Source organism: Papaver somniferum, chromosome 10, assembly GCF_003573695.1.
Source record: "Papaver somniferum cultivar HN1 chromosome 10, ASM357369v1, whole genome shotgun sequence".
In the NCBI taxonomy this organism is placed as follows: domain Eukaryota; kingdom Viridiplantae; phylum Streptophyta; class Magnoliopsida; order Ranunculales; family Papaveraceae; genus Papaver; species Papaver somniferum.
This window is the reverse complement of record NC_039367.1, coordinates 126,665,913-126,738,001: the sequence shown is the minus strand read 5'-3', so window position 1 is coordinate 126,738,001 and position 72,089 is coordinate 126,665,913. Positions and strand designations below refer to the sequence as shown.

The 72,089-nt window shown below is 35.2% G+C and overlaps 3 protein-coding genes and 1 long non-coding RNA gene across 11 annotated transcripts; all 4 read left to right on the top strand.

Moving 5' to 3' along the window:
* Window positions 1-8,886: 8,886 nt before the first annotated feature.
* On the top strand, window positions 8,887-13,920 carry LOC113317121. 2 transcript variants are annotated; one of them, XR_003343258.1, is made up of 9 exons: window positions 8,887-9,104; window positions 9,304-9,345; window positions 9,471-9,519; window positions 9,916-10,103; window positions 10,720-10,824; window positions 11,057-11,114; window positions 12,179-12,446; window positions 13,303-13,443; window positions 13,594-13,920. It is a non-coding gene; the product is annotated as an uncharacterized LOC113317121 (long non-coding RNA). The 2 variants fall into 2 exon arrangements; XR_003343259.1 differs by lacking the exon at window positions 9,304-9,345.
* A 3,542-nt stretch (window positions 13,921-17,462) lies between these two features.
* On the top strand, window positions 17,463-20,266 carry LOC113315078 (DNA-directed RNA polymerase I subunit 1-like). 4 transcript variants are annotated; one of them, XM_026563393.1, is made up of 4 exons: window positions 17,463-17,598; window positions 18,622-19,046; window positions 19,310-19,450; window positions 19,587-20,266. In XM_026563393.1, the coding sequence occupies exons 2-4, from the start codon at window positions 18,952-18,954 to the stop codon at window positions 19,621-19,623; spliced, it is 273 nt and encodes a 90-aa protein (XP_026419178.1). In that variant the 5' UTR covers window positions 17,463-17,598; window positions 18,622-18,951; the 3' UTR covers window positions 19,624-20,266. The 4 variants fall into 4 exon arrangements, 1 of the variants encoding a protein (XP_026419178.1); XR_003342722.1 differs by having other exon boundaries at window positions 18,622-19,450; window positions 19,624-20,266; XR_003342723.1 differs by adding an exon at window positions 17,729-17,830 and having other exon boundaries at window positions 18,622-20,266.
* Window positions 20,267-38,810: 18,544 nt separating this feature from the next.
* LOC113316800 lies at window positions 38,811-41,132 on the top strand. 3 transcript variants are annotated; one of them, XM_026564952.1, is made up of 2 exons: window positions 38,811-40,180; window positions 40,333-41,132. In XM_026564952.1, the coding sequence occupies exons 1-2, from the start codon at window positions 38,965-38,967 to the stop codon at window positions 40,350-40,352; spliced, it is 1,236 nt and encodes a 411-aa protein (XP_026420737.1). In that variant the 5' UTR covers window positions 38,811-38,964; the 3' UTR covers window positions 40,353-41,132. The 3 variants fall into 3 exon arrangements, with proteins under 3 accessions (XP_026420737.1, XP_026420738.1, XP_026420736.1); XM_026564953.1 differs by having other exon boundaries at window positions 40,618-41,130; XM_026564951.1 differs by having other exon boundaries at window positions 40,811-41,126.
* Window positions 41,133-58,304: 17,172 nt separating this feature from the next.
* Window positions 58,305-62,826, top strand: LOC113317006 (iron-sulfur protein NUBPL-like). Of its 2 annotated transcripts, none has more exons than XM_026565166.1 (8): window positions 58,305-58,617; window positions 58,725-58,836; window positions 60,447-60,575; window positions 60,778-60,875; window positions 61,382-61,508; window positions 61,825-61,910; window positions 62,044-62,169; window positions 62,531-62,826. In XM_026565166.1, exons 1-8 carry the CDS (start codon window positions 58,384-58,386, stop codon window positions 62,699-62,701), a joined length of 1,083 nt encoding a protein of 360 aa, XP_026420951.1. In that variant the 5' UTR covers window positions 58,305-58,383; the 3' UTR covers window positions 62,702-62,826. The 2 variants fall into 2 exon arrangements, with proteins under 2 accessions (XP_026420951.1, XP_026420950.1); XM_026565165.1 differs by having other exon boundaries at window positions 58,326-58,629.
* The last annotated feature ends 9,263 nt before the right edge of the window (window positions 62,827-72,089 follow it).

Below are 72,089 nucleotides of genomic sequence, written 5' to 3'. Positions count from 1 at the left end.
AGTAAAGGAACAACAAATCTGTTCTGAAACAACTCTTTTCAAACAAGTGATATGACTTTGAAAAAAGGCTCTTCCGGTTATCCCAATAAACTTCTTTGTCAGGTTCTTAGATATATCTCTTAACAACTACCAAAGTAATTTTCTAGACTATGCAATCAATACTCTTAATCACAAAAAAAAAATGTATTGATGTCGATCTACTCAACTAATCAATCAAGGTTATCACAAAGATAAACCGATTATAGTTGGATCCCCAGCCGATCAAGTTTGTGCACACCAAAGATTATGAACTCAAATAAGAAATCTTCTTAGATCTTCAATAAACACCTGCTCACAAACAACTTGAATCTCTTGTGATCAATCACACACAGAACGGAGTCTGTTAACAATGGATTATCACAAGACGTCTTTAGATCTACAAACAGTTCTAAAGATCCTCGTCGATACTTCGATCTAGTTTGAGTGAATCTTATATCAGAAGAGAAGATTCTCAAGCATAAACAAACTAGGTGCAATCAAAGTTCAACAACTGTTAGTCAATCAAATCAATCGAAAACTAATAATAAACTGCAATTATCTAGTTTCCCACCAAGGTTACTCGTAGAGCTTCCCAATCCCAAAGAAGTTTTTAAAACGAGCGGTCGTAAGAGATTTCGCCTAATTAGGGTACTTTCCTCTCCGAATAGACTGCTCCACCAGTAACAATACAACTAGGTAGTTTTTCTGGCTCTGAGGATTAGTTTGCTCGAAATGCAAACTTTAATATTTATAGACCAAGAAAGTTTGGACACCAAGGAATTTCCAAAACTGAATATTCTCAAAGATATGCAATAAAGGCAGATACGATTTTCATAATTCCTGGAAAGGCTCTGTCCAAATATTGACCGAAATCTCAGTAGAAAATATTTAATTAGTAAATGCACATTACCAATTTTTATTTTCTAAAGATATGCATTTAATTTCTGGAAATTAAAAGCATATAAAAAATAAAAACCTTAATTAAAAGATTCTCAATTTATTTCGATCCGGGATTCTGCTTTAGTTATTAAGGAATATCTTTGGACAACAAAAGATAAGAGTTACTGCACATGTTCAAAGTATGTCGACATCTTTACATTGTAAATCCTTTTTCATATTTACAATCTTGGAACCGATTTGCCACACTTCCAAACGAGTTTAGAATTGGTTCATCTGACTTCCAAGAACTATGTGATTGATTATCCTATCAAATCACCATTAATGGGTTTCACGGTTCTACCAAAACACTAAGCTTCGGTTCTACCTCCATGTGGGTACTAGGATCGTTCACACTAGCTTTCCAAAAATTGGTTGACTAGGTACTAGGTTCGGTTACCACATATTTATGGTATTTTACTTGTGATCGGTTGCACAAGTCATAGGATCGGTTACCAATTACTAAGACTTGTTGCACCTCTTACAAGGATCGATTCCACATACTTATGATCGGTTGCACCTCTTACTAGGATCGGTTCCCCAATGTCTAGAGTTGGTCATACCAATTACAACATATCGATCATACCATCTCAGGCGATTACTTAAGATCGGTTTCACTAATAAAAGTCAAACAAATACAAAAGTCAGGCTTTGTGAATAGTTTTACTAAGATACATAAACAAGTTATGAGCGGTTATACTAAACACACATATTGGTAATCCAAATATTTGCAATGAATAACAATACCAATAAGCTTAGCGATTTCCCTTTCAATTCACAAAACAAGTTTATGAATTGTACTTCCTTTAAACAAATGTAAAACATTGTTTACTAGGACGAAATCTTCAACCATACCATACATAATCACAATAACATTCATACGATTATGTCGATGTCTTATATACGAAGTTCAAAAGATAGACGTTATACTTCGTATTGTAATTCCTTAATACTATGTCTAACTAGAGTATAATCATTCACAGCTTCGCAGTTATGTTTTCAATATTCACGACTTGAAAGATACATTAGGAATGAAACAGTTTAAGTCAAATATCTAACCTCAAGTGGAAGGATGGTGTCGTTGTTGTAGCTCTTTACTTCTTCACATTCTTCAAGTCTTCACGTAATACTTGTAAGTCTCATATCCTAGTAACTTTCTAGCTAACCTATACGAAGTTGACTCTAGTAAATAACCAAGCGACTCTTTAAATGAGTTTTGGTTCACTAAAATATAAAAACCAAACTTGACATACCAATGCTTGGTGGGTTCAACCGAGCTATGTTCTAACACAATCATTTGGTGTAGACTTGGAATGTTTCGTTATAATTATTTCAATAACTTGGAAATTGCTTTGATGTTAATAGTGTGTGAAAACGGATATTTTCATCCTCTAAGAAAGTTTCAATGATTGAAATAGAGTTTAGAATAGTTAACCATTACTGGATTATGAACATAGTATGCATTCTTGCATGTATGTGATCCATGACCGGAACTATAGTATGCATACCCGTATGCGTACTTGTAGTTGTGGACTTCCGGGTACCTAAGTACACATACCCATACGCGTAGGTTTTGGGTCCGGAATTTTCTGTTGTGTTTGGAAGTATGCATTCCCGTTTGCGCACTGGTGAAACCCAAACTCAGACCGGGTACTTAAGTATGCGTACCCGTTTGCTTACTTGAGTGGTTAAAGTTCTAAAATCGGTTTGTTCATGAACTAATACATTTATATATTAAGGAATGCATTCTTTGGAAATCGTGGCTATAATGTCCATGAATTGATTCGAGCGAATCAAACCGATTTTGCTTCAGTTGTGTTCTTACTTCTATGAGAATATAACAATTGAACAAATCTATAACTAGTTTCATTTGAGTCATTTGAACTAGTTGTGGTTAATATGAATAAGGTTGATATGAGAGTGTTCATATTGCTAACATCGGTTAACAACTGTTGAGCCAACATAGTGTACACGTTTAGGTACGGATACTCAAACCTAAATGAGGGTACATTTCATTTGTGTATAACAAGTTAAGTTCGATCTAACAGTTGAAAGATATTGGCTTGAGTGTATCAGGTTTTCATCTAACGGTGAATATTGAATGCTTTGTTACCAAGGTAACTTAGATTGCAAACCCTGATTTGAAAACTATATAAGGGAGAACTCTAGCAACTGGGAAACCTAATCCCCACACCTCCTGTGTGATACTAGTTGCGACTAGAGTCGATTCTCCTTCAACCTTAGGTTTTTCACGAAACCCTGTAGGTTAACGACTTAAAGACTTCATTGGGATTGTGAAGCCAGACCCAAGTATTTTCTCTATAGTTGCATGTTCTGATCTTACTTTTACTATCGTGATTGAGTACTATCTTTGCTAAGATTTGCTTGAGATTTATCTCCGATAGGTAAGATTAAAAGTAGTCACAAACATCTTCGTCTCATTGTTTGTGATTCCACAATATCTTGTTTCGCTACCATACGATTAAGATTATTGTGAGGTGATTGATAATACTAGGATGTTCTTCGGGAATATAAGTCTGGTTTATCAATTGGTTACTGTGCACCTTGATTTATCAAAAGACGAAACAAAACTCGTAGGTATTTCTGTGGGAGACATATTTATCTATTCCAATAGACTTTTCTGTGTGAGACAATTTTTTTTATCAAGTCTTCGACTTTGGGACGTAGCAACTCTTGGTTGTGGGTGAGATCAGCTAAGGGAATCAAGTGCGTAGAATCTTGTTGGGTTCAGAGACGTAAGGAGCACAACTGTACCTTGATCAGTGTGAGATTGATTAGGTCTCAACTACATTCCAGTCTGAAGTTCATTGGTAGTAGGCTAGTGTCTGTAGCGGCTTAATACAGTGTGGTGTTCAAAGCTGGACTAGGTCCCAGGGTTTTTCTGCATTTGCGGTTTTCCTCATTAACAAAATTCTGGTGTCTGTGTTATTTCTTTTCCGCATTATATTTTGTTATATAATAGAATATCACAGGTTGTGCGTTAAGATCAATCAATTAGATAATCCAACCTTTCGTTGTTGATATAAATTGATTGACACTTGAACATTGGTCTTTGGTACCGTTCAAGTTTTTTCTCTTATTCAATCGGGCTCGCAAATTTCTATTTGTTGATTGTAGATTGTTGAGAAATTGAGATATAACTCTTTGATATACTTTTCTATAGAATGAGTTTGACGGTCTAGTTGATTCTCTTGAAAGTATTGTTGGAGTTTGTCTATTCAGATTGTCGAACGAAATATTGAGTGTGGTTGTTAGACCCTCGCTTTTTCACTTTGGATTGTATTAAGTTCTTTTCTGATGTGTATGATGAGATAGGACAAAAATCACTGATGGTCACCTTATTGAAATGCTTCAATTGTAGAAGATGGTTAGTCAAAGTGATTGTGCTAAGTTGGTTAAACATGTGAATAAAGATGAAGTTGTGAAAGCCCTTTCTTCTATAAGTTCGCGTAAAGCTCTTGGACCTGATGGTTTTACCAGTCACTTCTTCAAAGTTTGTTGGTCTAATATTGGGGATGACTTTGTTGCTCTTGTGTAGAATGGATTTGTTAAATCCAAGCTTTTGAGGGATGTTAATAACAATTTTTTGACTCTAGTTGCAAAAAAGGATAACCCTAATAGTGTAATGGATTATTGTTGCAATGTGGTGTATAAATGTGTTGCTAAGATTATTGTTTTGAGAATGAAGTCAGCTCTGAGGGATTTGATTGATCCTAATCAATCTGCTTTTATTAGTGGTAGGTACATCCAAGATAACATTATGGTGGCTCATGAAATAGTTAGGAATTATCATAGAGAATCTGGTACTCCTAGATGCACTTTAAAATATATCTTAAGAAAGCTTATGCTACAGTGAGTTGGCAAGCCATTCTTATCATTAGTACAAAACAAAACTAGGATAAGTTAGCCTGTGTTAGTGGTGGTTAGGATTTGTCCAGACAAAGATAAATCAAGGGTCGTGGTTCTCCTGACCACCCCCTACAACTCGCACGCGTGGCATTAATTCCAATATTATGAATGAAAAATGAATACTCAAGTCAAGATATGGATTTTCAAAAATTATAACGGGGAGGTTCGAACTCATGACCTATTGTGTCATAAGAGTGGCCTCTAACCAGTGTTCCACCTTGGTTGGAATTAATAGAAAAGATAAATCAACGGTGGTGGTTTGTTCAACTTAAATATCATAATTACTTTATTAATTAGTGTTTCACTAATTGCACATAATAAATAATCTATTCATTATAAAGTGTTTTATTAATATGTGTTTCACTAATTGCTCATAATAAATGACTAATCATTTTTTAATTATAAATGTTTTCTTAATTAATTATAATATGTATTTCTATTAATAAGTAATTTTGATAAATAATATCAATAGACATTTTTGGCGAAAATGAGTAGTAGAAGATGTGGAGGCCGAAAGATTAGTGGTGGTTATGGGCGGCGCCAAGCACAATTATATTTATTTTTGTTCTTTTATCATAAAATGGGATACGAAGTTCATTTTTCACATGTATCCAACTTGCCAAGAGTTTTTTCTCCCTCTTTTCTCAAAATCAAAAAAGAATATATACACGGAAAAAAATAATGAAACCAATCAATTGACGATATTTTGTTCAATCTAAACCTCATACATAGCATTTGTGATTGAAAATTAGAATTGCGTCCAACAACTATATGGGGTGGCGGCAGTGATGAAGTTAAAAATTAACATTGAGGAGGCCTATTTTAAAAAAAAAAAATAAACATGTAAACTTTGGTGGACTAAACCATAAATATATATGGACAAAGTACTATTTATAAAATAAACTAAAAAATTCATGTAGTTATTAAAAATTTAAAGGGTTAGAGCCAGGTTAGTCAACCGTTGGCTCTGCCACTAGGTGGTGGCGGATAAAAAAATGGATTCATATGGTTTTATGGTGGTGGCGGGTATTGATGAACAAAAACATATTATGCTAATTTTGTAATGCCACAAAATATGTAACGTTATATTATAAAGTATAAAACGTGGTTGATCATTTTAATGTTAAAATAAACTCGATAAAACACATGTCCATTTTAAAAAATTGGTGCAATCAATTGCCATGTTATGTAATAACTAAACAAACGACACGAATCAAGATAAAAACATATGAAATTATTTATTATCGATTTGTCTATGTAAAGAGTGGTCATGATTTGTCCTTGGCAAAGATAAATTTATCGATGGGGTTTGTTTAACTTAACCATTTTTAAATACTTTATTAATTAGTGTCTCATTGATTGTTCATAATGATTAATTAAATTTCTATTATAAATGTCCCTTTAATAATCTAACATAAATACATAATTTTATTAATAAATAATTGTACTAAAAGCTATATTAATTCTAATGGTGGTAGTGGAAGTAGGGTTAGTATAAACGGTGGCGGGGGTTTGTGAATGGTGGAGGCGGTAACATTACTATTGGTGGAAGAAATAGTGGCAGTGGATGGTTTTTATGGTGGTAGGTGTTGGTAATAGTAGTGGATAATAATACTTTTTGCTTTTTAGTGAGTTTTATTGACCGAGTAAAACAAAATCTTCACAAAACATGCAACATTGTATTGTGAAAGATGTAATTGGTTGGTTTTAGCACCATTGATAAGGACAAAAATCAAATATTTCGAGGATGATATCGGAACGTATAAGACAATATGATCATGACTGTTGGATCACCGAAACGGTATCCGTATTATATAAAGGCAATTGATGTGCCCGCGTAAGAGAACATACATTTTTTTCCCTGAAAGACCATCAATGTCGAGTTGTTTCGCGACAACTACTTACAAAGACAACAACTGTTTGAAAATATTTGTTTGTTCATTAAAATCATCATAAAAAACTCTAAATCATAAATTTAAATTTCGCCTCCGATGTTTATAGAATATTTTTTATATTTTACATTCTCAAATCATGCGACCTCTTGATTACAAATCAACAATATCAAATTACGGATCAATATGTATAGGTTCCATTCACTGGTTTAGAAGGTAGAGTAGATACAAATGGGTAGATCACACAAAGCAGAACATGACTGAGAATACTTCAATAATTTGGTCAAGAAATAAGGTCAAAAATTTAAGATAGGAGCCGACTAAAATATGTATTAATAATAATTTTCGCGTAAGACAATTTCAAAACATAGTTTGGCTAACTCTGCCTATGTAAAGAGTGGTCAAGATTTGTCCTTCCTCAATTGCTATGTTATGTGAGAAGAAGGTGATATCTAATATTGAGGTACAATTCAAATCCATTAGATTCATACCATTTACAACTGGACGCCTTGAAAAAATTGATGTGTTGTTATTATTATTACAGGTAAGGGATACATTGACCACACTTGCGCAAATATCTAACTTCGCAAATGATTGGTGTTGCATGTACTGTCTAGAATGCAACGATGAATTTGAGGAAACAAGACACCAGAAGCAGTGTCCGGAGTATTTTGGATATAGTAACTTAAACCCGATGAAATACTTATGTTCTTTTTTTTTGTTTTTCCATGATCTATTTATTTAAGAAAAATGAACATTGCAAATACATAACATCAACAAAAATTAGACAGATTGCGTTTGATAATAATGGCTACTGATGGTCCGGAAACGACAAAAGAAAGGAATTGATGTAGAAGAATTGTTGGGATATACGATGGATTACTTGATACGAATGAAAGAGGTATAACTATTTCGATTCTGAAATCACATAAAGTTCACAGTAGAAGATGACATCAAATTTAAAGTTAGTAACAAACATAATATGGCTAATTAAAATGTTAAAAACAAACATGATATATAAACTTAGAAAGTCGTGGGACTTGAAGAGACCAATTTTGAAAACTACAATCTTAGAAAGCAACGATCCACAATACCATAATTTTTTTTATAAATATTCAATGTAGCAGATGTCAACTTTTGGTAAAGGATCTATTGACGACCTATAAATTTGAAATAGGATCAGGGAGTACATTATGTGTTCAAGGTTCTTTATGAGGTAATGTGTCGCCAGATTGTATTCCAAGTGAAGGTAGGAACATATGGAAGTGACAAAATATCCATGACTTTTGAAGTTACCAAAGCCTTCGTTAAGACGAACTGTTGGGCACAATACTTTATTGAAGATTTAATGGCAGAGGTTTGCATATATACAATCCCTTCGAAAAGGTAATTGGTACACATTTTAAACATTGTCATCTGATGGGTGTTGAAAAATTACATGAAAATCATGTCACATTGGAGAGTTTGTATCATCCGTTCGATGCAAAGAAAATATTATTCTCTGCCTATTTGGAGGATCGACAACATGACCATGATAAATGAGTCAGCTGGAGCAAAATAGGAGCATGGGGAGACTTTTATGGACGATATTGATTAGTTGATTTCACTGAGATGAGCGCTGCTGACGACATATTTCCAAAAAATATTAAAATTCCATGTTCATGTAGAGCATTATCTCATTATAAGCAATGAACCTAAATAAAAAATTGTCTGGAAGTTAAGATTATATTTCTTTCGTTTGAGCAAATCTCCGACGGTAAAATATTAAAGGAAAAAAACAAGAAAAAAAAAAGAGGAAAATTCCGACTATTTTTATGACAAATCCATATTAAATCATAAGGAGTTGATAAGTATTCAGGATACAAATTATACGATATATTAAAAATGAACCAACATCATGGCACGTGCCGTTACGGCACGGATTAAGGGCTAGTAATTAGTACAAAACAAAGCTAGGCTAAGTTTGCCTGTGTTAGTGGTGGTCGGGATTTGTCCAGACAAAGATAAATCAGTGGTTGTGGTTCCTCAGACCACCCCTTACATCTCTCACGTGTGGCTTAGATTCTACATTGAATACATAACGCCGCGAATGCTCACAGTCCAGATTCACTCTCGCTTTCTCATTTCTTAAACCCAGTCAGTGATCTGATTTGAAGATTGGTTTCTCTAACTGTTGTATAAACCATACCCATACATTCATTGCTAAAATTAGAAGGTGAAGATGGAGAGTGCTCTGCTGGGGTTTAATACAAGGAAGAAGTGGGACTAGGGTTGGACGAGAGTGGAAAATCTGAATTTGACTGGAATTAATGGATATATTTTCTTTGGGTAAGTTGTTGATTTGATATACAAACTCTTCTATTTAAAGTTATCTTCAATTTTTGATTTCTACTTAGGGTTTCTGGAACTGAAGGTTTTTCTTTGATGGGTTATTTCTTAGATTTTTACTTAGAGAAAAAACTTCGTTTTTCTTTTATTTGTTATTTTTCCAGAATCTTTTTTCTGATTGATTTTGTTGTTGGTTCAGCCGTTCAGGATAGGTTCCGAGAAAAACAAGCACCCATGTCTGGTGAATGTCTATTGGATTCTACTTGATTTAAATAGTTTTCTTTGATTTTGGTTCAAGTTTCTGATTGATTTAAGAATTGAGAATAAACTTTAAAAGAGAATTGATGCGAAAAAGCTTTGTTGCAGATTTTTGTGGTACAAGAAAATTTGGGAGACAAGCCACCAAAAATCTTAGGTATGTATCAGTATTAGTATGTCAATAGAACTTTAATTGATTTGCATTAGATAAGTTCTTGGTTTGTATATCAATTGTTTGGTTTAAGAAATAAACCATCAACAAAAAGGGTCCATGTCTAAATCTGCCAACAACCAATCCGTAAATGTTATCAGTTGTTTGATGTAAGATGTGGCATTTGTGTTGTTCATATCATTTTTAATCTACTGTTATCCATTTTTTGATTCATATCATTTTAGTTATTCTTTTAGCTTTTATCGATTTGCCTATTTTGCAATTTGTGTGGAATTCATATCATTTCCAGCCGCACATTTTGAATTTTTTGCTGTTATGCTTTTCCTCTTATCTGTCATCAATGTCACCTGTTATACTAATGTGCAGTCCTTTGTCTTGCAGGTTCTTCAAATGGGTTCCCAGATTCGCACTGGCTCTTCCAAACATCTCGCAACAACCACCTACAAAACTTTCTCCCACATATGCGAGGCAGGAGGCCCCACTTTTAGATCTCTCGAAAGAAGAACGAATTAGATTTCACGGGTACCGGTGGCATCACCAGATGGGACGTTTTCATGCTTGATGACAATGTAAGTAGAGCCAACATCTCTAACAAATTATCTAAATTGCAGGCTTAGTTGTGGTTTTTATAGAGATAGATTGAAACTATATGTTCCCATTTTCCTTTACTGTATGGTCTCATTTTCATGAATCTAGTAGAGATTGATAGATACTATAGTGACCGGCAGGTACCCCTTATTTTGTCTATATTTGCTCTCCCAACAGATAAATCTACGGCAATGGAACTCCCATGAAACGCTTCTCTCACACGGTTTTGGTTTTATTTCATTTCAAAATAAAACGCCTTTCTCAAATGCCTCTTCTTCTTCTAATTTATCTTCTTCCGTTTTCGTCTACTTGGGAGATCACCCCTATGGATAATTAAAACACCTTCTCTTTTGAGGTGTAGTTCACTCATTGTTCTCATGTCTTTCGGTTCTTATCTAGATTTTAAAACTCATTCCATCTTTGATGGCAATCCATCCATGAGGTTGTAATGTCTGAATAAGGTTGATGAAATTATAATTACTTCACTTGAATTCTTCTTTTTCTTTTGATAAAGTTTTTTCGACTGTGGTTGATCCCATGACACACACTGTTACCTAAACTTTGATTTTTCTTTTTCTCTTCATTTTCATACATTAGCCTCCAGGCTCCATCCCAAACGTAAGTATAGTAGGTGAAGATCTGAATAAAAGAAGCGGAAAAGTAATCTTCTTTGATCTCTTTCTATGGGTCTGAAATGGCTAGGTAAATCTCTCATCGTTTCATTCTTTGAATTTACATTTTTTTTGTCGGTCTTTTTGGACATTGTTAATAAAAGTGAACTATTTAGATTATGCCCCAAAAATACGTTCATATTCAATTTATTTTATCAAATTTATTTTATCAAGATTCGTTGTTTAGTTTTAGTTAATTTTGTTAATATTGATTTTTTTTATAACTTCAAATTATTTGAAATGGGTTTGATCTAATTTTTCAGCATGCGCAAATGGATTTTGAAGGTTCATTACCAGAGTATAAGGTAGTAACTGGTCCAGGTGAGCCACCTCTAAAGTTCCCTACTTCCTCAAAACCTTCTGTACTTTCTTCTCAAGATGGATTTGATTTGGTGGACATGTTTGCTAGCTCTGATGTAGTAAATTGCAATGATTATTTTACTGAGAATTCGTGGACAAAGGTGCATTATCGGAAAGATATTCGAAAAATGATTCATGAGATTCTCTTAGAAAGTTCCCAACTGAATTAAAGTGAAAAACTTATAGATAGAAGGAAGAATCTTACTGAATTTCTCTTCATCATCTTGATGGGCCTTGAAGGTTGGTTTAGTTTACTACATGACCTTTTATCTATTACTTAACTAAACTAAGTGTGGTTTATTTCATAGAAAACTAAGACGGCTGCTACCCTTCTCCGTGATGATGCGAAAGCATAGGAAATCTGTTAGGAAATCCCGGTGACTGGCACAGGGGCGGAGCTAGGATTTGAGAAATGGGTGGGCAACTTATAAATCAATGCATGTTTGAGGGGGTGCAAAAGGGTTAAAATGACTAAAAATTGGATCAAACATCTCAAATTAGGCTTGGGAACTCACATTTGAGGGGGTGCAATTGCACACCCACCTCTCCATGTGGCTCCGCCCCTGGACTGGCAGCACTTTGTGTGTTTTCATACCCAATATTATTTATTTATTTTTTTGTTTGGGTAAAGATCAAAAGAACCCTCTTTTGTGGTTTATCCCATTTTACTTTAGATCTGCAGTTCAGTGATTTGTGTCTCATTTCCTTCCATGAATCCTAATAACTGCTGATAAATCTTTGTTTATAAATGTTAATCTTTACCTATGAACCCTCTTTCCATTTATGCGTTTTTGGGTCCATATTGATTAGAAATGAGTGGATTGATCTATTTGAATCGGTAAGGTTAAATGCAAGTGATTTTCTAATAACGGGGTGAACAATTAATTATTCTGAATTGTTACTACGTTCAATTGATTATCTTGATGTCTTTCGGTTGTCAATATGTTATTCATGCCATATCGTTCTTACCATTCTCTTGGTATTGATAAGTTCTTGAAGAGATATGCATTGATATTCCGTCACAGGTTAGTCTTTGATATCCAAGAAATTGGATGTCGGAGTAGATATGGGAGAAAGATGCAGTGCTTCAACAGAAAGACGAGACCGCTTAAAAAGAAACAAATCATAGTGAGGCTAAGACAGTGATTCCATACAAATTCTGTTATGGTGTTCATAAAACTGCGCCGAAGAACAAGTGACATCATGAGACGGGAAATGTATGGGGAGTGGGTTGAGTTAGACTTTGCGGTCACTATCAGATCCTCTGAGGAGGGTACCTCTCCTCCCTCCACAGTAAGTATACATTACTTAAACGAAAAAGTTACTTTGATAATTACAGTTCTTAAATTTGTTTTCTTAAGTTTAAATCTGGTCTGACATTTTATATCCATGATCAACCAAATTTGTGAAAATAAACTATACGTTAGAGTATTCACATAACTTTACACAAAATTAGACGGATCAACAAATACACAGAAAAGTCTATTAGTTCCTTCAATAAAAAGTCTATTAGTTCCTTCAATAAAAAGTCTATTAGTTCCTTCATACCAAATTTAATTGTCCTCGCAAAAATCAAACAAAAAAGATTGTTCATTTGATTAGCAGACACCCTAAAAGTGGTGATTGGGAAATCTTTAATTGTTTGGGATAATTAATTTCTTATGCTACTGGTGGCGGTATGGGATGAATCATCTATGTTCATTTCATATTTCTCATATATGATTTTTTTTTCTATTTGCGTTTGTTTGTATTTTATCCTGTATCTGCTCTATTGATTGCGTTCCAATGCCCATGAAGACTAAATGTTATACGTATGACAGTACTACATATAGAGGATATGTTCATTTGCGTATCCCCAATACGAGTGTGGAGATTGGAGACCATGTTGATACATGGTGTCGGACTCGGCATGCTAAAAAATCCAAATATCGGGAAATGGTCTACGGGACTGATACCTTAAGTATATCTATATACATATTTTCGTCGAGAAACTTTATTGGGTTTACCATCTTCCTTTTCTCCATGTTTTGCAAGTTGGAAAATTTTGGTGCATTTCTAAATATAAGTCTTCTCGGATAATAATTTTAAAAATGAAGTTTTAGTGTTTTAGCTCCTAACTAAGGTGAAGATTTTTTTTTGTTTTTTGTAGGTATCCTGCCGTAAATAAGCCAGCAGGGATTATACACTGGCTTGATCACAGTAAAGATGCAAACCATGCACATAATAAGAGGTCCAATAGCTCCATGGGAACTTGGTGTAGATATGGGCATACCTGTTGCGCATTTAACAGGTATGAAAGAATATTTTCCTCTTAAGTAACTCTTTTTGTATTGATTGTATCGAATCGTAAACTGATTACCAAAACGGTGAACAATACCAATATTTTTAGGGTAATTTTTTTACTAATTAGTTGCTCATGAGTTTTAATCATTTTATGCAGCGACTAGCTTAGCCAATTGTATTACAAGATCATTAAAGTACACTTTGCTGTGAGGAACTTAAGTTGCCTCACACGGAGTAGAAATGATACTTATATACATCAAAGAGTTGAAGAGCAGATTAGGTTGCTCACCTATGAGTTGTGACAATGCCATTACATTCGTTTACAGGTGTGGTATATTGTGTTAAAACAGCGCAAATTTGTAGAAACCATTTCGAATTAGTCTTTATCACAAGAAATTTTATTTTATCTTCAGAGATCGTAAATACAATTGTTCCACAAATAGTAAATTCATAATTATTCATCATCGGTTTCAATAAAAAAAGATACACATTGTCAGTTCATTCGCTTGACGAGTATCATGGTGGGTAACTAAACCCAAATATTTCATACAAGATACACAATATGAACCTGAGACACTATTGATAGGGAGTTGGTTCCATATGAACATGAGACACGATTTTGCAATCTTTCTATTTGGTTGTAGTTGCTCAGTTTTGTTTGGTACACAACGAACTTTCAGGGTGAGGTCCAGTAGTGTGGTGGAAGTGATTAGTGGAAAACCTGCTAAAACTTAAAAGAGGGGAAACAAAAGAGTCTAATTGCACACCTTCATAAAAACATTTGTATGAGAATGAAGAGTGTAATGCACGCCCGTGCCGTAACGGCGTTACTTTACAAAAGATGGGATTTCCTGAGACTTTTATAACTTGGCTTAATATTTGTATCACTACTCCCAAAAATTATTTTCTTATTAATGGGTCACCTTATGGGTATTTTGGAGTAAATAGAGGATTGAGACAAGATGCCCCTGTCCCCTTATTTGTTTGTTACCAGGGCTTAACTCGTGTCGCTACGACACGAGCATGGATTTGCACCTTTAGTTTACTAATTGGATTTTCTTCGTCTAACAGTTGGATTATTATATCAATAGAAAACAGAAATTACGTTGTTATTTCATTTTGGAATATCAAAACAAACAACCCTTTTTTTATCTGAAGTCCTAATATGCACTTAGCAACTCATTAGAACTGTCCACACAGCGTAAAGGAAAAGACAACGTCCCATAGGTTGATGGAACTTTTATAGGAGGAGACGGTTCCCATATATTGGATGTCAATTTCGTTTGTGACTTCCATCCTAGAGATCCAACCGTGACTACCCACCTTCTCCCCCAACCACTTGTCTTCTCCCCAGACACATTAAATGCAAACACATTGCATATATATATATATATATACCATGATACCACGACATCTACCATCAACAAGTACTTCAACACATTGCAACACCACCAAGAAGTACATTTGGGCACCATCAGTGGACTGAATTTAATAAAATTAATATTAAATCAAAAGACAAACCAAATCAGAGATTAGTTAGAGGCTACAAATCCATAGTAATATCTATCCCCCACTAATGGTGTCCTAAGCACCAGAAGCAACACCAATGGAAGCAAAAAAAAAACGAAAAAAAAATTGAAGCATTGGTTTGAATAGATGGGGGAATAAATTTAAATTACACTATCAACTCAAAACAAACTCAATAAAAACTCTATCTGCAATTATAGCCGAACTTACAATATCCAAGACCACCCCACCCTATATTGATTCCTGCTTCTTTTGCCGGCTACTTTGAGAAGAGACGGGTTAATCCCTTGGCACTTGTGGATTATGAAGAGTAAGCAGACTTTGTGATGTCTACTATTTTCTCCAAGTTTCTCAAACCTACAGTAGTACTAACTGCATGACAGGACGTTTGCGTATGTGAAAAATGTAATGTAATGGTTCGAATTTTTGCAAGGGTTCCTCCAATGACATGAAAAAAATTGTGGTTAGGGTAATCTATGCTAATATGTCATATAACCTGATGTAGGGCATCTCTTAGTCTTAAAACTTCAACCTCTAGGAATTACCAGTATTTCTTTGTTTAGGTTAATTCTTTTTCTCACGTGTTTTCTTTCGATGAAATTATCGTCTTTTGGGTTGTTGTTACTTCGTAGCCTAGTTAGCAATTCGGGATTCGGCAAACGTATGGAACGGCAAACGTACGAGTATTATACGGTTTTGTAAAATTCAGATTCGGTCCAAAATTCGGTCAACGGGACGTGATTCGTCAGTAATTCGGAACGACATACGTACGTGTATAATTCGATTTATAAATGTGAGTTCGGCTCTGAAAATTCGGTATCTATATATAACAAATAATTTGTATTTATAAGGTCATAGACCAATTTTTATGCATATGTGTGAGTTATTTAAAGAAAAAATAAACTTAATATGATGATATTAATAATATATACAACATTAGTTATCCAAGAGGACGTCGTATGGTGGTTTAGATGCTTGGTTAGTGAGTTTGAGATCTCTCTCACCTTCACCTTCAAATCTCTTCAGTCGTTTTTGTTTCATAAAAATTACAACACGTTTAATATTCGGTCGTGTATGCTCGGGAGGCAGTAAAGCCCAAAAAGTGGAGTCTTTGAAAAGTAAAAGCTAAAGAATTTATGGCGAATTAAGCGGACGTATCATTCAGGATACGTAAAATTCGTGAACGGTTCGCGAATAATCCGGGAATGCCACATAATACGCGACTTGGGTTCGGAGTTGCAAACGTACGCGAATAAAACGGTAAAATTTGTGATACGGAAAAAATTCGCGAATGATTCGCTAATCATTCGCGAACTTACTAACTAGGCTTCGTAGAGCTCATAAGATTTTAATGTGTATTTTCATTTTGTAATAAAACTGAACTTGAGATAACGGGTAAATACCTGGAACCGTCACATACACGGATGTTTAATTGGGTCATGTTCTGAGTTTAATAATTTTAGAACCGATCCAGAACCGGGAAAAATAGTAGGGTCCGGTTATGGGTAGTATGATAACCGGGAGGAACCGGATCCCTTGACACCCCTAGTTTTTCCCACTGAATTTTCTTCTTTGGAGGTAGTCAGCTACATTATCACCCAGGAGCTTTGGGCCTTTGGCTAAAGATGAGTGTGCTGCATTTTAAGACTAATGACTCTGTCGCCAACAAGGATTTTATTGACAGATAAAGACTGGATTGTGATTTTGTTCTTAGAGTGCATATCCCTTGCCCTTGTATGGCACCTACATGATATGATGTTATGATAAACGTTGATGGGTCTACGGGAGATAATTCAATTGGTTTTGGTGCTCTTATTTGAGATTCTTTAGGAGATCTTTTAGATGCTGCCATCCTATCTCAGTTACTACCCATGAGATGCAAGGAGTGGAGCTGGTCCTGTTGGATATTGCTTACCGTTTGAATTGAAGCTCAGTTTATTCACATCTGCATTGACTCTATGATTGTTTGTCAGGTGCTCAATAGTGCATATCCTAAGCCTCCTTGGAATGTTATCCAAGTTTGGAGGAGGGTTATGACTCTACTGTTCAAGTTTATTTCGGTGAAGGTTACTCACTGCTTTCGTGAAACTAATCTAGTAGCTGATCATTAGGCTAAAATTCATCTTACTCAAAGAATTGTGGATTCAGTGATTGAGCAGTTCTCTCTTGATTTTAGTGAGATTCTTGCTACGTACAGACAAAGCTGGAACTTTGTATTATAGAGTATAGGTGATTTAGTACTAGCCTACTAGCAGTTGGGTTTTTGTTTTTTGTTTCTTATTGCTTTCTTGTTTGGTGGTTAATCCTCATAGAAATCCAAAGATTTCTGGTTTGCCTTAAAAGAAAGACAATGTTTGAGTTTTGCTACACTGATGGACAGTCAAATCAGTGGAGCTGGTAGGTAGAGAATCGGCATGAATTGACATTATAGACCCTTAAATTGTTAACTTAACCAAACTGGCTGTCAGTAAAGCCAATAAACCATACCCGTAACTGAACCCATACCCAACTTCCCTGCCCCCATTTTCTACCTTCCTTCTTAGTTCTTATTCGTTCATCCTCATTTTTTCTTCTTCTTCTTCTTCTAATTTGGGTTGAATCTGCTGTGATGCGATGGTAGGGAAATCGAATTCAGGTGACCTAAATATAATTAATGTTCTTCTGCTATGATGTGATTATGCTGATATGAAGTATGTTTGCTTTCTTGTTGTTACTTCTAAGTGTTTGTTATTAAACCCTAATTTAGGTTTTAATTTGAGATATAGGTAATGAAGTGAGATCCCTGCCAAAATGCTGGATGTTTCTTTTCATGAATCTAATTGGGTTGCTGGCTTGTTCATAAGAGGATTAGACATAGACCTCGAAAGGTGAATAGAACCAGAAAAAAAAAATCATAACGATCACTTTATGCTATGTTAAGTTGAAGGATTTAGTGTCTCCTAATTTTGCTGAGAAAAAAAAATGATTTTTTTGTAGTTCGATCTCTTTATTAGCTTGTTGTAGATTGAGGCTTGAGCATAAGAGTATCGAGTCCGTTGTTTACTTGTTTGTTGTATTTCAAAAGACAATTAGAATCCTTGTGAATTTGTTCTTGTTAGGCGTGTGTAAAGATTATAATCAATATAGTTCCCTTTGTGTAATAAACTTTGTCATCTCCAATTCAATAGTTTCCTTCAGATGTGGGTGTTAATGAGAAATAAATTTATTAGAGAAGCCCCATTTCGTGATTTACTGTACGTATTTAGGTTTGATCATGATGCAGACTCATGGTAGATCGACAGAGGAGGTGGTAATTGCTGTTTTACTTGCTGATGGAAAATTGTTGTATGTACTTGCATTGATTTCTCATTTTAAAGTTAGTTCATGATTGGTGGTGGACCGGTGGTTATTGCTGATAGCCGTATATACTTCAATAACATTGTAGTACCACTACATGTACTGAAGCTATCTTTCATCCGTTCCATATGTATTTCCTCTCATTGTTCATAGTTTGTCCCACAACCATAAGTCAAATCGCAGATCTGGATACACCATCTACCATACGCTTCAACTTACCTGTTTTATGTTTGCAAAGATGTTTAAGAATTTAGCTTATACAAATTAGCAAGTATATGAAACAAGTATAGCTAAGCACTGACATTTGCATATCCTTGTGCAGGCTACAGGGATCATAACTGAGCTAGTTTCGAGAATGGGCACTGCGTCAAATCAAGGTAACCATGTTGGAGCTTTTAGAAATCACAATCAATGATAAGAAGTACCGGCGCCTCATGTTTTCCAAGGCAAATAAATTAGGATTTAGCTGGAAAACAGACGATGACAAGAACTACTCATGTCGACTCTTGGTGGTGGCTGCGAAGATGCCCTCCTAATGAAATTCAATACTTATTAAGGACATGCCAGAGCCTCTTGAAGGGAAAATACATCAAGTTTGTTGAAGAAGCAGAGGGCATCTCTACAACTCAGGAAAAAGGACTTTTTAAAGTTAATGAAGCTCAAGTACTTTATAAGTCTTGCTCATCCAGGAGAACTTGTTGGTGTTCTTGCTGCTGAGTCCGTAGGAGAGCCATCTAGCGAGATGACGTCAGATACATTTCTTATTTTTTCCTTTTTCTTTATTTATCATCATGTACGTGCATTTCTAGTAGATCGCGAGATGGCAAAGTCGTCCGGAGTTGAATATATTACTTAGAGACAATGAGCTATTGACTGAAGTTGGTTTGTTTTGCAGATGATTTACATTATAGAGGATCACCCTTTTCCTTGATTTCCGTTGGCATGTTTTGAGCATGGTGATTATACTATGTTGAAACATTGAAGTGTCTTATTTTATTTTATTTTTGCAGTCTCAATACTTTCCATCTTGCCGGTCAAGGTGAAATGAACATTACTCTGGGTGTCCATCGGTTGCAAGAAATTATAATGAGGGCATCTGGGAAAATCCAGAATCCTGTTATGACCTGCCCCTTGCGGAAGGGGAAGAAGAGGTAAGTAGACACTTTATTCAACCCTTGCTTGTCTATCAATAGGTTTAGGTTTTGAACTTAGAATTTGTAGTCTGTTTCTTATATCACTTAATCACTATCTGGAGCGACTGTTTATTTCAATTTTGTGCACTCTTAGATGGCTAAACTCATTCCGTGTACGGACTTCGTTCTAGGATTTTAAACAGCAAGCCACAACTGTTTTTAAGCTGAAGATCAAGGTCCTTGGACCTGAACATTTCCCACCCTCCATGGATATTACACTTGAAGACTGTATGCAGACCTTAGATATTTTATTTGTAAGGGAGTTGGAAGACTCTATAGAAAATCATTTGATGATGGTATCCAAAGTCAGTGGAATTACAAATATGGGCTGGAATCTGAAGCTGTTATTGAGGAAAAGAAAGAGGAAGATAAGGATGATTGTGGTAAGCAATCACATAATACAGGGGAAGAAACTGATGACGATGAAGGGGATGCCAATGATATGAAACATTTTGGTGTTGATGCACATAAAAGAAAAGAACAAGCTACAACTGAGATGGATTATGGCGAAGATGGATGGAAATGGAGACTTCCGTCGTTGAGAATGTAGATGCTGAAGGCGAGGGTGAAGGCTCGGAAAGTGAAAGTGATCATGTTAGCAAAACTGTTTTAGTTGGACTGACAACAAATTAGCAAGAGTGTTTTAGTTAGTAAGACTATTTTAGTTCGAATGACGACTCATAACAAGTTAGTGTGTTTGCATAAAATTTTCTTCTGTAAATTGTACTACTTTTTTACTTTACTTTCGCAATGATAATGTTTCTTTTTTTTTCATGGGAATTATTGTTACTGAATTTCTTCTTTAGAAGCTCGCAACTGAATTTTATTGTACCACCATGTATCCCTCAAATGCGTTATTTGATTAATTCTAATGATGAGAGTCATGGAACTTTATATACTCAAACTTGTGGAAGGAATGAAAGCAAGGCTACTGCGATGGAATGGAAAATTTCTTACTCAGTCAGGCAGATCAGTGATGGTAAAGCATGTACTTAATGCTATGCCATCTCACCAGATGGGAGTTTTCAGAATCCCAAAGCAGACAATCAAGGAAATGGATAGTGTGCAACGGAAACTGGAGGATTAGGTTTCTACTTCATATCTTGGGACAAAGTTAATACCAACAAAGAAACTGGAGGATTAGGTTTTCGAGATTTGGAATGCTTCAATAAAGCACTACTGGCAAAATCTGTCTGGAGATTGTGCCACAGCTCAGATCAACTTTGGGCTAAGGCTTTAGAAAGGAAAAAATTTCCCAGACACATCAATCTCTTACATTCAAAAATGAAGAAGAATTCAACCTGGACGTGGCAGAGTATTCAAGGTGAAGCTGCTTTCGTGCAAAAGTTCAGTTTTTGGTTATTGGGAAATGGCAAGAAAATATTAACGTGGAAAGACAACTGGATACCTGGAAAACAAACACCACCAATCACCATAGCAGACTTCGACTTGGCAGTTTCTTACAGCACTGTAAGTGATCTCATTGACAACAATACATGCCAATGGAAACATACAATTCTGCACCAACTTTTCTCACCTGAAGACGTTCTTAAGATTCAACAAATGAGAATTCCGACCCACTCTGAAGATAAGTTAATATGTACATTAACCCGCAATGGACAATTCTCAGTCAAGTCTGCGTACAGAAAACTGGTGGAAATCAAAACTGTTGGGTGCAATAATCAAAAACAAGGAAAAAATCAAATAAGTAAAAGTTATTGATACTTAGCTCCTTTATAATGAAAGTGATCGATTTGACGAAACGGCCGAACTCCCCAAATCTCCGCAACAACAACAAGGCAAAACTTTGGAAAAAACAGAGTGAGTCACGTGTTCAACACGTTGCCCTTAAGACATTAGCGCCCGGCTACACTCAAGAGTGATGCTATAGCCCTCACAGGACGGATATCTTCAGGATAAAACACCCTACTACACCTACTACTAGCATATGTAGTAGATGCTCAACTTGAGCTTGGCAACTCCGAAAAACCCGTTAAGAAAAAACGCGAACTCTTAAAAAACGCTATAAAATATTTTCCCTTAGGGGTCCCTCTAAAATATAGAGCAACCCCTTTCCCATAGATTTTACAAAAGTAGTGAATTTCTTTATATAATTGACAAATACAACTTAAGAAGAAAAACTCCCCGATGTGGGACTAAAAGGTTTATATAGTTTCTTAAAACTACTAAAAATTGGAAACTCCACGATGTGGGACTAAAAAGTTTCATTCACAAAATAAAACAATAAATTATAATTTTTTATTAAAAATTTAAAAAATTATTTTTTTATTAATCGTTTTCCAACAATCCCCCACATGAATGAAAAACTCAATAAAACATGAAAACACAGATAGATCTTGGTAAATCAACATCCCAACCTCACGATCCAAACAGACTGATCGTGCAAGTGTTGAAATCATACTAGTCATTTCTACGTCCTCTCCCTCACACAAAAGTGTGTTGTCCCCAGGGTCATACTATGGATTGCATAAATCATAATAGTATTGAGAGCTTTCATCTTTAGTTCTCACATGGTGAGACTATAGGTATCTTTCACCAAAGTGAAAAAGCATGAACTAGTGAACCCTTAGTGACCTTTAGGTCCTAAGTTCCAGTAATACCAAAACCATCAAAATGAAAATCACATAAAAGCACAGGAAATACCATTTTAGGCAGAGGTGTCCATAAGGTCTTGAACCTTTGCTTAGTGAGATATTACCGGAATTACTTGCTAGAGACAGTGAACTATGTCTTGAACTGCTAGCATTTGATGTAATTCGCGATAACAACCACGGGTGATATCTCCAAGATTGCTGCCAAGCTCGTGTCGTTTTGTCCAATTTGGCCCTGGACATATCATGTTTCTCAGAGTGCTCTAGAGAATCAAAGCTCATATTCTCATAGGAAGCGGCCCACTTCCTCATTCAGATAGGTGAGTTTCCATAAAGAGTGTTACTGCTACACCCCACTTCAATCTTAAACTGAAACTATAGAACTCATTAAGACTTCTTAAAAGTCATCCTTCACATGCAGTCACACTATCACGTCTACACCATAGGGAAGGGACAGAGAATAAAATTCTCTGATAGTGTTTACCTTTACCCACCATAAATTAGTTGTCTCATTCGAAACCTTGATCTTGGGATCTCCAGTCAGCAAGGTTGAGTATCCTTCATGGAAAGTTTAATTTATGAGCTTAAGCCCCATCCCCTTCGATGTGTTTCTAACTATCTCTTTGGATGAACCTTTCGTCAAAGGTTTCGCGATATTCTCCTTGGACTTTATCCAATCAATGGAAATAACGCCAATTGAGATTAGTTATTTTTAGCTTTAGTTATTATAGCTTGGCTAACACAGTATATAGATATAGCTGGCACAGGCCTATGCCAGAGAGGAATGTCTTCTAAAAAGCATCTTAGGCACTCAGCCCCCTCTCGTGCTTTATCTATCGCAATACTCTCAGATTCCATAATGAATTGAGCAATATATGTATGTTTTTGGAAATCTTCCAAAACAAACCTTCCTGCTAGAGTGAAAACATATCCACTCGTAGACTTAAGACTCCTCTGAGTCAACTATCCAGTTTGCATCACAAAGTCTCTCAAGGACAGCAAGATACCTTTCATAAACCAAACAAAAGGTAATAGAGTATTTTAAGTACCATAATACTCTACTAAGTGCATCCCAATGCTCTTGCTCTGGACAACAAGTATATCTACTTAACTTACTCACACTATAGGCAATGTCTGGACACTTACAGTTCATTAAATTCATCATACATCCTATAACTCTTGAGTATTCAAGTTAAGATACTCCACTAACCTTAATTTTCTTGAGTCTACAAGAATAATCGTACGGAGTACAAGCAGGCTTACAATCACACTGATTGTATCTCTTAAGCACAAAATTCAACATAATGAGAATGACTAAGACTACATATGTTAGATTATTCTCTAATCCTCATCCCTAAGATTACATCAACAGGGCCTAAGTCTTTCAAGTCAACGTTCTCATTCAGCGCATGTTTTTAGTGGAATTAATCACATCTATGTTTGTATCAAGTATAAGCATATCATCAACATACAAGCATACAATCACACAGGCATCCTTAACAAGTTACTTGTAAATATACTTGTCAGATTCATTAACTTAAATCCACTACACATTATCACATGATCAAATTTTCCATGTCACTGTTTACGTGCTTATTTTATAAACCATACAAAATTTTGTTCAACTTACAAACTTTGTCATCATAACCTTTCACTACAAAGTCCTCAGGTTGGTCTATGTAAATTTTTTATCTAATTCACGATTTTAGAAAAGCTGTCTTAACATCCATCTGATGTATCTCTAATTTGTTTATGACAGCAATAACAATTAGCATCTCAACGTAAGTAAATCTCGTCACATGTGAATAAGAATCAAGGAAATATACACCTTCTTTTAGTTTATAGCCTTTAGCTACCAACTTAGCCTAATATTTTCTACAGTTCCATATACCTAATGTTTCCTCTTAAAGACTCATTTACATCTCATGGTCTTACTCTCTGGAGGTAAACTATAAACCTCCCAAGTCAGGTTCCGACGGACTGAGTCCATTTCACTAAATGAAGCTTTACCAGAATGGGGTTTCAGTAGATATCAAGGCTTCTTTACAAGTCCAGGGCTTAGACTAAGCTAGGCATGTTATGAAGTCGGCTTCATAAGAAGTCTCAAGTCTAATTTTTTACTTCTCTTAGGCTCAACCTTAACTTCATCTTCCTTTAAGATAAGTTCTGACTATTTGAAAATAAATCTAGGGGATCAACAACACATCTCTAATGAGGTACAGGTTTAAGAATAAACATGTTCAAAGAACTCAGCATCCCTAGATTATGTAATAGTATTCACAACAAAGTCAGAAAAATCACACCAAAGTCTGAAAAATCAGAACACACAACCAAAAATCTATATGTAGAAGTATACTCAGCATACCTTATATGAAGACACAATCAACATTTTTGGTTTCTATCTACTTCTTTTAGGAAGAGAAGGACAACTTAGTCAAACCCCCCACACTTGACGCATTCATAAGAAGGTCATCTACCTTCCATAAATCATATGGAGTTTATCTGATCCTTAAGGGTACTCTATTCAGGATATACTAGTTAAGGACTGCCTCCCCCCACAAGGCCGCAGGTAATCCTGAACTAATCAACATGGACAATTATCATCTTCTTAAGGATACAGTTGTTATGTTCAAGGCTTCTAATTGGTTTTGAACTTCAAGTTTATACATCTTAAGGCTTCTAAGGCATCATCCTTATCCCTAAGCAAGTATACAAGAGTACCTCGTACAATCATCTACGGAAGTTATAAACCATCTTTTACCACAGTGATTTTGGGTTGAACTCATGTCATCTAGGCCTAACTGAATTAATTCTAAAGGCTTAGAATTACTCTGAACATTTGTGCTAAAAGGTTTTAAAGCATTTGATTCTTCACAGATTTCACTTTTGTGTTCAAAGTCCAAACTAAATTTGGGTACGCACCTATGCTATCAAGTTAAGCATTGACTTATAAGTTTATGGTTACAAGCTTACCACATAAAACAATCAATCACATAGAAAGCACAAGAATCAACTATGTTCACATCATCAGATTTTCCGTTAACTTATATAGACCCAAAGTCCTATAACTCTTGCTTAAAAAATAACTGCCTTGTTACAACAAGTTTTCCAGATTAATTAAGATCTTAAATCTTTTTCCATCTACAATAGAACAAGATACAAGATTCTTGCATATGCTGGAACATGAAAACTTCATTCATGTGAGAGTATTACAGATATGAGCTTCTGCTCGACCTTTCCTTTTATGCAACCTCTTGCAGATGAGTTACTAAAAGAGTTTCTCGACATCCCCTATCCTCTGATAGAGGTGAACAGGTCTCTGTTTCAACAAACATCTTGGTGGCTCCAGAGTCCACCAGTCTCTCACATTGGTTGTTAAAATAACTTCCGACATCATGTCAATGAACTCGTTCTAATTTGTTTCAACTAAATTAGCATTAACTTTCTACTTATTAAGGTTTTATGTTGTCTACACTTTACTACCGTATGGCCGGAATTTTACAAACATAACAATCACCCTTAATTAAAGTAACGCCGGATTCAGTTTTACGAAACATACCTTTCTTATGAAGACTACGGTTAGAGTTGTGTTTGATATTCCGCCTTTGTCAGCTTTGGAAGACTTGTGTTCATCCACATGCGCCTGGTAGCCATGTTCCTTTTCAATTTCATGTCACAATCTTCGTTTATACTCTGACCACGGACACGGTAATTTCCCAATCACCTAATACACCACATCTCACAAACCTTAGTTCCGAAACGGAAGATAAAATATGAGTTTTGAAGATAATATCTAGATTTACAAACTTCGTTTGAACCACCATATCAAAAAACTCATGATTACCCCATAAAAATACTTTAGTTAACAACAAAAGTTTGCCCGTCAGAATTTTTCAGGAACATTTGTCTGTTTTGTAAAATATCAAAAAAATACTTTTACAACTCCAAAAATTCTGAAATTTTACGTGGGTAACTATCAGGATGTCTACTACGTTGTGTCAAAAGGGTTCATCGAAATTCCTTCTAGGTTAAGATATAATCTCGAAACTCTACAGCTGACCAAAAATTTTTTTGTTTTTCACTCCACAATTAACATCCATGATTCACAAACCAACCAACCATTTTCGATTATTACAAATTAAATGTCTTAAGATTGTTGGGTGCAATAATCAAAAACAAGGAAAAATCAAATAAGCAAAAGTTATTGATACTTAGCTCCTTTATAATGGAAGTGATCGATTTGAAACGAACGAGCTCCCATATCTCCGCAACAGCAACAAGGCAAAACTTTGGAAAAACAGAGTGAGTCACGTGTTCAACACGTTGCCCTTAAGACATTAGCCCGGCTACACTCAAGAGTGATGCTATAGCCCTCACAGGACGGATATCTCCAGGATAAAACACCCTACTACACCTACTACTAGCATATGTAGTAGATGCTCAACTTGAGCTTGGCAACTCCGAAAAAACCGTTAAGGAAAATCGCGAACTCTTAAAAACGCATATAAAATATTTTCCCTTAGGGGTCCCTCTAAAATATAGAGCAACCCCTTTCCCATAGATTTTACAAAAGTAGTGAATTTCTTTATATTGACAAATACAACTTAAGAAGAAAAACTCCCCGATGTGGGACTAAAAGGTTTATATAGTTTCTTAAAACTACTAAAAATTGGAAACTCCACGATGTGGGACTAAAAAGTTTCATTCACAAAATAAAACAATAAATTATAATTTTTTATTAAAACTTTAAAAAATTATTTTTTTATTAATCGTTTTCCAACAAAAACAAATGCTACTGTCACTCAGGATGCTACTTTGGCAGAGTTCTGGAAGCAGTTATGGGGTTTAAATACACTACCAAGGATAAAAACATTTCTTTGGAAATGTATTCAAGATATCATTCCCTCCAGTGAACGTATGGGAAGGGTAATGCAATACGGTGGAGAAAATTGCAGTATCTGTCATCATGGTGTTGAAAAAACTAAACACATCTTATGGGAATGTGCGTTTGCTCAGGCGCTCTGGACATCGATACCAGGTGCAAGAAGAAGCATGCCAGATACTACCCAAACAGTTGCTCAGTGGATTACAAGTTGGTTCTCTAATGAATTTAGCAAATTAGACAGTGATTGGATAGTGAAAATGGGCAATACTTGTTGGGAAATCTTGAAGGAGCGTTGTCGAGTTGTCTTTGATGAGAAGAAACCCAATCTAGTGGAAGTCATCCAGACAGTTCAACATCTAAACAATACAACAGGAAAAGGAATGTTGAAGAGCAAATGCATGCACAGTAACAACAGTTTACTTAATGCTCAACCAGCAAACTGGCCACCACCTCTAGTTCCTTTTATATCTATATGTTGTGATGCTTCTTTTAAAAAAACTGACTCTTCAACTATTAGTGGGATTGGACTAATACTTCGTAATTTTACAGGTGCATTCGAACGGGGACGCTGCATCCATGAGTGTGGACATTTAGACGCAGAGCAGGCGGAGATAGTAGGGCTGTTGCATGCTATGAAATGGGCGGAAGAACTCAACTTGCAGAGTGTCAGGTTTGAGCTTGACGCACATAATGTGGTGAAGGCAGCGAAGGGAGAACATCAACTTGTCAGATGGGAATCTCAATCTATTATCTTCGATATTATTAGTATTTTAATCAAACATCCAAACTGGAGTTGCATTTTTCTTAGTCGTAAGCTGAATAAACCAGCAGATAGGCTGGCAAAAGATTCTCGCATTTTTAAAATTAGTAAGGAGTGGATTCATTACCCACCAAACTTCATTGTTAATGCATTACATGTAGATACAATGCCTGTAACATGTTTCAGTTCTTAATAAATTTTCTTTTTGCATCAAAAAAAATATACTCAAACTTGTGCGCGCACAAATTATTGTAATATCTTTGCGGACGTGCCTATCTAACTGATCTTGCTGGTTCCAATCCAGAACCTTTCTGAGGTGCTATTTTGTGAAACTCTACACAACTGTCATATCAATACTTAACTCACTACAAAACGTATCTGCGTTTCAACTTTCAAGTGAAGTCTGGTTTAAATGGTTTTTCTTAGCTATCCCATATTACCAACTAATTCAGACCGACTAGATCTAATATACCTGATTAAGGTACCCATTTTAATATATATGACCACCTGTTAACGTGCCCATTTTAATTTATACAACCAACGGATCAAAAGACTCAACTTATTTTATATGACCATCATGGGTCGTACCCAGTTAATTATATATATGATCATCGTGCTAGATACCCAGTTTATTAGTATGCCCAAGGCTATGTGATGAAATGAATTAACAGCTGAGTTTCAGTTCGTAGAATCAAATGTTGAACTTCAGAGGATCTATCCCAATGTCAAAATCCAAAATATGATTCAAGTCTCGATTACAGACTTTTGACAATCGACTCAAACGGAGTACCCATTAGTTACCAATGCACGCAGCTGGATCAAAGTTAACTACGTGCCAAAACATTGTCCATCAGTTACTTGTTCAAATGAACTCCCGAAACATTGTCCAGGTTCTTCGTCCACTACCCAAAATCCACAGCAACAATTCCATTTACCTGGACAACTTCTCACTGATACCTCAGTTAAAATATACCTTTCAACCCTTGTTAAGCTTTTCATTCACTAGTTGTGAAGCTTCTGAAATCCTCACACTTTAACTCAATTCAGTTGACAAAAATCCCCAGCGTAAACAGGCTTCTGTTGGAGACTAATGTCTAATCTTCCCTATGTAACACCCATATTAGATTCGGGTTATTACAAACCGATTTAAAAAGTAACTACGGTTGACTCCAATTAACTATGATTGCAGGGTAAATATGGAAGAAAAAAACGAAACTTAAGAAATAGGAACGGACAAACGTTTTTGTCCGTCTCTTTAGCAAAATTCGAACTATGTCCTTCTTTAAGGAAAATTAGAAACCTTGGGATTTCTTTGAGGATTGCTCTTGTTTGGTTGGGTCCCTTTAATCCCGCCGGCGTGCCGTGTCAAAATTGAAAAAGAAAAACTTTGGGTATATAAGAGCATTTGCAACGGTGTGTGTAAAAAATATTATGTGGAAGTCTAATTAGGACTTTTATTTAGGAAATTTTACACATATATTAAATATAGGATTCCGTGATTAAAAAATTATCTTTAACAGTGAAGGGTTTATTCTTAGAATATTTTATATGATAAAATTTTAATCGTTTATTTTTACTTTAATTAATTTCTAAAAAACTAAATAATTGAAAATATGACGTGGAGTGCAAATTTAGGTGTAAATAAGACTTTTTTAATACCTTCATATTTATTTTCTCATTCCTCCTAGTTTGTAGGATCCAACAATTGGAGATGGATTTAGAGCATCTCCAATAGTGGGTGCTAAAAATCCTACGTGAAATATTTATTTAAGTCATTATTTATGGGGTTATACATATGTGGCAAAAATAATAATGTTTTGCTCATGAACCATCTTCAATGTTTTTTTTTTTTTTTTTGTATAAATAAAATGCATTAAAAGCTGCTAACCAACTTGGTCACCTGAAAGTCTTACAATATTTATGTCAAAGAAATGTAAAGCTGGTTGTGGTTGTAACATCTCAGCTTTGGATTTATCAACTAATAAAGATTGACGAATACAATAAGGAGCAACGGTACTCCAATTAACACCATATACAAATTTTCTTGCTTTTTTTTGGCTAGAATATCCGCAACTCTATTAGCCTTTCTTGGGACATACTTAAAACCCAAAAAATTATCGCATTGAGTAGCAATTTTCTTCGCTTCGTTTAAAATAGATTCACACTGTCATAGAATTCTATTGCTTGTGCCATTCAAGTATTCTACCACTCTCTTGCAATCTCCTTCAATGCTAAAAGCCGATATCCTTGCTTCTTTTGCCCAACTGGCTCCTTCTAGAAATGCGACTGCTTCTGCCTCTTCCGCATTGGATGTAATTTTGGGTCCTGCTCTTGCTACCTCCATAAATTTAGGGTCTTATTTTTTAGATTTATTTATACGGATAAAAATAAGGGTTATTTAGTTTTTGATACTCAGATTTTGTCCAATGTTAGTCTTTGGTCTAACCTTTGGCCAGTTTAGAGTTTGGTACTTGAAATTCACATTGACATGAGTTGACCGGGTTAGGTGATTATAAATTTCAGTATTTTTAAATATGTAATTACTAATACATATTTACATTTAGTAACAATGACTGATCATGTCCTTAACCTATAATACACGTGGACTATCTACATTAGATCTCCGCCCATGTAAAATATTAAAGGCTAAGATTGTGAGACTTGTCTCTTTTATTCGTTTCTCAATTCTCACGCTTAATATTTTTGTGAACGAACCATCTTCTACTTCTTCAAACGAATCAAAAACATTACTCCGACAGAAGCTTGCACCCAGTGGCAGAATGTTTGTGTATCAAAAAAAGAGAGAAATCCCAAATCTCAAAACCATCTTCATATCTTTTTTTTTTCTTCTTTAAATTCTATATCGGCACCATTCACCCTGTCTCTTTTTCTCTCTCCTCTAATCGAAAAAAAAAACCCTAGATTTTTTTTCCGATTAAATCAGAAATATGTATACTAGAATCAATTGAATCTGGATTCTACATTGAAACCTATTAAACATCTTCTTTTTTATACTTCTTTTCTGAGCTCTAATTTGGGGAATTTGATTTGATTAAGTCCTGAAGAAATTTAAGGTTTGATTTCAGCTTAATTTGGTCTCTTAATCATATTTGATTCGTGGGTTTGAAGAAATTCTAAGGTTATTTTATTTGGTTGAAGTATTACTGTACCCCTGGTTAAAATTTTGGTAGTTTTTAGGGTTTGTAATGTGTTTTTGGTGGTACCAGTTCAAAAGGTTTAAAAAAATTATTTCAGGTCTGAGATGAATTGAAAATCAGAGATGGGTTGTAATTTGAAGATGAGCTTTGGGTTTCTAATTATGTAGCTGAAATCCCGAGCATATGCTTTGTAACATAAGTGCCTAAAATTAGATGATGGGTTATGATATAAAATATTCGAGAAAAAAAGAAGATGTTCTTCTCTGCAAATTGAATTGAAACGGAGAATGAAATTGAATGGAAGAAAGAAGCCAAGAAGCCTATATTTTTCGTTCAAGGATATTTAGTTTGTTAACGCTCATCTTAACGGCGTTAACTAAATAGAGTTTATTTAAAATTTTAATAATTACTAAACAGAAGTCAATATATTAAACGGTCAGGAAGTGTCACCGTTAATTTCAAGTACCAAACTCAAAGTTGGACAAATATTAGACCAAACGATAATGTTGGACAAAACCCAAGTACCTAAAACCAAATAACCTTAAAGATAAAAGTGATACCCATTTCTCTATTGGTTTTGAAAAATTTATTTAAAAATAATAATTAAAAAATATAGTTAAAAAGCCTAGCGTTTTTAGGGGCCACCTCAAAGGATTTAGGGGCCATCAATTTATACCCAGCCAAAGACTCTAGTTAAGGGGTACCCTATATGATATTGAAGTTACATAAATGCCCTTATGGTAAAACTGTATGAAAACCAAATCAAAAACAATTCTACTCATTTCAACTCTTCTTCTTCCAGTTTCCTATTATCTTTCGATTGTGGAAGAAAAAAAAAATTCCGCTCCAAAGTCAAATGGCCCCAATTAGGTAAGAATCTATCATTTTTGGGGTTTATTTCGCTTTAATTCGGCGAATCGAGAAAAAATAATTCTAGGGTTTTCGGTTATTTATCCAGATTCGGGCGATATTCATGCTCCTTTACTTCCGAATGTAGTCGTGTTCTTCATTTCTCAAGAACATCGACAGTATTCGGGAGAAATATTTGATGGTTATCGGCCGAATATTGTTGGTCATATCTTCCTGGATACAAACTGGTAATAATCGGTAGTTTAATGAATTTTTTGTCTCCCGAATATATTTAAGTAGACACACAGTATTCGGAAGTACACTCACTACCGAATATATATATATATATTGAAAAATCTCAAAATTTCTGATATAGGAAAAATCCCATTTTGGGGCCAGTATTTATTCGGAAGACAATATAATGTTATATACTTCCGATTATTTCAATTTCAAAATTTGAAAAGTATAAGTTTTTCCCAAATTCTGATTTTTGAGCCATCGTACATTCGGGACTTTACAAAACAATTATCCTCCGAATATAGCAAGTTCAAAACAAACCACGCCTTGGCTCTAGGTGGTTCCAAGGGCCAATATAGAATGTTAGACAGCCCATATTCGGAAGTTTGGGTAACTAATTATACTTCCGATTATTTCAATTTCAAAATTTGAAAAGTATAAGTTTTTCCCAAATTCTGATTTTTGGGCCATCGTACATTCGGAACTTTACAAAACAATTATCCTCCGAATATAGCAAGTTCAAAACAAACCACGCCTTGGCTCTAGGTGGTTCCAAGGGCCAATATAGAATGTTAGACAGCCCATATTCGGAAGTTTGGGTAACTAATTATACTTCCGATTATTTCAATTTCAAAATTTGAAAAGTATAAGTTTTTCCCAAATTCTGATTTTTGGGCCATCGTACATTCGGAACTTTACAAAACAATTATCCTCCGAATAATAGTCGTGTTAGAAATACCAACTTAATCGGTAGATAAGAATTTAAGTTTTCCACCGAATGTCTTATTCGGAGGTAATACGTGTATCGTTAACAACCGATTGTAGTGCACCAATGATATGAAACCTCAACGGCCATATTTTCAGAAACCTCAACGGCCATATTTTCAAAAATTAGATCCGTTGGAACTCTAATCTATATAAGGAGGGTAACCCCTCTCAGTTATTATTGAGTAACAAATCTGAATGAAAAACCTTTTCAATGGCAAGTCCATCATCAATCGACAACATACTTCGAAGATGCAAGCGAACAACTACATCAATTGCAGCAAGGGAAGAAGAAATACAAAAAAGGAACAAACAACCCAAAAAATTAAACCATCGTTAGTGGCAACGGAGGAGGAGGAAGAGGAAATCAAGGCTAAGAAGCGAGGTCAAGAACAATTCCATCATAGAGAAAGATTAAAACAAGTTGAGGAAGAGACCGAATGGATAAAAAATTATTACATTGTGAAAGATCTACCCAAAGAACAGCAGGACGATCGTATATTTTTGGATTAACGTTTCATTGGATCCTTTTGTTGGTAAGTACAAGAAGCCACGCCACAATTATGAACCATCCCATGTTTCTTCAAGGGTGCACCATGTTATAAAATTGTGCACCGAGTACAACCGTATTCTTGCTAGGCACAGAGACGACAGGTTTGCAGCACAAGATGCTTATTCCAAGTGGAGAGGAGAGTCGTTTCTACATTTCGAAGCCGCGTTGATTGTTGCATCTCGGACTGGGAAAAAGAATAACATGTGATGTTTGAGTGCTGTAAAGTCAAATTTTAATATTAATCGGCGGTTGATAAAATATGGAATTCCCGAATATGATTAATCGTATTGAAGTGTTATAATACTGTTGTTCCGATACATAGTTCAAAAAAAATTATAATCGTGCCTCGAAAAAAATGATCAAACATCGTCATCATCCGAGGGGATCAATTCGAGTAACTCAGCGGGAAAGTTGTTGTCCATAACACGATCCCAATCAACCATGTTGGACTCATATGTTTCACCCAATCCTTGCAATGGTTCATCGGGAAGTAATCGTGCCACTTACTCAACGGAGGTAACGGACAATCTTTCTTTACTCTTAAACCGATAAAATGCATTTCATTCACAATGCCATTACGATTCTTCTATCTTTAACCGACTCGTCGCAAGCCGTTCTTGTGGGTGCAAACGTCATGCTAAGTCCATACATAGGAGGAACGAAGAAATGTACCACGCAATTCAAAACGTCCGCTAGGAGATATCCAAATTTAGGCATTGTCATCCAATACTTGGATCCGATTGTCTTCAATCCCTTTCGACACTTCACACGCGCAACTAAGTCTTTGAACTCTTGTTCTTTGTCGTATCTATCTCCTCGCCTCATCATCTCCATATAAAAACCCTTGTCCTTCACTAGTTGTACCGCCATCTTATTTCTTAAATATTGGCATTGGGTGACATCTTCGATATCCTCCTCTCTAAAGTAACTCATTTGTTCCGTAGCAACGTGAAACCCACAATTTCCATCCCCATCAACCTCGTCGGTCGACAAAACAAATGGAATGATAAGTGGAGGGAGTTTTTCCAAATACTCTTTGTATATTGTATATGTGGATCGATTTGGTCTTCCATTAAGATCTCTAGGGCAATGAAGAGTACCTTTGTCCTCTTTTATAGTAAGAATTTCTATTGGTTGGGTTTGTTGCGAGGCGTTCATTTGCTCAACAACTTCTTCGAAAACATTGGGTTGACTTACTTGAGAAGGCTCTGTAGAGATCTTTGGCCTTACTTGTCGGGTGGTTGGTCCACTTTGATCATTTCTTGGACAACCTCTTTTCTTAGGTTCCGGCTCATCTTCAAATTCGGCTTCCGAACACTCGTGCCTAGACAATATTCTTTTATTAGACAAATACTCCTTCAACTCTTTTCTTTGGATGGTCCTCGACACTTCGGTGTTCGGCCTACCGGTGTTCTTTTGCTTAATAGGTTCATCAACCTCCCTTAAACAAGGGTGAATGGCTTCCTCCAAATTATGCATCAATATTTGCTTTTTGGTGCCGTTTGATGTAGCGTAACGCTCGGCTATTCGTGCATACAATTCCGACTCGAAGAAAGACGGACCATCAACTACCGGGGTGTTCGGAGTGAAATTTAATTGCTTCCAAAATGGGTGAATATCATCGATGTCAATCACTTCAACATACCTACCCAACTTATGACGACATGGGAGTCCAATACCTATCATATCCTTGCAAACACAAACCGTATTCTCGTCATCATAAGTTTTATATAACTTCAATTGTTTCATCATGCGATTTATTGCCCATCTTGAAACTTTATGAACAACTCCCCTTAGAAGCAATTTTTCCTTAATATGTTCCATCGGGAATTGGTGTACACTAAATTGCATACATTTCCTAATCTTTACGAGATCACGATTGGTGAATTCATGGATTGCTTCTTGGATCGACACAACTCCATTTTGACTACCAATTAGTATTTTCTTTAGTCGACCATGATACCCCTCCGCAATGCTTGTCGCCTCGTTCTTGAAGTTACGATATTCATATGTCCATGCAAACACAAACCTCTCCTTAATCGTTAACCATTGTGTTTTACAATACTCAACCGGTTTTGGGTATTCCGTGCTGTATTCATCCTCAAATTTCTTCAAGTTACATTCGTAAATTTCCTCGGTCATCGACCAAACGATTTTGTCCCATGCTTTCATGAACATTTTCCAAATTATTCCATCCTCCTTCCACTTTTCTTCAAATAGCCTATCCTCTTCCTTACGTTCTTCCAAGGTTAATTTACTAATGCGCTCATCCTCTTCCTTTGACCTCTTGGTACCCTTCCTTGGTCTTTTAGCTTGGAAATGATGATGGAAATTGGTTTTGAGATTGCATTGAATGTGCCACGTACATTGCAAGTTTTGGGCTTCCGGAAACACTACCGCTATTGCATGCATTAAGGATTGATCGTTATCCGTTACAATAACCCTTGAAAAATTATCACCGTTATAAATGGACCTCAACGTCTCCAACATCCAAATGAAACTCACATTGTTCTCATGATCCATTAAACCCCATGCAATCGTAAACGTGTTTTTGTCCGAAGTATGGAAAGCAATGTTCAACAACGGCATGTTATACTTGTTTGTCTTATAAGTAGCATCTATCAACAAAATTTGATGAAAGCATTGAGCCTGGATCATTTCGGGATGTGCCAAGAAAATACGAACCACTATACCATCCTTTTCTTCCCTTCTCAAGGTGTAGACGTGTATCTCCGCTAACCACTCCGATTGTTGCATGACCGTTCTACCATCCCAATCAGTCCTTTTGATCGTATCTAGGGCCGACTTAATTGTAGACAAAGAAGACAAGTTGTCGGGATCGTCCGCCTTTATTTTACTTAAGATCGCACTCGCTTTTTGGATCCGCATAGACCTCACCGTCTGCATTTGATGTGGTTTTAACTTGGCAACCATTACATGTCCAATTAAATCCAACGGATCATCATGGTTGTGACAACCGTTATCAACTTTATACATTTTATACTCTTTACCTTTAATACCATCGGGCTTATAGAAAACAATCTTAAATGGGCATCCTATCTTCTTGGTATTGCTTCGGTATTTCCTATTCGTCTTCCGTATGTACTTACTATTCTTTCCCTCGTGACTCTTTCGCGTCCCACCTCGCTCACAAATCATTTCAAATCGAGTGTCACTAACATGATTATTTTGAACTACCACGCACATGTTATCTTTTGCCTTGTTCATAAGACATTCCTTTGCCTCCTTCTTACTTCCAAATGTCTAAACGTGCATAAAACAAAACAAACCTAATAAGCATAACCATTTAACATATAAATTTTGAAAAAAATAAAAAAGTAGTAATGAGTATACCAAATCGTTTGCATAGTATAGGGAAGTGTCGGGCCTCAAATAGAAGTCATCAACAAACTCTTCAACGGCCTGCATATGAAAGCAACAAATTATTATACAATAATCGGAGGTTATTAAATAAGTCAAACTTCCGAATATTCTATATTCGGAATCCTATCGGTTACCCAAAACACCCGATCTATGCAAATGAATGTACACAGTTTACTGAGTGAAAAAAATGATATATTCGGAGGTAATTAAATAAGTCAAACTTCCGAATACTTTATATTCGAAATCCTATCGGTTACCCAAAACACCCGATTTATGCAAATGAATGTACACAGTTTACTGAGTGCAAAAAATGATATAATCGGAAGCTAAAATATATAGTAAAACAGCCAAAAAATATAAATAACCGGGAGATAACTTTAATCGATAAACATCCGATTTTCAAGTTTTCGGAAATTTTATTTTGAGGCCACTGTTATATTCGGCAGTCAAATAATGTTAAACTATTACCGATTGTAAAGGATAAAAATACTGAGTTTTGAAATTTTCTGAGGAATTCGTTTTTGGGGCCATTGGGAGGTAAATAACTCTACATAACTACCGAATGTAGATATTTATGGAAAACCAGTTTGGGGTTTTTCTCATATTCGGCAGTAAACTAGTATCTTGTAACTACCGAATATACATATTTGGTACTCAGTGTGTTATATTCGTAAGTTTAATCTAGAAATTATCTACCGAATCTGGGTAGTTCATGGCATTCAATGCATGCAATAATCGGTTTTTCTTGTTTACAAAAGCACACAAACGCATGCAAATCGAGTATTTGAGTTTCTTAACACAATACATGTGTTTTACATGCATCGTTAGCTTCAATATCATGCGATTCTCCATTTTCTTCCATGAAAGGGTCGTCTATGTTTTCCTCTCCACAAAATTTTGGATCATTCAACATATACCCCAAATCGTCTTCTCTAAACGGTCGTGAACCCTCAACATTTTGTTCTTCGTCATGATTCTCACCTTCTTCTTCGTATCCATCCATTTTTGTAGTGATAAAATGGGTTTTCTCTTTTTTTCCTTCACCTTCTTCTCTATAACTCTAACAACTCAAAAATTAAAAAGAAATGGAAAAAATGAAACACAAATCATTCTAATACTGCACCGACTACAATCGGAAGTATGGGAACGATTTTGGCTTCCGATTGCATTCGGAGGGTAACAATGTTATCATATCCTCCGAATATATAAGGGTAATTTCTCCATTACGAATTACGCGAGATAAGGGCTGGCTACATTTTCCCTTTGGGTGACCTTTTTTGTTTTATTGTTGGCCCCTAAATCCTTTTGAGTGGCCCCTAAAAACGCCAGGTTAAAAAGATGACAAAAATGTCATTCTGAAAGTCTATATAAGACTTTCTCTAAGACCTTCGTCTTTATTTTGACACCCATCCTATTTTATAGGACCTGTTAGAGATGAATTTTCTTTAAATGAGAGTCTACAATCAAGTCCAATTTTGGGCACACTCCTTTTAACAGGGTGCACGTAACAAACCATTTCTATTGGCTGTTTCAAACACACTGTTATCTAATTAACAAATCTGTGTTTTCTTTTTGTTTTAATTTGATTTATATCTTAAAAAGGTAAGAGAATATATCTGTTACCTTAGTTATAGGATTTGCAAAACAGGAAATAGATAAACGTGCAAGGATCATCAATTTCTAAGGTTCTACCCCTGATTGTTTTGAATCAATTTCTGACCCTGATTGTTAAGCAGAATGATCAGTTTCTACCACATATCCATGGACCTTTACTTTTTTGGTTGCTTTTATACCTTTGTTGCTTTGATTGATTTTATAGTCTTGTTTGTGTGTTGTGTGGATAAAGCTAGCACTTTACGGTGAAATCAAATCAAATATACTGTTAGACAGTGTAAATGTGTGTGTCAAGTCAACATTAGTTGACTTGACTTGTGTCTGTGTGAAGCACTTGTGTGCTTGTATTATTTTTGTACACATATTATTGTTGCCTTAAATAGGCATCATTAACTCTGTAAGAACTATCCAATTATTGAATAACAACTTTATTGTTTTTCATGGTATCAGACGATCCTGAGAATAAATTTTTCTAAAACTTTTTTTCTGCTCAAAATTTTTCTTAATAACCTTTGCAGCAACATTCGAATCTCAACATCTTTTTCTCAATACCTTTTTTCATTCAAAATCGTCAGATTGTTTACAACAACCTTTTCTAGGTCAAACATTCATCAAGAAATTATTCAAGATTTTCCAAGAATTCTAGATCTGGTTCATGACATCCACGATTGTTTACAGAAGACGCAAAAACATGGCTTCTACTTCAAATTCCGCTGCTATGATTGGTACTAATTCAAGTAACTTTACATTCCCTTTCACAAATATTTCCAATTTTGTCTCTGCAAAATTAGGTCAAAATAATTTTCTTTTATGGCGAGATCAAATGGAATCAATTCTTGTTTCTACTGATTTATTCGGTTATGTTAATGGTGATATTGTTGAAGCTATTAAGAATGTGGAAGTTGATGGAGTTTTAACTCTTAACCCTCAATGGGTTATTTGGAGGAAAATTGATTGTTTTGTTACTAGTTGTATGAAAGCTACGTTTATATATTCTGTCTCTGGAGATGTATTAGGTTTATCTACTGCTATGGAAATTTGGGCATATCTTGAAATTACTTTTCGAAGTCAATTAATGGCTAGAAAAAGTATGCTTAAGAATCAGTTGCATAATATTAAGAAAGGCAATCTTACAATCTTGGTTTACTTGCAAAACATTAAAACAATAGCTGATTCTTTAGCTGCCATTGGAGAAAAGATGAGTGATTCAGATTTGGTAATGTATGTGTTACACGGCTTAGGCAGAGAATTTGATACATTTGTGGTAGCTGCACAAAACAGGGAAACACCATTCACCTTTGCAGAATTAAAACCAAGGCTATTGAATCATGAGCAATGGATTATTGAGCAACATCAAGATTCTAGTACTATTTTTGATCAGCATCCTACAACCCTTTATGGTAAAAATGGGAATGGTGGAAATAATTTTTCTGGTCATGGTAGAGGCAAGCCAAAGAATAATGGGTATGGAAATTTCAAGCCTAACAATGTTTTTCATTCAAAGAGTAATCCTGGTCAAGGTAGTACATCTGGACAGGGTAATGGTACTGGAAGTAGAAGAGATTTTTCATGTGTTGATTGTCAGATTTGTCGAAAGAAAGGACATTATGATAGCAGGTGTTATTTTCGCTATCACCCTCCGACTTTTACTAATCCTGCTAATGAGGCTCAGCACAATTCTACTCAACATGCCTTTACATCTTTTAATGAAGCCAGCACTTCAGCTCAACATGATTATGATGCTCCTTCTACTTCTTATGCAACTCATTGGATTTCTGATTCTGGTGCTACTGCACACATGACTGGGGATGCAAATTTACTTCATAATTCTTCTTCTTACAAGGGCAACGATCATGTTCAAGTTGGCAATGGTAAGTCTCTAATCATAACTTCAGTTGGTAATTCATATGTTAATACGTCTGCCACCAGTTTTAGATTGAATAAAGTTTTGCTAGTTCCTGATATGCGACATAATTTGTTGTCAGTTGCAAAATTTACTAAAGATAATTCTTGTTATTTCAAGTTTTATCCAGATGGGTATGAAAGTAGGGACATATACTCTGATGTTCTTCTTGCTTATGGAAAAGTAGTCAATAATTTGTATCCCATTCCTCATATTCTAACTAATCATTTTTCATTATCAGCAACTTTATCTGCTCCTTCTCATGTGTGGCATGCTAGATTAGGTCATCCATCTAATCTAATTCTGCAAAAACTTAACTCTGCAACAAATTTTTTGAATTCTGCACTGCCTTCTACTTTGTGTCATCCATGTCAACTTGCCAAGAGTAAAAATCTTCCTTTTCAGTTGTCCAACTCTCATGAGCAAAAACCTTTGGCTTTAGTGCATTGTGATGTATGGGGGCCTACAATTCCATCTCTTAAAGGTTATAGATATTATATTCTGTTTGTTGATGATTATAGTAGGTTTCATTAGATATATCCAATGGAACTGAAATCTGATGCTTCCAAATGTTTTCTGCATTTCAAAACTCATACAGAAAATCAGTTTTGTACGAATGTTGCTACAGTCATATTATAAACTTCTTCAGCAATCAGATTACAAACTTCTTCAACAGTTTTGCTTTTTAGTAGTAGTGTTTTTCATTTCTTGTTCTTTATGATTCAAACTGTTATCCTGTGTCTGGTAATAACAGTTTGAGGGGGTGTGTTAGACTGTGTAAATGTGTGTGTCAAGTCAACATTAGTTGACTTGACTTGTGTCTGTGTGAAGCACTTGTGTGCTTGTATTATTTCTGTACACATATTGTTGTTGCCTTAAATAGGCATCATTAACTCTATAAGAACTATCCAATTATTGAATAACAACTTTATTGTTTTTTCATATACGGTAGAACTCTTTATCAGATCGGTGTATATAGCGTGGCGATGGAACTGACACAATATATCGTTCCATGATAATTATCATGGACAAGCAATCTATTTTCTATTACACGACAAGTTTTAAGAAAACTTCGTAGTCTTTTATAGTATTGATTTCCTTGGTGTGTTTTGTTTTATGAAATCACTAAAATATCATTCTTGTTATAAACCAAGTTTATTTACGAAGATGCCCTTCGTGTCTGAGTTTAGGTTTACATATCTTGGACACCAAGTCTTCTATCTATATAAATAGAGGCTTAAACATTGTATTCTACAGACATAATAATGAGAATTTCTCCCTTCTTCTTCCCCTATTTTCTGTCTCCTTCTCCTTTTACAAGACGTTATCATGCACGTCGTTCTACATCGAGCTTTGGATTTTTTTTAAAACATAATCCGAAAATGGGTGCTATAAGAAGTTATGTTCATGTTTACTATTTTTTCTAACAAATTTATTTTAGTTGTATTTGTTTTACAAATCGCTTGATATGTTTGTATAATGATCTTTCAACTATATACGTACATATATACTAACTAGGTATCACCTGGCCTACGGCCGGGGCTCAATCTCTTCAACAAACAGAGTTTACAATTCAAATTATAAAAATATATCTTTAATCCAAATAAAACAATCCACTTAGGGCTTAATTACCTTATACCATTTATTTAAAAAAGAACCCCAATAGCAGCCGATCCAACCGGCAGAGAACACACCAAATCGACTCCAATCCAATTTATTGAAATGTTTAGGCTAAAGTTGCTGGGTGTAAACAGAATTTCTTGATTGTCTTCATTCGCTTGAAGCTTTACTGAGAGGTTTGTCCTAAAAACTTGGGACAATTTTTACACCCAAAGCGATGAGATCTCGATAACTAATGTTCCGCCATAGTTAAGTCAAGGCATATCTTTATAGCTTTACAAATATATTTCAATCTCTTCTCCTACATCATTTTTATCATCTCTCTCATTCTCTTCTCAAATTTTATCGAGTCTCAAATCTTTTCATTTTCTTAACCCTTGAAATTCAAATTTTGTTTTCTCAATACATGTCAGCAGCTATATCTAATTTGTCAAGTTCATTGAATTTAATCTGTTATTATTAATTTTTCTATGCCAGTAGGAATGAGGCTTTCTATTTCTCATAGTTGGAACTATTAGCAATGGCTCAGAGTCAATATACCCAAAATCTATCGATGTTAAACAGGTGCTCTTCGATTATTCTAATTCATCAACAATGTTATTTTATTTTAACTTACTTAGGCTTATATTTCATGATTTTAGGAGATATTTGTTTTGTTTTTTAAGATATATTAGTCAATTGACTACTATATTGGCTGAGCTCCAGGTTTTAGCTCTTTATATTATACGTAATCAAAATCAATTTAGTTGCATTTTGCTTCAAAAAAAAAGAAAAAGTTACATTTCTTGTGTCGTGTGCTTATGTTTTGTGTATGGTGTCAATGGTGAAGGAATCACCACTATGAATTGATCATGCAGCCGAAGTTTCCTCCGGGACTTTCACATCATTTCTTATTTTTGTGGAGTGTGGAGAGACGCTTTATAAAATTAGAGAGTTAGAGAGGCATATTTAATTTAGAAAAAGACTAAAAACCAAAGGAAAATGGTGGTAAAAGTATGCAATCTTAAAGGATGAAAATGGTGGCAACTTTAGTGTGATGTTTGATAATGTTTCAACTCTTGATACGTTGAGTTGTTTAAGAAGCCTTTTATTCTACAGTAATATATGGGTTTGGTCTTTCAGTCGATATCTTCTTATGGCTTCTAAAGTTCGCCATCTTCTTCGCCATAATCATGATATTTAGAATTTTTATAGGGTTTTATTTTCGATCTTGAAACACCTATTATATATATGAGCTGAACATCTCGTTTTGTTATGCTTTGGTAGAGCAATTATGCGGCATTATTCCCAGATATCGGTTAGTGCAATTGCTTCTCTGTTCTATGTCAGTGACCAATTTGAACCATACATTTCTTATTTTTCTTCCCTTCAACAATTATAAATATAAAATATCCCTGAAGAAGAAGATATGGATTACGCTGATGGCTTATATAATGACCGAGAGGACGCTGTGGCGGTCAACAGTTTAAAGGTCCCTGGCCGCTAAACCGTATTTACATTGAGTGGCTAGGTTTAGTGTTAGCTTTGGTTGGACCCGGCATAATCTCGACCGTTGAAAAGAATTGGATGCAAAAAGATCAATGGCCATGTTTGACTTTGAGTCAAACACCCAACAATTAATCGCTGTCGTAGGATGGTCGAAATCAATGGTCTCAGTTGACCCAGAGACAGACAGCTTTCTTCCTTATAATATAGATTTTTGGTTTATGTCTGTGTGTCCGTACTTGCCTCTGCGGGATCAACAAAACTTTGATGTGCAATTAACTTTGGAGGTGGACGTTTAGCACACGGGTCAAGACATATCCACACTCTTCATCGGTTTGTTAAAACCTGCAACAAAGCATTCATTATAGATTATTTAATTCGTTGTTTTTGTTTTTAGTTCCAATGCGATTGTTAAGTTGATGATGCTTTTCCTTTTATACTGCATCTGTTGAATGATCATGGACCAATGGTATTGATTTACCAATAAGGATCGGCCATTTATTTTTTTGGATAATTAGAGTTTGGTATTCAGGTTTAGACCAACATTAGACTTTGGTCTAACATTTGTTCATTAGGGCTTGATACCAAATTCTTTAAAAAAAACATCAGTCTTGTACCACCCTTGCTCATTCAGACCATTTCTCGAACAGCTTATGTGCCAATACCTGGTGGTGTTGTTGTCAGTCAATGAATCATCTTCTACACTCTACATCTCCCTGCAAATTCAAATACAAAGCAAACCAGGGGTATATCATTCATTCAATTGAACTTTACAGCTTCAAATTATTCACAACAAACACCACAATATTGAATCACTTAGTACCCAATACGCTATATTCTTTTCATGTTAGATTACGGGCATCCAACTCAAAACCAATTGGCAATGAATGGAGAGGCCCAAAGGATTATAAACCGTAGGATCTTAGAAACCCAGACAATGTGGGACTAATAATCTCAACACGCCCCTCACGTGTAGCCTCGTTGGGTCTAACACGTGGAACAATAAATCGGGTAACGTGGAGTAAAGGTGCGGTCATTTGACTCGACACAAATAGCATGCTCTGATACCATGTTAGATTACGGGCATCCAACTCAAAACTAGGGGTGTCAACGGGTCCGGGTCCTCCCGGGTATCACTAGACCCGGACCCTACTTATAATGGTCGGGTCCGGTTCCTAACGGTTCCGGGTCCGGTTCCTAAACTTGTGGACTCAGAACCGGACCCGTTTAAATACCCGGGTACCTGTCGGTTCCGGGTACCCATTGGGTCTTATTAAAACTATTTAAAAAACCTCAAAAACTTAATATATTTCTCTTTTTGGCTTGGATTTAAGTAATTTTTATAAAAATTTATTATTATTTCTTATTAATGTACTAAATAAAGGTTAAATGTAAGAGAAAAAATTTAAATGAGTAAAATATCAAAGCTAAAACTAGCAAAAATACTTGTAATTTTGCTAAAAACATGAATAAAAGAATGAATAAACGGGTACCCGATACCCGCGGATACCCAACAGGTATTACCCGTTTGGACCCGTTTAAATTCGGGTCCAATCGGGTAATTACCCGCCGGGTCCTAAATAGCTAATGGGTCCAACTTTAGGACCCGAAACCGGACCCAAATATACCGGGTCCGGGTAATGGGTACCCATTGACATCCCTACTCAAAACCAATTGGCAATGAGTGGAGGCCCAAAGGATTATAAACCGCATGATCTTAGAAACCTAGACAATGTGTGTGGGACTAATAATCTCAACATCTCAATTTCCTTTAAAATATGAACTTCATAAACAACCCCCCATGAAATAGATATTAGCAGCATATCTTCTCCAAGTTCTTCGACAATAATTCCAATTCCTTCTCCCTGATTTTTCACCACAGCCAAAACCGAAATCTTAACAAACTTATCCGTCTCATACATAATTTTCCTCATCATATGAGGAATCTAAAACTTCCTTTTAATTTTATTGCTTCATTTCTTCTAATCTAACTAGCAAACAGAAGAACTCCTTCTAGAAATTACACCTCTGCAAGTTTTAGTACCCAGTTGAAAACCAGTACCCTTAATGCTCATCATCACTTCATCTCCAAATCCATATTACCCACTTCAACAGAGAGCACCAGATTCTTCTCTTCGTCCATTGCTTTCCGTATCATCAGCTTCCCTAAAGACATCGTTAAATCCAGCAAACAATCGATCCTTTACTAAATCATTTAATTTCAAAACTCAATGACATCAACCACTAGCAGAACTCATGGCTTTTCCCTTTATCTTAACAACAAAACCCTAGTTTTCTAAATAAAAAAATACCGAAATTTCTGAATCAAACAAAACACCAATTACCGATTGAATCAAACCCCCAATTTCACTAGATGGAAATTCTAATTTCTGAATTAAACAAACCCCCAAATTTCACTAATTGGAAACCCCCAAATTACTAAATTAAAGAAAAGGACTTTAGAGAATGAAAAATCTGAAATTGGAATGGATAAATATTTGTGTTCATCAGTAAATTAACGATGGGAAGAAAGAGACGGGGAAGGATGATACTTTGGTTGTGATCGGAAGAAAAAGAGACAGAGATGGTGGTTTTTTTTCTTTGAAGCTGGTGGTGGTCGTACGAAAGGTTGAGAAATGAAATAATCAACTTAATGTTAGGTAGAAGGATATAATAGTAAAATCATCTTTTAATTTCATTTATTTTATTTATAATTTTTTGTTTTTAATTTAATTAATAATTTCTAATCATTTAACTTAGTCAAATGTAGTCAACGTCCAGTCCAGATATCAAGCCTAACGTTAGATAAATGTTAGACAAAAACCTAGTGTTGGCCAAAACGTGAGTACCAAACACCAATTATCCCTTATTCTTTCCCCACTCTCCGACTCCCTTAGAAAGATGTGACGAATAAGATCGGTTGCTACCGTCACTGGCATATTTTTTACACTTTTGCCGATATGATGTGAGCATCTTGGATTATTTTCCTACAATGAATTTATATTTTCCTTGCACCAACAACCAGATTGTGGTCACTCTCAGTGTTTGGGGTACTGGAAATCCATTGCTTAATCCTAAAAGGATATGGTCTAAGCCATAATTAAGGATATGGGTGATCTTTTTAGTAAAAAGTTTGATCTCTTTTCTTCTCTTATTCTTTTCCGTAGAGAGAAAATAAAAAATTCATCACAATATGGTTTACGGTTTCTATTACCTTAATGAAATTGTAATCACCATATATTGGCGTTGTCATAATTTGACTACCTTTACGGTCATGAATCACGTGCATGGTTGAAAAACCTACGGCCTATTAGATTTGGTATCTTTATCCGTTGGATTTAGATCATGCGATTTTTAATTTTAGTTTCCATTTATTTACAAGAAACTATAGTCAAACATAAGATGGATTTTCCATATGCAGTGATGAAAGAGACAATATCCTTTATTTGTCGATACAATTTCGTTAATTGTACAAACCAATTGATATCGGTTTTTCTCATCAATCCTCTTCAACGAGATGTAAAATTGGCATTCTAAGAAATGTTAGCCAATTTTGATTACTGATTTCTATTCCTTTAAATAAATCATTATCAACCAAAAGGTAGATTTTTCTCTACAAAGAATATGTTGGAAATATATTCTTTAAAACAAATTTATTTCTATTTACCAAAATTGTTTTTAATAGTCATAATTATTTTCATTAAAGAAATTTATTTTGTTATTAATCCCTTGACCGTTTTATTTAGGGAAGTTAATGGTGTTAATTTTGTGATAATTAAGAGTCATTAATTATTGAAATTATTGAGTACAAAAATCAGATTTTGGTAGGAAAACAAGAGAGTTTTTCTTTTATGTCACTTTAATTTAGAAAATTAATTTTTGAGAGAAAGAAAACTAGTGTGTGATCATCACTTGTTTTCTAGAAGTTTGATTTTGAGCAAGAATAGAAGTGTACAAGTATCACATACTCTCAAAGTGCAAGAGTGATTGTGAAAGAGATTTACTTGGTTGTTTTATCCTGGAGGCGACGCAACATGGAAGAACTGCTTGCACAATCTTGAGCAGAGCTGCGAAACGTCTTAAAGAGCACGACCTGGTCGTGACTCAGCCATAACATTTTTTATTTGTTTGGTTTATGATTGTTTTGCAGGCTATTTTCAGCAATTGTTCCAACAATTTTAAGACGTTTTCTTCTGCCATTGAGATCAAACGAGAAACTAGTGCTGAAAAAACGATAAGTGAGAATTCACTTACTTGAGCAAGTTCTTATTTTCCAATGAAAGAAAAGTTGTGAGCAAATATTGGAGATTAATCGATGTATGGAGCAATGGTTTTGCTGATTTGTTTGTTGGTGTGGAAAGAGTGGACAATGGTTTATAACCAATTGAGCTTTCAAAGCAAATGAGGTATGTTTGACGAACTATTTGTAGTTATTGTGGTGATCAAATAATTGCATTCTAGATTGAAATAAATTGATTGTTCAATCTTAGAATGAATTGTATGGAAACTAGATATTAAGAATTATTGTTTATGACAATATATGAGTGACACATACAAGTTTGGAACTTATGAGATAGAATTTGACACCAAACCAAAACCAAAATAATAAGAAACCTAGTCAAAACAAATATGAACACCAACTCTCACCAAGAAATGAACATAATTTTAATTATGAAGCTATTTGATATGTTTGCATTATACGACATTGCAAGAATATCAAATATTGTTAACAATGCTTTTCAAACTAAGTTAATGTGAATAGTGGATACGGTGAGAGGCGGTATATATTGGTGTTTTACACCATATTTGTTTTGATAGGTTATGGTTCAAAAGTTGAACCGAATCATTTGAAAGAAAGTGGTGTTGAGTTATACTCACATCTCTAGGATTCTTGGTATTGGTATGGTCTCAAAAGTTTGCTTCGGGTAGAACTATCTTGTTAAAGATGTTCACACCACCAAAATGACAAAGAATCTAGTTTCCGCCTATCTTGTTTTTAACGAGATTGAGATTAAAAATTTTGTTGAACTTGATCATTACACACTACAATAGAAATGTTATCAATGGAATGTTTGAACCAAATATTGTATTATTTATATGATATGACTGAAGCGTTGGAGTGCTTGAAATATGTGATTTTATCTTGCTTTTATGAAATTTTGGAGTTAGTAATGAGTATGAGCATGTTGTGTTTTCCTCTAAAATTTCTATGGATTTTTTAAGTGACATGTATCAAATATTACCCAACACACCAAACCATGCAGACTCTTAATCTTGCTAGTTTTTAAAAGCATCAGATGAAATAAAATGTTTGAGAATTTTATAAGATATTTTTAGTATTTCACGTAGTCTAACTTGGTGACCAAAAATGATATTTTTAGTAATGAATTGGGCAATGATGTCTACATGAAAAATGTTTATTTGTTCGTCCATTGTATTGTGCCAAAATGATTTTGAAATTGGATCATTACTTTATTAGTTAGGAGCAAGAACGCATAGCACGTCAAATTTGAATTTAGAGAAATATTATTTCTATTTTTTTTATGAATAAGAAAACTTTATTGTTTTTGAATTGGTATTAAACACCGAAATCCGACGTCTAACAAAGTCTATAGAAATTTTTGAATGAACGTGGGTAGAAATGTAATTTGCATAAATAACTTCTCAATTTTAGATATTTTGGTGTTAATTTGAAATTTCCTTTTGAGCCGAAAAACAGTGGGGGTTCTTTACCCTATGTAAGTTTGAACACTAAACTTAGATTAAAGAGATAGCTAGAAATGGAGATCACAAGATCATTAAGAATGGATATGTAAGAAGTAAGACTAAAAATAATTTTAGTCATAATTATTACCTTGTTGAGATACTTAGCTCCTCATAATTTTAATCTTTGGAAAAAGGTTTTAAGAACGAAATGTTTTAGTTTGACAAATAGAGAAAGGGTAATTAATTTTGATACTTGCTTCATGTCGTTGGATTTACATTTTTGATTGGTGATATTTTTTCTACGATGCGTGATTTGTTGTATATCATATGTAAAAAAAATATATATTGAATGAATTAAATGATGATTCTATGTAAACCAAACATGAAAATAAAAACTTCATAGTTCCCATAAAAATCAAATGCATATAAATTTGATAAGTCATTATTTATCTTGAAACAAGCTTTGAAGCAATTGAATCAAATGGTTTCAAAATTAACTGATGCGATAAACGCATAAGATTGTTTGCTACATATGCATAAGTGATTCGCTGAATTTGTATTCTAACTCATACGATGTTAATGAAACTGGGAACATGCTTAGTTCACTATTTGACATGAAATACTTGGATGAAGATAGTGTAAATTTTGAATTGAAACATTTCTTTCGGATCTATTCTACTACATTGAAAAAGATTTGTAAAGAAATAAAAAATATTGTCTTTATGAACTAGTTTTCACTCATTTCATTCTTGCTACGTGATGGACTATACGTATATTACTTCTGTAGTGGGGGTTACATATATGCATATTTACTAATAATTCATGTATGGATAATTAGTAAAACATTAAGAAGGTTATGAGGTGTCTGAAAACAACCTTAAACCTAGAAATACACTATCTAAAAATGTTTACCGCAATCCTTTAAGGATATTATTCCGATAATGATTGAGATATCCTCTCAAATGAATCCTCCAAGGGATGGAGTGATTCAGTCCTCTACTAGATAGAGGAAGAACAAACATATTAATCCAATGCGATAGTACCGCGGATATTGCAAGAGTTGAGAACCGTTAATTACAACGGTAGAGTCGACATATAAGGTGACAGAAAGCATTTTTTATGATATGAGAATGGATTATATATATGGTCCGAAAAGAGTTATCGTTGATCCTTTGACGAAAGGATTAATAAGAAGGTGTGAATACATCTTATGGGATGATGTTGATGCCCATTAAGAATTGAGTCATTTGTGATGGATACCCATCTAGAAATAGGTTCAAAGGGAATAACGATTCACAAATGATATGGACATAGTTGTTCGTGATTCACACCCAACCTATAACTCAAGATCCCAGAAGTAGGTTCAAAAGGTAATCCCTACCTATGAATGCAAATCCCAAAATGTAGGTTCAAATGGGACTAAGTCACGGATAATATGTAGACACAGAATCATGCTTTTGAGAATTCATCCCACACATGATATCCTGAAGCGAGTTAAGGTTGAGTTTTTGTTTCTAAAACTCTTAATGATGTCTATATCTATATTTAGAGTGGGATATTTAGCTACAAGAGTACTCTTGATAGCGGTCCGGCTACGATGGGAATGGGGCGCATATTCAGAATATGAGGCCCCTACTATCTAGCTGACACGTCCTTGACAAAAACCAACTTTCAGCTAATTTCGGCATGGCCTCTTTTATTTTTAACTTCCCTATATCCTATTACCGATTTACCTTGACATACCATAAAAAACGAAATCTTCAAAATACTGTTTAACAGATTACTTTCTCATATATATCTAAACTCGTTATTGTCTAATTAATATTATGTTTATTAGAGAGTTTATTAGAGAGTTTTTCTCTAGACAGTTCATCCTAGACAGTTCCTCCTTAATCTAGATTACTGAAACAGACGACGTGGGATACCATTTTCTTCTTCCAGAAACAAACCTAAGCTTATTCAGAAGAGGTAAGTCATTGATTTACTTCATTTCCCTTATTTGTGTGTTTAATGTGCTTTGGGTGGAATCGTGGTTATACAGGGAGGTTAGAGGAAGAAGAATTCTTATTTAATGAATATATTGCGCACTTGTGCTTTTCTTGTCTAGAAATTGTGCTTTTCATGCTTGTTTAATGTGCTTACGGTTGTGTTTTCATTTATTTAGGATCCTATGAAGAGTAATGGTGACACTGGTTTGTGGGATCTTAATTTCATGCAAACTGAAGACTTTGATCAAGACGATTTGCATCCTAATGATAATGGATTTTTAAGAGTCAGAATCAAATAAAGACAATAGTGATAGTAGTGATGAAGATGACGAAAATTTAGTACCTGATGAGGATTATACAATTAGTGATCCAAGTGATGATGTGCCAAAACTTGGAATGACATTTGAATCAGACGATAAGTTTTCTGAATTTTACAATGAGTATGCCAGAAAGAAGGGCTTTAGTGTTCGCAAGGGTCATGTCAAGCGATCAAGTAATGGTCAAATTCGGAAAAGAGTAATTCTTTGCTCAAACGAAAGGATTCAGAGCGAGACACGAAAGAGGAACACCTCAGAAGGATCGACCAATTTTACGTACCGGATGCATGGCTCGTATACAATGTATTGCGCAAGGTGGTTTGTTAGTTGTAACAAAATTTGATGATGAACACAATCACGAACTAGTTGATGTCCCTGAAGCCCATCTTTTAAGGTCTCAACGTCGTATATTACCACAACAAGCTGCATACATGGATTCACTTCATTCTGGAGGATGTGGACCGACACAAACATTTGCAATTATGAGCGCAGATCATCATGGTTCAGACCAGTTGAATTTCACTCAAACTGATTGCAAGAATTATTTTCAAAAAGACGTAGAGAGATTTATAAAGAAGGGGATGCACAAGTTGCTTTAAATTATTTTAGGCGTATGCAAAAGGAAACCCTGCTTTCTTTAACCATATTTGTCTGCCTGGTTTTGCCTAGCTTTGAATTTTTTCTTGTTTTCGTAATATTTCAGGTACGTGGGAAATAATATGGACAAGCAAGAAAGAATGCCAAGTTTTTATTCTTATTTATGTCTCGTTCAATTTGCGATTGTGCGCAGCCAGAAATTATTTTTTAGCTTTGTTGTTTCTCGTTTGTTGTTTGATAAACTTGCTGAAACATTTCATATATGTTATAGTATTCGTTGTTGCCATTCTCATATGAGTTAATACTTTTCAAACCTAATTCTAATTTGATTCCGGTGATGAATAAAAGAAATAGAAACTTTTGAATTGCTAGTCTAATTTTATTAAGTCAGTGCAACGAGTAATTTCATTTATATTTTTGTAGTGACATTGTTGCAGTTCCAAATGAATGCATTACTAGTGGAAGAAGCAATTGCCTGTACATCGTTATCTTTTCCGTTTTCATAATCCTTACAAACCCATAAAATATGTTCGAATAAAATTAAGAAAAAACAGGAACATCTTAATTTAGTCGAGTCAAGAAAGGAAAGAATATATTTCTAGAGAAATCAGGGGAATAGATACGGTTTGACTAATTTGAGGGGCAAATCAGTAAGTAAAACAAATAATATTTGAATCGTATTGGGAAACAAATAAGTAGCTGAAAGTTGGTTACTGTCAAGGACGTGTCAGCTAGATAGAAGGGGCCTCGTACTCTGTATATGCGCCCCTTTCCCATCGTATCCGGACCGTTTGATAGACTCACCTATATGGATGTGAAAGTGTGGCCGCTTTCTATGAGAATATGGGTAGTTCTCTAGATCATTTATTAAATCGGGATTCAAACACAGGGCCGTAATGTGTTGGCTTTAGATTTTACACTAATATATTTTTGTGTGTGTTAGACAATCCTCTTATCTCCTAGAGTTCAAAGACTTACGTTTACTCTATGGTCAGATTTTTCGAGGGTCTAACACTATGTAAAGGTTCAAAATCGAAAGACACATTTACTTATGCACATCACTATATAGATTTTGCTCAATGTTTTAAAATTATAAGTGGGGGATTGTTGGAAATATATTCTTTAAAACAAATTTATTTCCATTTACCAAAATTGTTTTTAATAGTCATAATTATTTTCATTAAATAAATTTATTTTGTTATTAATCCCTTGACCATTTTATTTAGGGAAGTTAATGGTGTTAATTTTGTGATAATTAAGAGTCATTAATTATTGAAATTATTGAGTACAGAAATCGGATTTTGGTAGGAAAACAAGAGAGTTTTTCTTTTATGTCACTTGAGTTTAAAAAATTAATTTTTGAGAGAAAGAAAACTAGTGTGTGATCATCACTTGTTTTCTAGAAGTTTGATTTTGAGCAAGAATAGAAGTGTACAAGTATCACATACTCTCAAAGTGCAAGAGTGATTGTGAAAGAGATTTACTCGGCTGTTTTATCCTGGAGGCGACGCGAAAATGGAAGAACTGCTTGCACAATTTTGGGCAAAGCCGCGAAACGTCTTAAAGAGAGCGACCTGGTCGTGACTCAGCCATAACATTTTTTTATTTGTTTGGTTTATGATTGTTTTGCAGGCTATTTTCAACAATTGTTCCAACAGAATACAATAATGATTTATTTATTTTTCTCAAAAGAATCATTTAAACCAATTGGAATTAAATTTCTTTATGGATCCTAAAAAGATGAGATTGGCTATTATGGTATTCACAATGCAAACACCAAATTGCTACATTCCTAAGGGATATTGAGCAATTTTTTTATTATTAGTATTTTTTTCTTCCTTATGCTAATCTCCAAAACTGAGACCGTTAATTAACATTATGTTGGAATACGGTAGGACATAAAATATCAATGGGTGCGCACTCGGCTTGTTAATATTATTAGTCCTTATAGTGGCTATATTGATCTTGAATTTAATTTCTTTTGAAAAATAAGGTGTCTACAATCTTATGTCGTTGAGGTCATGGAATTATTTTGAGATTTATTTGCATATTTTATATCTTTTTGGTTATAACGAATAAAATTCATGCTTTGTTCAATTTGTATTTCAAGTGGATTACATTTTTCGAATAATTTTTAATGATTCTTGGAGTCAGTATCTACTGTTCAACCTGGTATTGTTAAAATTCAGAAATTATTTTAAAGTATATGTCCTCGAATTAATCGGATAATACTTTACGAAACTTGATTTCGTATATGAGATGCAACTATTACCACCGTAATCAGGGGAGATTATATACACTATCAAATGCTGGTGTTAATTAACTTTAAAAGTTATATCAATTTCTCTCCCAGTAAATCAAATCTATAAATGCTGCCATTAAATAATAGGCGTAAAAATGTCTCAGTTAGCTTTTCCATAAGCTTATTATGTCGTTTGAAAAGTAAAATCCAATCACTTCTAGCAAGCATGTAGCATTTTAGTATAAGGTAGATAGTGCTCTGATAGAGTCTGTCATAATATCATACTTCGTATCTCTTCATTTGAATAATAAGAGATTGTAACGCCCGTGGGCGCTGGTACCAGTAAATTTTGAATTTTTCAAAGTATGCATACATTTGGGAATTATGTTGGATCGTAATAAGCTATAAATTTGTCGAATATTAATTTATATTATCTTTTGAAATAATAAATGATGGTGGTTGTGAACCCCAACCTCTGCAGGGGAATATCGACATATGTGATTGTTTTGCCATACAATCCAAATTAGATTGGATTCTTATAATTTCTCGTTTTGCGCAATTTTGGATCCAAGACTTAACACCTTAAAATTGCCAAGCCTATTACTTACAGGTTGGTGTAGTCATAATGCGTTATAGGAGAAATAAGTTCGTTGTATAAACGATTTGAGGGTTTTTCTTTTTGCTCATACCCTAGGATTGGTTCAATAAAAGTTCTTCTTATATGACACATTTGGCGTGGTAGTCCTTGTAAGACTCGTATGTGGTCGGGGAACAAATTCAAATTTGTGATCCTTGGAATATTCAAATTATATTCAGGCAACCACCTGACTTGATTATGTCAGGCTTAGCAATCCTTAATGTGTTTTTAAAAAATTTGTACAAAACCAAAAATCCGGATTAGTTGATTGATGATGTCAACTTTATAGGTCTCTTGAGGAGTCCTTAAAAACACAAAAATCCACACTTTAGCAGCATAAATTTTATTTATTTATTATTTTTCTTTCTTAAATATGCAGTTAGAATTATGCTAGCTTAAACTCTTCTTTGAGATAGACTAGAGTTATTATTTTGATGCTTGTCTTTTGTAAAACCCATATAGTTGGGTTAGCATACATATTTACGTCAAAAGTTGTACTCATTTTCCTTCGTTTCAGGTTTTATCCCATGTGGTTTTCCTGACAAGGTTTTAACGAGGCAACATCTTGTTGACGTTTAATTTTCTTTCAAAAGGTTGATATTTGTGCTCTTTTTCCTTCGTCCAAATTTTTCCCCATTGGGTTTTACTGGAAAGGTTTTAGAGAGGCAATTTATTCAACATGGTGGTCATCCAAGGGGGAGTTGTATAATTTCTGTTATTTGGTGGATTCCCACCATTAACTATGTCATTTTGTTAGGCTAAATCAACATAACAAGCCCTTAGTAATTTGGATATCATCCGATCCACATAAGATCATCTCGGGAAGCTAGCAATCCATGACACAAGTTCTCAATGTGTTGATGGAGAATGTAGACTCCCAAAAGTATTATCGAAGGCATTACTGCTTGTGCAACACAAATGAAGACTTCATCAACTATCCGACATTTTCGTGAAAGCACAATCCTCTTCTGCATTCAAGAAATCCGTTCTTCAAAATTGGAAAGTCTCGACTCAAAGATTTGCATGCCAAGATTTGACCGAAGTATTATCAACGGGAGCGCCATCATCAAATTAAGGTGCATTCACTGGACTTTATCGCGTTGTACTCTTTTTCCTTCGTCAAGGTTTTGTCCCACTGGATTTCCTTGTCAAGGTTTTAATGAGGCAACATTTGCGTGTCCAAACTGTTTCGAGTCTTTACATGCTTATGCAATTTCAAGTTTTTCTCTTTTGAGTTTTCCTGGTATATTTGTAATGACTTAGCCACAATGGTCATCAGTGGGAGTGTTATAAACCAAGTTTATTTACTAAGATGCCCTTCGTGTCTAAGATTAGGGTTTACATATGTTGGACACTAAGTCTTCTATCTATATAAATAGAGGCTTAATCATTGTATTCTACAGACATAATAATGATAATTTCTCCCTTCTTCTTCCCCGTATTTTCCATCCCCTTCTCCTTTTACAAGAATTCTACCTATTTTAAAAGTCCTTACTTTAAGGTAACTAATTGATACGATAAGTATTCTCTTTCCTTTTTAAGATTTAAATCAAATTAAATTAAAAAAATATTTATTAGATAACCGGTTGTTTGAGGCAACCAATGGGATCGATCCCATGTGTCATAAGAAAACAAAACTCTCAGAGCATCTCTAATGCAAAGGGTCAGGGTCATCCTATGTGGAGGTCTTATTAAGCGAATTTGTGCACACTCTTTAACGAGTGTGTATTTCACATTTCAATCTCTACCCTTGATTTAATTTAGGGAGTTATGTAACGAGGGTCGTAATTCTAAACATGGAGAGTAATGGGCCATCAGTTAAATAATCAACCAATCAGAAAAATATGTGAAATATACATTCGTTAGAGGAGTGTGAACAGATTTAGACTCCATTTTTATGTGTGGGTCATTACTAAATGACAAAAAAAGACAATTGTAATTTTTTTTACCTTAAATTGATCTCCAACCCCCAAGGTATTACTTTATTTGAATTTAGAGACAAAATGATGATGTGGCTTTAAGACCCAAGGTCATAGAGAAAGTCTTATCTAGACTTTCTCCATTACCCCACTTAGCCATGTCATCTATTTCTATGGAACGGTTTTTTGGGGACCAACCTTTTTTTTTGGGGACCATTGTTTTATTTTAGGTAAGACATTAGAAGTAATTCTAGGTCACCCCTTATCTAAATATTTATATTAATATCAAAATTACCCTCCTGATTATTTTTGTATAATGATTAGTTAGTGTGATTAATCATTAATTAAGGTTAAATTAATAGATTGTTTTTTTTAAGTAGAATTATTGAGTGACTAAAGTGATAGAAGAAGAAGAAGATGGAGAAAAAAATTATTTTGAGATGGGTGAATATGGAGAAAAAACATCCTCTGGGTACCGAAGTATGCTTGTAACTTAGTGAATGTTGTTATAAATGGCCTAAAATATCTTCAAAATCAAAATTGTAACAAAAAAATTTCAACCAGGTCAACAAAGTTCGGTTAGATTCTATGAAGAACATGTAACCGAACTTTCTGCAAATGCAGTTCGGTTAATAAATCCAAAAATCACAGGCAACCGAACCAGAGCTTTAATGGAGTTTTTGTTTGTTCGGCTAGCTGATGAAAAATCAAATGTAACCGAACTACTATGCTTGAGTTTACAGAGTTTGTTCGGTTCAGTCGACTCGACCACGTTGTAACCGAACTTTAAACAACAAAGTTCGGTAAGTTCGCAATTTTTTTTTTTTTGCGATTAAACCGAACTCAACATTTGGCTATACAGAGAAGAGTTCGGTTTTGAAATTATTTTTGCGAGTTAACCGACTCATTATATAGGTTTTCTGAGTAAAGTTCGGTTAGGATTTTTTTTTGCAATTAAACCGGACTCAACATTTGGCTATATAGAGAAGAGTTCGATTTTGAAATTATTCTGCGACTCAACCGAACTCAGGTGTTCGGTTAGGCAAAAAAAAAAATTCTTAACCGAAGTGTTCTTCATTTTTAAAAGTTCGGTTGTAAAACTAGAGTTTTTTTCAAAATTATCCTGACCGAACTTACTACTGTAACCTCCAAATTCAACATATTTTGATGACTATGGCTCAAAATTTCAATCAAAAACGAATTAGAAGTAATGGGTTTGTGGGAAAATATTTATGGATAGGTTTGTTTATAAAAGATTGATTAATCGACGACGATGAAAATTTGATGATTTTGATTAGATTTATATACGATCAGGTTTAGATGATCATATATTGATGAAGAAGAGAAGAAGAAAAATTGTAGAATAGAGGAAGAAGAAGTTGTAAATTAGTTATAATTTTAATTAGGTAAAAGGGTAAACTAGTCATCTCCACTTTTTAGGACACCCCTTATAATTTTAGGGAAGGTGGTCTAATCAAATCATGGTCCCCTCAAAAAACCCATGGTCCCCAAGAAAATCCATCTTTCTATGACCTTGACCTTTGTGTTGGAGGTGGAAATTTGGTGCAAAAAAATATTAAATCCGAGGAGTCATTCAATTTCAAAACCTTTATCCTTGGCATCGGAGGAGATACTCTCACCCTCTATTGGAGATGCTTTTATGGTAATTGGGGGCTATAATCCTACCTGTGATGAAAAACAAAAAGATTCACCCTGGAGATGCTGTAAAGCATTTTCGATTCAGATTAAAAAAACATTTCGTCTCGCGGAAAATTTAGGTCTGAACAGAAACACCACTGAAGAATCCTTAATAGTAAAATCAGTGAGTATACAGAAAATGGGTATTGCAGGAAGAATAATTATACCATGGAAGAGAATGTTGAGATCTTCAAATGTAATGTGTACCGTAAGAGAAATCTGATTCTTGTGATTTTTTTCATTTCTGTGGAAATTTTTAATTATGTCTGGAGAAAAATAAGGGTTGAGATAAATTTTTTGTAGAGATATGAAATAGTTCGAGGGTTTGCGAAAGGATCTACTACCATTGAAGGGATTAAAGATATCATAGCAGTTGCTTCTGGAAAAGGCGGGGTTGGGAAGTCTACTACTGCAGGTACTACTTGTTAAACTTATTCAGCAAAAAAAAAAGTACGAAAAATTACTTATAATTCACAATTCCGTAAGGTTATGATTAGAATATATGGAATTGGTTACTTGGAATTTGACCTACGGAATGTTAGATTAAGTAAGTAAAGAATCTTCATTAGCTTTAATGTAAGAAGGAAGGGAATTTATATGCTTTACAAGATCTTCATTAGCTGCGCTTGGAATGATTTTACTATCTCCACCATAAATTCTCCGTTTTGGGAGCTTAGTGTAGGTGAACATCAATAAATTATGCTAGTAAATTTTTCTTTAGGCGAACAATATAACGAAGAATTTGTTATATATACAACGAAGAACTATGATTCTCGCTTCAAATGTAATGATGCATAAATATCCACTAAATGTTGTTATTGACTTTGCTCATAGTTGTTTTCAAATGGTGTATTCTTTGCTTTGTATCATGAATGTTGACTGGAATCCGTTAATTTAAAGACCTTGTTTGAGAACTTTATAATTAACTTAATTTCGCATCGCAATGCTTGAAGGTTTGAAATGCCTTTTCCAAGCTATATCATACCTCATGCATCTTAATAGGTAGTATAGCTCAAGCTAACACCTCATGTTCAAAAACACCTCCACAGGTTTTACTTCCAAATTCCAATCAGTATAATTCATACATTCTAGAGGGAGGGGATAACGAAAGATTTAATAGAAGAATGTGAAGCTATCTGAGAACGCTAAGTTAAACCTCGATGGAGGAATACCCGATAAAGTAATAACTTCACCAAAATAATAATTTTTCCGGTCATGACTTGCCAAAGGGGCTAAACCAGTAAAGTAATAACCTCGCTAAGTGCATTCAGTAATAAAAATGTTGAGTTCTCAAAGGCCCTATGAAACATAAAGTAACAATTACCAGAATTGATGCAAATTATATGTACAGTATATACATATAGACCAAAATACTTCATCAAGTCAAACAATATTCACACAACAAGGCATTTATTCTCAATTAATGCTTCTAAAGTTGATTGTTTTTTTCTTCCACCTAAACCAAAATGCATTTCATCTTTAATTTTTTGTAATGCATACACAACTTCCAAATTTTTTAGGTGATGCTTTAGCAAGAACTCTAAATTAGTAAATATTCACATCTGCATCTGTAATTGAGGTGAACAATGACAACCATTTGAGATGATTGTGAATTTGTGGTTCAAGTTTTCACACTGATGGTCTGGTGAAATCACAAGTTATGGGAGATTTAGTGTTAGCAAAATGCTGGTTAACTCAGTTTATTTGAAGTATTGTGACTGTCGTTAGCTATAAAAATGGTCCAGTTTCTGAAAATACTTATCTTGATCTTCACAATATACTGTAGTAAATATGCTTTGAGTTTAGTTAAAATATTTAGTAAATTCTGAGTGTTCTTACTTTTTAAAAATGGCTAATTTTTTAAAAAAGTTTATGCCTCTTGAGCAAATTAAAGGAAATATGTATATGTTGCAATTAGAAGCTGCAAGCTTTAGTAGGTTTGCATATATTGGAGGCCGTTTTAGTCATTGAAGTTTCATGGATGTGCTAGTTCAGGGTTTTAAGATGATACTTCTGGGGTTTCAGTTAATTTGGCCGTCGCTCTTGCTAAGACTTGTCAACTTAAGGTGGGTTTACTTGATGCGGATGTGTACGGACCATCAATTCCTACCATGATGAAGGTCCAACTCCATGGGAAGCCAGAATTGACTCAAGGTGATATTTGCTATTTTTACGTATTGCCAACTGAGATAAAATCTTTATGATGTGCAGCATGTGCTTAGTATATTACTTCGGTATGTAACTTTTGTTTAGCAAGATGTGCAGCCCGGCGCCTTTTGACTTTCTTCATGAGATATATCTTGTAATGTGTATTCTTAATGTTCTGCAATGATATAGTTTTTATGTTTGTATGCAGATTCTAAAATGATTCCTGTTGAAAACCATGGGGTGCAGTGTATGTCAATTGGATTTCTTGTAGAAAAGGATGCCCCTATTGTGTGGAGAGGTCCAATGGTTGGTTTTTAACTCTTTGGTTTTGGACTTTTCTTTTTTTCATGCTCATTTCTTAGAATTTATTTCCATGTTCATTTCCTAGAATCCTGTCTCACAAAGCCTAGCTATTGTTTCACGGTAAGTAGTAATGGGTTATTTACCTTTTATAAGCTGTGGAGACAGCTATAATCTTATTAGGACTGAAGTGAGAGATTCTATAACAACTTAGCATAGGTTAGGTGTAGAGTTTATAATCTGAGTTCCTTGTACAGTTGGTTCGAGTGATATCATGACAAGATTATGCAATTAATAGAACCCATTGGATTTTTATCTTCTCTCTCTTGTAGTAGGATTTTTCATTGGATATCTGTTACGTAGTTATGATTTTTAAGATCATTGAATAGAAATCCGTGATGTTTAATTGTGTATCTGTATATTTTCTAGAAACACTGAAATGGAAAATTTAGTTCCTTCGCAGTAATTTATAATGTTTACTTCAGAAATTTAATTGGTTTTTGTGCATATAGGTGATGAAAGCGCTTGAAACTTTGACGAGGGGAGTTTCTTGGGGAAAGCTTGATATTCTTGTGGTGGATATGCCCCCTGGTACAGGGGATGCTCAGTTGTCAATTTCACAGAGGCTGCAATTATCAGGTATCATAAATTACTGCTCAAGAATGAGAATTATGGTTGAGTTTCTAGTTCATGGGATTATGAGAACTCTGAATCCCTGTCCTTGAACCGTTACTCTGACATGCCATACATTTGTACAGATCAGGACAGTTACCAGTTAACATATCTTGACCTACAGGTTGTTTAATCTATATTTGTCGATATGTTTCTGATGGAGGATCCACTACTTGAATATCTTAGCTTAGCAATTCTCTGGATATATGCTTTTTCCTTTCGACTAATATTTTGTGAATGGGTAGGGTAACATCTTTTTTTTGTTTCCTTGTTTTGCTGATAGGTGCTTTGATCGTGTCAACTCCTCAAGACATTGCACTAATAGATGCCCGAAGAGGAGCTAATATGTTTCGTAAAGTTCAAGTTCCTGTATATTTCATTCCACCTATAACATAACATAAGTTCATTTATTAGAAGCTTCATTTCCTTCCACCAATGAACTAAAATGTTGCTGTATGTAATTTTTTTCTTTATATTATTTTAATTTTGATTACTTGCTCAGATTTTGGGAGTGATCGAGAACATGAGCTGTTTTAAATGTCCACATTGTGGGGGAAAATCTCACATATTTGGCATTGGAGGAGCACGAAAAACAGCTGATGAGATGGATATGGAATTCCTCGGGGAGGTATGTAGATAAAAAAGTTTTCATTAGAATATGGAACAAACTGCAATGTTCTACTCGTATTCCAGAAGTATGTTGATTAAAAGAACAGACGATTAACATGTACAGTATGTACAAAAAGCATTAAGTGTCATTCTGTTCAAATTTTATCTAATCTATTTCCTTTTTCTTTTTCTTTTTTGTGCTTGTGCAAATCTATATCAATTTGAAGCTGTTATTATGTCTATACACAAAAAGCAAAGATCTCTCTTCGCATTAATTTTCACCAAGTCTGACATTGTTCTAATTTATTCATTGGAAAGACTGGCTACGATAAAACTCTCTTGTGGTCTAATTATATTGGTACATGTTGTGCGCTGTCTAGATACCCCTGGAGATGAATGTTAGAACAGGTGCAGATGAAGGTACTCCAATTGTGATATCAGCTCCTGATTCTTCAATTTCCGAAGCATACAACAACATCGCAAAAAAAGTTGTCGACAGACTAGAAGAGTTAGCGAAAGAACGACAAGATTATCCACAAATTTCTCTGTAAAGGAACTCCAATACAAGTACTGTGTTACCAGTTGTTTGTTTTTTTTTTTTTTTTTTTGTTGGAACCCTTTCCCCAAATATAACTGACGGATTAATATGCCTGAATTTTGAATACTTGTCAGTCTTGTGGGTTGAACATTTCCTTCTCCTCCTTTTTCTTGACAAATTCTGACTTTTTCTATACGTCAATTTTTGCACTTAAAAAGCAAAGCGTTTTTAGGGGCCACCCGAAAGGATTTAGGGGCCATCAATTTATACCCAGCCAAAGACTCTAGTTAAGGGGTACCCTATATGATATTGAAGTTACATAAATGCCCTTCTGGTAAAACTGTATAAAAACCAAATCAAAAAAAATTCTACTCATTTCAACTCTTCTTCTTCCAGTTTCATATTATCTTCCGATTGTGGAAGAAAAAAAAACTTTCCCTCGTTCTTGTGTTCAACCGAAACGTCGCCGCGAATCGTAAAATCAAAACATCGTCGATTCGTTTATAAAACAATGGATAAGGGAAATGAAACCCACAGACCTAGAACCAAAAACGTTGCTCGGGGTACCGATCCAAAGATTGGGATTTTAGCAAGAAATAAAGAAATTGTTGCTGCAAATGAAGAAGAACGCGAAGAAGAAGAACGCGAAGAAGAAGTACCCGTCGATGTAGTCGGTGGTGGCGATTCCGATAGTCAAACATTTCGTCAACTTCAAATGGCCCCAATTAGGTAAGAATCTATCATTTTTGGGGTTTATTTCGCTTTAATTCGACGAATCGAGAAAAAAATTTTCAAGGGTTTTCGGTTATTTATCTAGATTCGGGCGATATTCATGCTTATTTACTTCCGAATGTAGTCGTGTTCCTCATTTCTCAAGAACATCGACAGTATTCGGGAGAAATATTTTATGGTTATCGGCCGAATATTGTTGGCCATATCTTCCTGGATACAAACTGGTAATAATCGGTAGTTTAATGAATTTTTTGGCTCCCGAATATATCTAAGTAGACACACAGTATTTGGAAGTACACTCACTACCGAATATATATATATATATATATATATATATATTGAAAAAATCTCAAAATTTCTGATATAGGAAAAATCCCATTTTGGGGCCAGTATTTATTCGGAAGACAATATAATGTTTTATACCTCCGATTGTGTAGAATAAAATTTTAGAGTTTCTGAACTCCAGTTGATGAATATTCGGTTGTAGACAATACATATGATGCATATTCATAACTCCAAACTATGCATATTCGGTAGGATATCTACATTGTTAACTTCCGAATGTAGGTTATTCGGGAACATGTTACTTAGTTTTACTTCCGATTGTTTAGAATCGGAGTTTAGTCTTGGGGAGTTACTGCCGAATATATAGGCCAAAGTATTATAGGTTACTGAACTCCAAATGACGCATATTCGGTAGGAAATGATCCATCTCTTTTTCCGAATGTTGGTTATTCGGTGGCTAGGTACTTATTTTGTTTTCCGATTATATATAATTGGAAATATTCTTTTGATATTAGAACCGAATATACAGGTCAGAAAAACTATAGGTTACTGAACTCCAAATGACGCATATTCGTTAGGAAATGATCCATATCTATTTCCGAATGTTGGTTATTCGATGGATAGGTACTTAGATTTATTTCCGACTATATATAATCGGAAATAATGTTTGGAAATTACTACCGAATATACACAATCTATTTACTAAAACTTGGTTTCTTATGTATATAGGCATTATGACCACTTCCCTATCCTGAAGTTGGCCGGAGAGAACCCGGGGTGGCGCAAAGGTACTCCTAGAGGAAAAAATTATATATTTGAAGACAACCGTTCTAGGACAAAAGAGCAGCAGTTGATTCGCATGAGGGAGATTTTGGACCAATTGAAGGCCTCGGACGTATGCTTTGATCCATACAAGGAAGATCGAGCCAGTGGGCATATAAATGTTCAGTCGGACTTATCCCTTTATTTTGGACCATTGTGGCACCCCACAGGATATGTGATGTATAACCCCTCTAGGGTGATGCGACAACACGGGTATATACAACATCAACCTGTGGAGGAAATGGAGGATTACTACAAATTGGAGTTGGAGTTGTGCTCTTCTAGTGGTGACAATCTCACGATTGTTCACACAGGCCCACCTACTGTTCTTGATAACTGGGATAAGAGGAATGACTTCATTATCAACACTGGTAGACGAACCACCCGAGGTGATGAAAATTCTCCAGGCTATATGAGTTGGTATAACAACGTATCACATCCTTTGGTTATCCGTGAAATCAAATCCAACACTACTGCGGCGGGTTCAAGTTAACTGCATGCCTGAAGAGCGAAGATCCCATGCCAGCTGAGAAGATCAAAGAGGCTAGAGACCTAGTTGATAATATGGATAACGAAGATTATGCTGCCCAGTTTGGGGAGAAAGTCACGAAGAGGCATCCTCCCAAGGTGGCAGTATCAAAGACGGGTAAAAGAACTCGAGCTTCATCGAGGGCTGAAGGTGCTCCAACTGAATCTGCTCCAACTGAAGGTGCTCAAACCCGTGGTCGTGCAGGACTGAGAGGTAGTCACGGTCGTAAAGTAAAGAAGAGAAGATAAATGACAATGATTTGTGTTGTACATTCGGGACTTTACAAGGGCCAATACAGAAGGTTAGACAACCCATATTCGGAAGTTTGGGTAACTGAGTTGACTTTCGATTATTGCAAGTTCAAAATTTGAAAAGTATCAATTTTTCCCAAATTCTGATTTTTGGGCCATCGTACATTCAGAACTTTACAAAAAAAAATTATCTCTGAATATTACAAGTTCAAAACAAACCATGCCATGGCTCTAGGTGGTTCCAAGGGACAATATAGAAGGTTAGACAACCCATATTCGGAAGTTTGGGTAACTGAGTTGACTTCCGATTATTGCAAGTTCAAAATTTGAAAAGTATCAGTTTTTCCCAAATTCTGATTTTTGGACCATCGTACATTCGGGACTTTACAAAAAAAATTTATCCTCCGAATATTACAAGTTCAAAACAAACCATGCCATGGCTCTAGGTGGTTCCAAGGGCCAATATAGAAGGTTAGACAACCCATATTCGGAAGTTTGGGTAACTGAGTTGACTTCCGATTATTGCAAGTTCAAAATTTGAAAAGTATCAGTTTTTCACAAATTCTGATTTTTGGGCCATCGAACATTCAGAACTTTACAAAAAAATATTATCCTCCGAATATTACAAGTTCAAAACAAACCATGCCATGGCTCTAGGTGGTTTCCAAGGGCCAATACAGAAGGTTAGACAACCCATATTCGGAAGTTTGGGTAACTGAGTTGACTTCCGATTATTGCAAGTTCAAAATTTGAAAAGTATCAGTTTTTCCCAAATTCTGATTTTTGGGCCATCGTACATTCGGGACTTTACAAAAAAAATTTATCCTCCGAATATTACAAGTTCAAAACAAACCATGCTATGGCTCTAGGTGGTTCCAAGGGACAATATAGAAGGTTAGACAACCCATATTCGGAAGTTTGGGTAACTGAGTTGACTTTCGATTATTGCAAGTTCAAAATTTGAAAAGTATCAGTTTTTCCCAAATTCTGATTTTTGGGCCATCGTACATTCGGGACTTTACAAAAAAAAAATTATCCTCCGAGATCACGGGAATTGGTGTACACTAAATTGCATACATTTCCTAATCTTTACGAGATCACGATTGGTGAATTCATGGATTGCTTCTTGGATCGACACTATTCCATTTTGACTACCAATTAGTATTTTTCTTTAGTGACCATGAGACCCCTCCGCAATGCTTGTCGCCTTGTTCTTGAAATTACGATATTCATATGTCCATGCAAACACAAACCTCTCCTTAATCGTTAACCATTGTTTTTTACAATACTCAACCGGTTTTGGGTAGTCGGAATATTATCGGTTACCCAAAACACCTGATTTATGAAAATGAATGTACACAGTTTACTGAGTGCAAAAAATGATATAATCGGAAGCTAAAATATATAGTAAAACAGCCGAATATAAATAACCGGGAGATAACTTTAATCGATAAACATCCGATTTTCAAGTTTTCGGAAATTTTATTTTGAGGCCACTGTTATATTCGGCAGTCAAATAATGTTAAACTATTACCGATTGTAAAGGATAAGAATACTGTGTTTTGAAATTTTTTGAGGAATTCATTTTTGGGGCCATTCGGGGGTAAATAACTCTACATAACTGCCGAATGTAGATTTTTTTGGAAAACCAGTTTGGGTTTTTTTCTCATATTCGGCAGTAAATTACTATCTTGGAACTACCGAATATACATATTTGGTACTCTGTGTGTTATATTCGTAAGTTTATTCGAGAAATTATCTACCGAATCTGGGTAGTTCATGGCATTCAATGCATGCAATAATCGGTTTTTCTTGTTTACAAAAGCACACAAACGCATGCAAATCGAGTATTTGAGTTTCTTAACACAATACCTGTGTTTTACATGCATCGTTAGCTTCAATATCAGGCGATTCTCCATTTTCTTCCATGAAAGGGTCGTCTAGGTTTTCCTCTCCACAAAAGTTTGGATCATTCAACATATACCCCAAATCGTCTTCGCCATGATTCTCACCTTCTTCTTCATATCCATCCATTTTTGTAGTGATAAAATGGGTTTTCCCTTTTGTCCTTCACCTTCTTCTCTATAACTCTAACAACTCAAAAATGAAAAAGAAATGGAAAAAATGAAACAAAAATCATTCTAATACTACACCGACTATAATCGGAAGTCTGGGTAATATTTTGGCTTCCGATTGAAATTGGAGGATAAAAATGTTATCATATCCTCCGAATATATAAGGGTAATTTTGCCATTACGAATTACGCGAGATAAGGGCTGGCTATATTTTCCCTTTGGGTGATCTTTTTTGTTTTATTGTTGGCCCCTAAATCCTTTTGAGTGGCCCCTAAAAACGCTGAGGTTAAAAAGTGCATTCACAACACTGACTTTTTATAAAAATTATACAAGAAAAGAAAATTGTTGGTAATTGCGTAAGTGCTCCGCTGCAAGAATTAATTGTTTTGGTCCCTCATGCTGCACTTCGGATCTTTGGTCGAAATAGTAATGACTGTTGTTGTTGGTAAAATGATTCAATAAAACAGTTTCAGTCTAGGGTCAAACTTGAAACCCTGGTCGAAATGGTAATGACTGTTTTTGTTGGTAAAATGATTCAATAAAACGGTCTCAGTCAAGGTTCAAACTTGAAATTCTAAAACTAATTCTTTTAACTTCAACACATCCTACAACCCTCTCTTAATACAACAGCAACAACGCTATGTTTGGCCGAGTCAACATTTTAAATCTCGAATGCCAAATCCTCATTTACTTATATAAATACTTCACAAGCTTCTTTATGAACAATTAATTGGGGGATAAAAAAAGGAATTGGGAATATTGATTACTTCCCCCAACCCATGGTGTGTGTTAAGGGGTGATTTTTGTGTATGAAAATACTAAAATACCCTTTGATTAATTAAAAAACATTATGAAAAGACTACTATACCCTTTCCCCTAAAACTTAAAATCTAAAAACCAAACACATGTCCCCCATTCTTCTCAGTACCGGCACTGACCTAGGTTTAGGTTTTTGAAAAAAAAAATTCATTTTTTTTCATCGTTCTTCATCCGTTCTTCGTCGACTAATCGTCGATTCAAAAATTTCTTCGTCGATTAACCTACCCGAATCATAAACAATGCCTCCACGAAAGAAAACGAATGCCCAATCGAACTCAAAATCGATTGCTCAACAAAAAGGAACAAAGAATTGCTAAGATTGCTCAAGAGAAAGAAGAAGAACAAGCAGTGAATTCTGACAATCAACCTCTCGCAACCATGGCTTCTGTGAGAAGGTAAGTGATTTTAAACTACTTTATGAGTGTTTTAATCGATTTATAGCAATGGGTTTAGGTTAGAATCACAAACCCTAACTGAAACAGTTGAGTTTCAGTGATTACCGGCACTGAAATATGTATGAATACAAAGCCGGTTTTACCTTCCGGCATTCAATCTAGGATGAATGCAATGCCGGTTTCACTCCGCAGATTCACCAGAAACTGAATTTTCGATACCGGCATAGAATTTGGGTCGAATTCCCTACCGGTTCTTGGTACCGGCAGTCATTTATAACTATTCGTGTATGCCGGTAGTGGTCTAAAAACATACAGGAGAGTTTATGAATTTTTCACCAGTACCAGCATAGACATTTGGTTGCATTGTATACCGGTTTAGTACCGACATTCTTTTGTAAAAATTCGAGCATGCCGGTAGTGGACTTAAACCATACAAGAGAGTTTATGAATTTATCACCAGTACCGGCATACATTTTTAGGTTGATTTTAATGCCGGCACCAGGTTACGGCATGGAATTGATTTATTTCGAGCATGCCGGTAGTGGACTTAAAACATACAGGAAAACTTAAGAATTTGTCACCTAAACCGGCATAGATTTTTAGGTTGATTCGAATGCCGGCACCAGGTTACGACATGGAATTGATTTATTTCGAGCATGCCGGTAGTGGACTTAAAACATACAGCAGAATTACATATGATTACCGACATTGTCGACAGTCATTGTTTAATGCCGGAACAGACAACCGGCATGCTTTGTTTCAGTAAGTCAATGCCGGTAGAAAAACTGAAAGTGAGTTGTCTCACATTCATTGCCTGTGATTTTATGATATAGGTCAAAATCCAAGGAGGCTAACAAAAGAAAAATTAAAGATGCTGTCACTAAGAGAAGAAGGAAGGACGGTCTTGATACTCCTCAATCTCTTCCTCCTCGAGGGAAAGATGAAGGTCGTAAAAAGCGTTTGGGGGATGAGACAAGAGGGATAATTTGGGAGAGTGGTGGTGACCCTAGTCGAGCTGTAATCCGTGACCACGATGATCAAGATGAGTAGGAAAGTGAGGATGAAGATAATGTGGTTCCTCCAAGTCAATTAGCAAGCCAAAGCAAAGTTGGTGGGCCAAGTCAACAACCAACACAAGGCAATGGCAAGAAGGGCAATGGCAAAGTGAAAGTTAAATATTCCCACCTTCCTCATATTAATGACATGATACCTGACCTTGAACGTGGTAGAATTTGGGGTGAAGCTCCGGAACCGAAAACACTATTTGGATACAAGCACTCGTGGGCTCGTACTATCTATCAAACCTATGTAAGTATTTTTTATCTTGTGCATATGTATTGTTGTGTATTTATGTAAAATATCTTAATTGTATTGTCTCCTAATTGTAGGATCATACGAAGGCTGTGCGTGCTTGCCGAAACCAATTCGCCGATTGTTGGAAATTGTCCGATGAATGTAAAGAGGTCCAACAAATAGTAATGGAATCTAGTCTATATGCTTTGGTTGAAAATTATGTGAAGCCTGATTCCGTGACTGTCAATTGCTTCGTCGAAAGGTATCATGGTGAAACCGATACCATGCACTTCCCTTTTGGGGAGATGACCTTCATCCCTGATGATGCTCAGAACATTCTAGTCTTGAATGTTACCGACAAATCAATTGCAGAAGGAGTTGAGTCTCTGGACCTGGAATGGTCGAAGTTGCACGCTCTGACTAACAAGCTGTTGGGTTGGGACTACAAAACTTCTGTGGAGAGCTTTTATGAATCCAAGTCTGGTAGGACAAGGACAATCAAGTTGACGCTGCTTAAGAAGAAGTTTGAAAACACAAAGCAAAGAAGTTTGGAGCATGGATGGGACCCTGAAGAAATTCGTTATACTGCCGATGCATACCTGTTATACATCTTGGGAACTAGGGTATTCCCTGACATTAATAGCAATAGGGTTAGTGCGAACTACCTTCGGTACTTGGATCCATTGGAAGATGTCTATGGGTATTCTTGGGGCACCGCGGTAATGGCACATTTGATGATGGAGATGAGAAGGGCCTCTAAGGCTAAAACCAACCAATTTGTCGGGAATTTCACTCTATTGCAGGTAATTTTATTTTTAAACTTATGTTATTATGTATATTGTTCACATGTACCCTTATCGTGAACTTAGAAACAAAACTTATTGCTTCGCCTTGGAATAGGTGTGGGCTTATGTACACTTCCCCACCTTGTTCAAGGACTGGACCTCCTTGAAGATCAATTTCACATTCATTAGAAGGTTCATTACTAGCAATCCATTAGTAAAGTATTCTTTGGTCACATACCGGAGGTATTTTATAGTATTCCGACGTATCCCCATAAAGCGTCTTTGCATTTGTTGGATCAATATATGTCACCACCTAAAGATCGTACAAAAATTAGTTCCAAACGAAATTAAAACACTATGCCGGAAACAAGTACCGGCATGCTCGACCAATGTTCCGGCATTGTCGAACTTAGCCAAAACTGAAGACCAAATTTGAAACATATTCCGGCATACATTATTCATTAGACAAGAACGCTGGAAAACAAGGTGCCGACACTGTCGTAATTTATTGTCCCAAGCCGGTACACTCTACCGGAATTCCAATTAATTTATATGTAATGCCAGTATTTAGCTCTGGAAAACATTTATTCCTGTATGTTTTTTTTGTAGGTACCGGCATTGTAAATTTGAAACTCAACAACGCCGGTTCCACTGCCGGCATTCTCGAAATTGATGGTACCACGCCGGTAACTGGTTCCAGCGTTGATGGTTATTAATTTTCCATGCCGGTTTTTGGGTTTACATGGAAATGTTTCCTGTATGTTTTTCATGCAGTTCCGGCATGATAACCTATCAATGAAACCATGCCGGTTTAATATTCCGTAGTATATTCCTTGGTAGGTAAAAAAGTTAACTGCGTACCGGCATAGTTTTTTGGTAGAATACTATGCCGGATCAATATTCAAATTGGGGGATATCGCTTTACCGACATGGTCGTAGTATGAATACCATGCCGGTAACGCGTCTGCCGGCATGGTATCCATACTACGACCATGCCGGCACCGAAGTTTTACAGTTGAAAAAATGGCGGGTTTAAAGAAAAAAATCGATTTTTCAACCTCCTAGTAGCTTTACCTGTGTATTGGGGATGCTTGCATGTTGTGCAAGTTTACTTTCTTGTGTAGCTTCTTCGAAAAACTCTCCATACTCGTCAAAATCATCATTCAAGGGTGTTGGCGTAACAAAGAGTTGCAATTGAGAGTTGTTATCGTTAGCTCCTTGATGTAGTAGAGCTAAAGATTCAGCAGCTGCAATTCTCTCCTCACAATCATCTTGCATTTTCACAAAAAATTTCCACTCAAAAATATTTTTCCCCCCTTCTACTCTCACCTCACTCGCCCAAATTCAAATAAAACACACACTAATCATTTATCAAAAATCTTAAGATTTTACTAATTATTATTAATCACTAATCC

Bases quoted from the DNA above. Each gene is read 5' to 3' on its own strand.
- LOC113315078 (XM_026563393.1), top strand. From the start codon at position 18,952: ATGAAGCTCAAGTACTTTATAAGTCTTGCTCATCCAGGAGAACTTGTT. The intron at 19,047-19,309 runs GTCAGATACATT...TTATTTTTGCAG, and splicing joins GAGCCATCTAGCGAGATGAC to TCTCAATACTTTCCATCTTG. The intron at 19,451-19,586 runs GTAAGTAGACAC...GTGCACTCTTAG, and splicing joins TTGCGGAAGGGGAAGAAGAG to ATGGCTAAACTCATTCCGTG.
- LOC113316800 (XM_026564951.1), top strand. From the start codon at position 38,965: ATGACATCCACGATTGTTTACAGAAGACGCAAAAACATGGCTTCTACT. The intron at 40,181-40,810 runs GTAAGTCTCTAA...AAACTCATACAG, and splicing joins TCATGTTCAAGTTGGCAATG to AAAATCAGTTTTGTACGAAT.
- LOC113317006 (XM_026565165.1), top strand. From the start codon at position 58,384: ATGGTAATTGGGGGCTATAATCCTACCTGTGATGAAAAACAAAAAGAT. The intron at 58,630-58,724 runs GTAAGAGAAATC...AATTTTTTGTAG, and splicing joins CTTCAAATGTAATGTGTACC to AGATATGAAATAGTTCGAGG. The intron at 60,876-61,381 runs GTTGGTTTTTAA...TTGTGCATATAG, and splicing joins TTGTGTGGAGAGGTCCAATG to GTGATGAAAGCGCTTGAAAC.